General features: G+C 42.5%; 3 protein-coding genes across 9 annotated transcripts; all 3 read left to right on the forward strand.

The window, feature by feature from the left end:
• The first annotated feature begins 3107 nt into the window (after positions 1-3107).
• Positions 3108-18048, forward strand: LOC122005947 (dolichyl-diphosphooligosaccharide--protein glycosyltransferase subunit 2-like). Of its 2 annotated transcripts, XM_042561200.1 has the most exons (20): positions 3108-3211; positions 3295-3445; positions 3884-4076; positions 4172-4261; positions 4473-4529; positions 4627-4696; positions 4838-4902; positions 6946-7000; positions 9244-9371; positions 9453-9568; positions 11725-11794; positions 12378-12482; positions 12615-12704; positions 13333-13481; positions 15607-15718; positions 15824-15907; positions 16084-16164; positions 16249-16473; positions 17513-17635; positions 17716-18048. In XM_042561200.1, exons 2-20 carry the CDS (start codon positions 3297-3299, stop codon positions 17830-17832), a joined length of 2079 nt encoding a protein of 692 aa, XP_042417134.1. In that variant the 5' UTR covers positions 3108-3211; positions 3295-3296; the 3' UTR covers positions 17833-18048. The 2 variants fall into 2 exon arrangements, with proteins under 2 accessions (XP_042417134.1, XP_042417135.1); XM_042561201.1 differs by lacking the exon at positions 3108-3211 and having other exon boundaries at positions 3303-3445; positions 3781-4076.
• Positions 18049-18893: 845 nt separating this feature from the next.
• On the forward strand, positions 18894-25903 carry LOC122005948 (filament-like plant protein 4). 6 transcript variants are annotated; one of them, XM_042561204.1, is made up of 7 exons: positions 18894-19172; positions 19542-19824; positions 20373-20536; positions 21103-21280; positions 22107-24519; positions 24640-24679; positions 25220-25903. In XM_042561204.1, exons 3-7 carry the CDS (start codon positions 20492-20494, stop codon positions 25631-25633), a joined length of 3090 nt encoding a protein of 1029 aa, XP_042417138.1. In that variant the 5' UTR covers positions 18894-19172; positions 19542-19824; positions 20373-20491; the 3' UTR covers positions 25634-25903. The 6 variants fall into 6 exon arrangements, with proteins under 6 accessions (XP_042417138.1, XP_042417137.1, XP_042417140.1 ...); XM_042561203.1 differs by lacking the exon at positions 19542-19824; XM_042561206.1 differs by lacking the exon at positions 19542-19824 and having other exon boundaries at positions 20421-20536.
• Positions 25904-27717: 1814 nt separating this feature from the next.
• LOC122005950 (eukaryotic translation initiation factor 4B3-like) lies at positions 27718-30546 on the forward strand. The gene is made up of 2 exons (XM_042561208.1): positions 27718-28921; positions 30120-30546. Exons 1-2 carry the CDS (start codon positions 27780-27782, stop codon positions 30154-30156), a joined length of 1179 nt encoding a protein of 392 aa, XP_042417142.1. The 5' UTR covers positions 27718-27779; the 3' UTR covers positions 30157-30546.
• Positions 30547-71664: the final 41118 nt, after the last annotated feature.

Consider the following 71664-nt stretch of genomic DNA (forward strand, 5'->3'; position numbering starts at 1 on the left):
TGACATATTTTGGATTTCGTGTTCTTATTGACCTTCGGAGTTGAGATTGTAGAGTTAATTCTTCCATTTCACTAGGTTTCTCTTCTTCATTTGATTGTTGATATATGCCGGTTTGCCAAGGACTCTGAGCCACTCTTTGCTCAATATCATTGTCATTTGGATCTCTTGATTCATCTGAACTTGATTGAAGTTGAACAATATACTCTCTCATTTTTTGTTGTAATTTATCTTTGAGGTCTTTAGAATTGGACAACACCTCCTTAATTGGAACCCACCAAGAAGATGCTTCATCGAACACTACATTTCGTGAAGTGTAACATCTTCCACTTGTTAGATCGCAATATTTCTACCCCTTTCTTTGGCTATCATATCCCACAAAGATACATCTAATAGCTTTCTTGTCAAACTTAGTTGGTAAGTGATCAAAAACAAATACATAACATACACAGCCAAATGCTCGAAAATAGCTTACTGTAGGTTTTATATCCCATAATTTCTCAAATGGTGAAATAAATTCTAACCTTGGTTGAGGAAGTTTGTTAATGATAAAAGTTGTAGTTCTCATTGGTTCAACCCAAAATCATCCAGGTACATTCTTGTCGTGCAACATACTCCGATAAATTTCTGCAAGATATCAGTTCTTTTTTTTTCACTACACCATTCTCTTAAGTATTCAGAGAACTCTCTTGAGCTATATTCTCCCCCATTATCCGTATGTAGATAACATATCTTCATTCCCAATTCTCCTTAGACTAACTGTTTGAACTCTTTAAACTTGAAAAATGTATCAGATTTTTCTTCAATAAATAAGATCCAGATATGCCTTGAGAAGTCATCGATAAATGTCACCATATATGACATACCACCAATTGATGGTTGCTTAACGGGCTCGAATACATCAGGGTGGACTAACTCTAATAATTTCTTTGCTTTAAACTATGACTCTCGATGTGATAATTGGTGCGTTTTACCATATTGATATCCCGTACATACTATGTCTGTTTGTATGTCTAATTGAGGAAGCCCCTTAAGCATTGACTTCTTCATCATCATGTTTTACTTGGAATAGTTAATATGACCCAACCTCATATGTCATATATTTGATGTTTCACTTTTCCTTATCTTGTCTATATATGCAGACTCTGCTGACATCACGTAGGCTGACTCTAGTCGTTGCCCCTTCATTGTCAGTCTTTCTGATATTTTGAGATTTTTATATACCTTTACATTTTGAGGACCAAATAGGACATAGTGACCTGATGATGTTAATTGAGCCACAGATAATAAATTTTTCTTCATTCCTAAGACATGATAGACATCTTGAAGTGATACCTGGTTAGAATTATATCAGTGCGTAATTATTGTCTTACCAATGTGAGCTATTGGTAACCTTGAGTTGTTGGCTATCACCATCATACAAGCTCCGTTGTATTCAAACAAGTTTTGTAATTTTTCTTTCTCACTCATCATGTGATTTGAGCAACCTAAATCTACGATCCAATCATTTTTGTAATTAATCTTGTCTAGCATTATTGTGAAAGCTACTTCATTTTCCTCTACAGTGAACAAGGCTTCGACATCCCACTTATCTTCGCTATTCGGATTAGAATGGGATGTAGCAGCATTACTCTGAATAAACTTTCTATTATCGATCCTTGATAACTCTTCACTTTGTCACCATCCCTTTTAGATCCATTACCAATTTGCCGCTTGAAGCTGCCCTTACTTTTACTTGTGTAGAGCGCTTCCTACTCACCCTTTAGCGAGACTTCTTCCATTTGTTTAGTCATAGCTTCTTAGCTTGCAAGTAAATTTTCAAACTCAAGAAGCGATGGTTGTGTTGACCATCCTTGTATAGCAGCAACAAATCTTCGATATTCTGGTTTCAAACCATGGATAATTATTCTCTTTATCCCTGTTTCCTCAATAGGAGCTGTTGCATCTAATTCTAAAATTTCGTGATATATTGAGTTTACCTTGTGGAAGTATTAGGTAATCTTTTTGTCACATTGCCCTATTACTAGTAGCACATTCTCCAGGAGTTGCAATCTTACATCATTCTTCTTTGAAAAGAGTGTAGCGAAGGTATCCTGTACTTCCTTTGGTATTTTGGCATCTCGAATGTGCTCCAACATTTCTTCTTCAATTGTGATTTTTAAAGCAAATATTGCTTTTCCTACTTTGATCCTCCATTTTCGCAAGATGCCATTGGTATTTTTAGCTAGTTGCATGACTTCACTACCACTAACAATCTCCAAAAAATCCTGATCTTGTAGGTAGGACTCTATACATTTTGTCCACGTGTTGTAGTTTTTGTTGTTGATCTTCTTGACTCCTACTACTTGAAGTCGTCCATCATGTCGGAAAGATTTTGATTATATCGAACAAGTTTGATTAACAACCTTGTACAATATAAACCTCTCCACAATTCAAGATAACTCCACTAAGAATAATCCCTGATTGTTCTGTTCTGATACCAATTGTTAAAAAATTGGACTATAAATAAATAAATAAAATTACTTGTATTATATCCATACTTCAAAGACATTGCAATACTTTTGAGAATCACTCAATTTTAGAGAAAAAAAGAATAAAAAGATGAAGAACAACTTTCAACTTAAACATGAATGTAAGAGGAGTATTTATAGTATTCACCATGTAAAATACATAATTGATCAGAAAATTAAATTCTATCAATAAATTTTTTTTATCCTTATCCATTGGATAAGAGAAATACTCTCAACTATATATTCTAAATTTTATCTATTGAATGAGAAAAATAATTTCATCCATATATTTTTATTATTATCTGTTAAGTATTGTTCTTTAACATGGTATTATCATTAAATATAACAATCGATAACCTATTTATTTTCGTAGAAACAATAATTATAAATGTTATTCAAATTATGGCATCATGCAAAGTTTTATGATATATTTTTTCTCATTTTTTAAATAAAATAAATAACTTTCACACGGTAATGATTCAAATGAACTTAGCAAGGTGAATTTTACTGGGCCGGTTTAGGCCTTTGATGATCGATCAGCCAGAATTCGTGACGAGCACGTGCCTGTCGAATAAAATATTCAAAGTCAAGCCGCTGGGGCCTAAGCCCTAGACGTCTACTCAGGGCTCAGGGTTCTCACAGTCGCGTCGTCTTGGATCCGTCCTGGTCCGCCTCCTCGGAAGGCGAAGCCCTGCATCACCCCGGTAAGCGTCCGCCGATCTCATTCCTGTTCGGTTGGTTTCTCTTCGTTCAGGCACTTGATCTAGTCTCTTCGTTCGTCCTCCAGACATGGCGCCTGATCACGGTTCCTTCGGGCTTGGCGCTCTGATCTGCGCGTTGATGCTCATCTGCCCGGCCGCCAGTATCCGGCCGATCTCCGATGCTCATAGATCCGCGGCGCTCGAACTGTTCGTGCCAGTCGATGGGCTGTTTCCGAGGTTAGTTGGATTGCCGTATTAGTACCACAGTGTCAACACGAATAGTGTCAGTTCCTATCAGTTCTCCCTTGCTCTGAATTTGGCTTTGTACTTCTTTGTTAGTAAAATCCATGTTCTAATGCCGGGAACTGTTGCTTAGTTTGAGTCCGTCGTTGCCTACATTTTGGATCGTTGAAACTTCTAATTGCCATCTTCACTGTACAGAATTCGGTTGTTTCTTTTGTGTTCTGGACGAGATTTTTCTTGATGGGGTGTTTCAGATTTGTATGTGGAGCTGTTTTTCCAGATAAACTTAGTTGGCAGTGGCAGATATCTAATATGTTTTTTGACTGCAGCTTGGAGGAGACTTATCATGCATTAAGGACATTTCTGATTCTTGGAGTTGGAGAATAAACTTAGTTGGCAGTGGCAGATATCTAATATGTTTTTTGACTGCAGCTTGGAGGAGACTTATCATGCATTAAGGACATTTCTGATTCTTGGAGTTGGAGAAACTTCTGAAATAAATCGTGCTACATGTCCTGTTGTCTTGGAGAAACTTAAATCACCATCTTCAAGTCCTAAGGGCTTTTATGACGCTCTCAGAGTGAACAGCATCTTAGGATGCCAGATCGGTTCTGAAACTCTTGAGGTACCTCAATAAGTTATGTACATTGTCTTCTCTTTTGAGTGAAAGGCAATTATGCAAGGACCTTATAACTGGATCACTTGCTTATTTTCTTTTAGGATGTTGCATCGCAACTCCGGGATTTGATAAAAGGTGCAGACTCATTGATGGACTTCTATTACTCCGTTATTGGCTTGCTTCATGTCAAGGTGTGTGCCCAGTCGACTAAATAGAGCATGAATTGCCATTGTTTTTTTGTTATATATTGATATCACTTTCATTTAATTTTCTTCAGATCTGTGATAAAACTACTAACTTATCTTGGTATCTTAATCATTTTGTTTTTTTTTTTGATCTCTTTTATTATTTGGATTCCATAATCTATGAATACTATCTGGTATAAATACATCTCTCATGCAGGGACAAGGTGTTAGCGCTGTTCTATCTGATGCTCAAGGAGTTTTCCATTCGATCAAGGTCATATGATTTCTTTCTGTAGGCTCTTTCAGCTTTTTTCTGTCTTTCATCTGATCTCTTATAGTGGAAATGATCACTAGAATGCTGATGTTAGCAGGCACTTAGCCAAAGTGATGGAAGATGGCGGTTTGATAGCAACAATGCTGAATCTAGCACTCATGCTGCTGGTATTCTCTTGCTTTTACATTGTTTTGGTTGATTTTTTTTTTTTTCTGTATTTTGATTCAGACAAGTACTTGTGGTGCCTTCCATGTTCCCCAAATTATATAGATTAGTTATTCATTCCCCCCCATCCAATGCTGTTGTAGGTATTGCACTTGAGGCCCTTGCTGGAGTTGTTTCATTGGCAGATGGAGAGGTGGATCAATCAAAGGTAAGGCCACTATACTAAAGCATTATTATTACAGTTTCCATGACTTTAGGATTGTACCAATGTCAGTTCCTAGACCAGATGGAAATGCTCGAGGATTGTGTTAGAACCTGATAGTCAAATGTAAACAAATATCAAAAACCTTATAGGAATGGGTCTTAACAATGCTATAATAGCAAGTCACCATACTAGGATATAGACTTACATAAAGAAAAATGGTGAGAATTCAATGGCAAGATATAATCCATGCAAGGGACCCAAAAATAGAAGCCATGGCTTATTATTTTGACAAATATCACAATTATACAATTATCAGTAAGTATTAAATAGTGCTATACTTGGAATTTGTTTCACATTTGATCCTGCCAATCTCTTGTGTTGATTGTTCTTTGTTGTTGTACACACCAAATTCTAGTTCTCTTGATTGTGAAGATGGTATTCTTTATTGATGATCCTGGGATTGTTTTTTAGGGCTAACATGAAAAATGGTAACCAAATGCTTTACAATCAATCTTCAACATAAGAAATGAAGCTTATGATGGTGATATTAATCTGCCCCATTCGATGCATTCTTCCAAAGTGTTATAATGAAACTTCATAACCGAGATAAGGTCATGATACAAAGTAATGTCCACAACTGAACCAAGGTTTGAAATGTTGTTCTGAGCTGTAGGTATCGGTTCTTGTTCAGAATGAGACAGTGCCATGTCGTGCCGTAGGGTGCTGACATGCTAAGTCAGAGGCACCGAGGAGGAGGAGGAATATAAAATCTTAATATGGATATATCTATATAGAATATATATAATTAGTTATAAATATATATAATAGATTTAATTATTGGACTAATTACATTTACTTTTTTAATCCAAAAGAAAAAGAATAAAATTTTAGAATTGTATATTTTGAAATTCTTGCTATAAATACAATTTATTATTTTAATTAGTTTAAATAAAAAAATAATTCTCAAAAATAAATTAATAGTATTATATTTTTAGTTATTGACAAAAAAAGCTTTGATCCTTTATATCATTTTTTTTTTAATAATTGGTAATCACGCAGTGGGTTAGAGAGGAAGAAGACCGGTGAAAATGGGTGGAGTAAACTGGCTAAGCTAGGTGGGTTGGATGGTTTGGTAAAATGGGTTAGGTGAGTTGGTCGTGCCCAATGGGCGAATGGGCTGGTCAGGTTAGGCCTTTTGGACAAGGCTGTTGGGCTGGACAAGTTATGGAGGCCAAACATATAAGTTATCCATTCTGTCATTCTTTGATCTATTTTTTCATTACAGTAAACAAGCGGAAACATAAATTGAACAATATTCATCTACCTTTTACCCGTCCATCTATGATAATTCATTCCTTAATTTTTTTGACCTACCTGGTATGATAGTCCTAAAAGTTGACGGAGATGATGAGAGGGGTTGGTAAATGCATTCGAACGATGGTAGCATGGTTGATATCCATTAATCAGTTTATTCTGTTACTGTTAGATTCAGTCAGTTGGTTTACTACCTCTTTTTTGTTATGTTTTTCCTAGTGGGAGGGAATAGTAGGAAACTGCAAACTCTTTTGTTATGATGGAGGAATATCAAAGGAGAGCAAGATGCTGAAGAAAGGTTGAAATAGGAAGAAACAAATGCTTCTTCCCTCTTAGAAATTTATTTCATAAACAGCAACAGTTTTAACACAGGTTTATTTAAGTGAAAAACATTTAGCAAAGTTAGCAGCCCTTTTCAAATTTTCTTACTCGTCCTCTGAAGTCTAATAATTAACATACCAAAACAAAGTATCTGTCCCAGCACTGCCTTCATTCTTTCTTCAGTTTGGATGTTTGCTGGTGATCATACTCCAGACTCAATAGTAAATTTGGGAGGAGTTGTATCTTGCAAGGCTCCTTTTATTACTTTCTTTATTTATTTCGTCTTTTGTTTGACTGTTCTTATTTTAAGAATATAGGCGAGACTTGATACCTAACTCCACTGCTATTTAGTCAGTATTACTACTGTACGCATGCAGTAACTAAAATTCTTTTATTATCTGCTCTTGGCAGATTGGAATTGTCAAACATGATATTGTGAAGCTATTTGATAGCATCAAGAGCTATGGTATGTTACTAGGTTACGGTATCTTTTTGTTCATGATGACTTCTACTTTAGATTTCCCTGTTCTTACTTTTCTTATCTAGCTGGATTATATTATATTTTTTTCCTATATAATTTTGCAATTTCTGTAAATCATCAAATTACAAACTTTCTGGGCTATGCTTCTATTTGGCTCACATATTGGAGCAAAAGGTGATATCACTTATCCTAAGTGTCTAGCATCGTCGGTCTCATATCAAGATATAGGCTGGTAAATCATGAGGAGCATTTTGCCTTAGTGCAGCGACCCTTTGCATTGGGAGGTCAGACATCCAATGAAGTATTTTGCACCTATTGGGAATTGACTTCAAGACCTATTGGAGCAAACACCCATAGAAGAATCAATTGCGCCAACCCGTGGGGACTCTATTTGGCTCACATATTGTGGCAAAAGGCGAAACGCTCGCCCTCAGCACCCCCGTCGTACTCGACCCAAGGCCATCACGAGGGAGGTAAATCGCAGCATCCGAGGGAGCATGTGACGGACAGGGTGTAATATGGGGATAGGGGATTTATTCCCCAGCTGCCCCGAGGATCGACCCTGCGACCTCATTGTGGCAACACCCGCCACATACCAACTCGGATGACCCGCGGGGTCTCTATTTGGCTCACATATGAACCTTGGTAGGGTTGTCATAGAGGGCAATATTTCTTGTAATATCAAAGAAACATCCAACAAGTTGCACTACAGAGAACTCAGTATGACATTAACTATTCGGTTTACCAAGTGGAAGCATGTACATATATGAAGCATATCTCTAATTAATTATTGTTTTGCAATGCAACAGTGCCCTCTTTTTTCTTCACTTCTCATTATTCAACTTGGTACTTCTTTTGGTCGATGATCTTTGACTTTTAAAAGCCTTATCTCATTTTTTGAATAACACTCATATTGCTCAAGAAAATATAAGGTGTAGTGTTGAAATTTTGATGCTCCTATGCTAAATTGACCATGTGGTTCATCAAGTTGAACATCAGTATGCCAAATGCAGAAATATAGTGCCTGAACATTTTAAAAACAGGTCTGACTCAGGACCAATTAGCATTGCTGACTTAGGTAATAAAGGGTTATCTTTTGTAATAGGAAGTAGAAAGTTTCAAAAAATAAAGGTAGTAAGTAAGCTACTAATTTTAATTTCCTACTACCTTGGACTCTCCTAGCCATATGAAATTGATGTTAAATCGCTCCAGCCATTTTTGGCTTCAATTGCTTGTGCTTCAAGGGCTTTCCAGAAGGGTATATAATCTGAAAAATTGGTTGATTCATCGATCTGCTTATCTCGGTGCATAAAGCACAATCCTGTGGGTATGATGGTCTTGAAAGCTCCATAAACTACGATTCTTACATGCCTCTTATGCTCTTTTCCTTCCATGTCGGAAAAATGGAAACTCAACCAGATACAAATCATGCTGAGTCCCTGTATAAGATTATAGTTCTTGCAACATGGTGCCGATTGCATGTAATTAGATATTATTATAAAAAAAAAAGGCAGCTCGGGTCACGAAGCTCCCGCCATGCGGGGTCCCGGGGAAGGATCCATTGTACGTAGCCTTACCCTGCTTTTTGCAAGAGGCTGTTTTCAGGATTCGAACCCGTGACCTTTTGGTCACATGGCAACAACTTTACCGTTGCGCCAAGGCTCTCCTTCTAATTAGATATTATTATACCTATTAAAATGTTTTTGTTGCCGATACTGAACAAATCTTCATGTAAAACTTTAGACTCTCTGGTCAATTTTTTTGCTGTCTTTGTATTGTTTGATTGAACAATTTGAATATTTTTGCCTTATGTTTTATCAAGAAGAATCTATTTACTATTTGTTAAGAAAATATTTAAACAAGCCCTTGCAAGGCCTCAACAGAAAATATGTACTAAATTTACCCCTGAAACAATGTCGGGTAAAGTATTTTTGCATGTAATTTCTGTGATATTATTTGGAAGATGAAATTGATACTGGGCTTTGATTTTTTTATTTTTTTATTTTAATTGAGACCTGGTTTGAGTGTTCCTCAACCAGAGGGGCCTTAAGCCATTTTAACAATTATCTCTGTTGATGCTAAACAACTGACATGGGATGTCTTGTCTTTCTGATCTTCTGATCTACTTTACTATCAGATCTAAGCTTACACTACTACCTATATATTAGTTGCGATGCTGCTAATTCACACACTATGAGATCAAGATCTCTGTTCTTGACATAATGCAGATGATGGAACCTTGTACTTCCATGAAAAACACATTGATGGTAGTGAATACGAAGGCCCTCTTGCAACAACGGCCTCAGTCGTGCGTGGTGTTGCTTCTTTTGCGGCAGTAGTTTCTGGGAAGCTAAATGTAGGATTTAATGAACTCCAGATTTCTTGTTAGCCTCGTGATACAGCCATGATTTATTTTGAAAGCTGAATTTGCATGCAGATTCCTGGTGACAAAATCTTTGGCATAGCAAAGTTTCTTCTCACCATTGGTGTTCCTGGTATCTCCAAAGACTTCTTCAATCAGATAGACTCACTATCATACATTGAAAACAACAGGTAAGCTCAAAGATTAAGGAGTCTACTGTCTATATAATTGCCTTTTGTAATATCTATATCTGTCTGTGTGTGTATGTGTGTGTATATATATTTTAGTTGTGTCCATTTTGATGATCCAACTTCTGCATTTAAAAAATAGTTAACAGTAGCTGAATATTACTCTTTCATACGTTTCAGCTGGATTTGACATTAAGTTTGTGTTTGAAGTGTGCTTTTATGGAATCTACATTTCAAAATTGTTCGGGAAGCAATTTTATATCCCAATAGTGTTTGATTAAAGTATACTTGGAAGGCACTTTTCACTTCAAGTTGAATAATGATATAATCCAATGATTAATGATAATATATCACTAAATTTTGTCATATATACTTTTTTGTGATTATAGTGATCTTGACAACATTAAGTAATTATTTAAAATATTAATTTAATATATTTATTTATTCCATAAAGAAATAAATATTTTGATTAGTTTTTATTTTTTTTAAATATTTAAATTAAAAAGAAGCATTAGAGCACACTCTACCTCCTTCATTGTGAATGTTGCATTTGACATTATTAGGGCAATTTGTGCTAGTAAAATATGGTACAGGTTTTGCAGTTTAAGGGTTAAGGTGGTGTTTTTGTACTTGACCGGTTGACCCAGCTCATTTTGGTCTGTTTTGTATAACCCCAGTATACCTTCATGCCCCCCTGTTTCTGAGGGTATTGTGCTACAAAAATTTCGGCATTGGAAAGAAGGATTTATCAACTTTAATACAACAAATAATGGAAACAACTAGAAGAAGCCATGAGTTGCAACCACTTGGGAATAGCTACAAAAGTTATTCTTGGCAATGAACTCTGCATTAAGCTAATTAGCTATTGATATTTAAAATTTTAAATTATGTTTTAATTATCTGAATAGGGTCTTTGTTTGGAGCTCTACTCCTTACACAGTCAACGCTAGTCGGTCAACGTCTAATTTAGTGTCATATCTCAACAAGGTTTTTGTCATTTTATTATCTTCTATAGCATGCACTAGAGTGGAAATTACAATTAATTGTTTAGGAGTAGTTGCAAACAAGTTAAACAATATATCCGTGTCCTACTAGTGCACTTAATTTACAAGTCTGAAAATGCAGAAAGTTCATTCCCAACATAATTGTTTATATTCATGGAGTACAAATTTAGAAACTGAGCCAACTTAAAATCAAAGCTATTCCCAACATAATTGTTTATATACATGGAGTACAAATAGAAACTGAGCCAACTTAAAATCAAAGCTAAGTGAAAAGATCATTGATGCTGGAACATACTGATTGCTAAATAAGTAGGTTCTTGATTCTTTGTAATTGTATGATATGCTGCTTGTTGTAGCCGACAAGAAAGCAAAATTAGCAAGTCGTTAGAAGAAATGGTTCCTAAAGTTTGTTAACTGATAATACTGAGTACCTACAGCACCAATTTGATGTATAGAAGCACCTAAAATGTACTCGTATGAACAAGGTAATTAAACTAAATAAAATGAGACCATGAAAAATTTCAGAATATTAATAATTCTGATTGGTCCTTCATTTCAGTGTAATTTTAATCTTTGTATCTTAGTTAATATGGTTTGATATGAACTGGTAATACTCTTTGTTTTTCTAAAAATCACTCTGCTGCGTAGTCATGTTGAATTGTTAATCAACTCCAACTGTATCTCATGGATGTAACTTACTATGATACTTCTGGCAGACAGAAAATGATGCAAAGTTGCATGCCTAAATGGTATTATACATGAGGTACACAATTTAGCCATCATATGAACTTTCCTACAGTTTTGGAGATCCCAAAGATCTTTTTCTCCTTTGATTTTGGGTATATGTAGTAATTATGTTTATGCTGGTTTCTTTGATTGTTTACGATGAAAAAGAAGCATAAGTGATGTTTAGTTTTTCCAGACAAATGGAATAAGGTAGTGCTTAGTTACCAGAATTAGTTACCTCTTTTACATTTTTCCTTTAGTAATTGTATGGTAAAATTAAGTCGTTTGCATGTGAAAATGCAATCAGTTGCTTATTTTCCTTTTAACCGGTGTTATGACAGCCATGCCTCTATGTATATTCCACTTATACTCACAAGTAGTTCTTTTGCATATCTTAGATACTTACTGATGATTCTTTGGGTGCTACAGGATCTCTATTCCTCTTATTCTTTCACTTCCATCTACTGTTCTTTCTTTAACTACAAAGGATCAACTTAAGGTAATCAGTTATCTTGCACTGTTTTATTCTGTAATTTCTTTATTTTTTGTTCCTTGTTATTTGAGCATCCAGAGAAACAGTATCTTTTATTCTGCAAGGTCTTTGATTTTCTTCAGCTCTGGTGATGTAGTATTTTAAGATTTAAATATGGGACAATGTTCCTTACTTCCCTTTTATCTGAACATCCAGAGAAATAGTATCTTCAAGCCAGAGTAGATGCCATCTTCTCATTTCTAGTCTTCTATAATGTGTATCTTTCAGTTTTAGGGCAATGAGATGTTGTGCTCGTCTAAACATCTATTTTAGTTTGCCTATAACTATGCCCTATATGTTGCATCACAGGTTTCATTGGCATCTTATCATGTCTGTTGCATCCATAATGATTCTTTTTCCCGGTTATGTATCTTGACTACCAGACACTAATTGCCTCTTGATGTACAGAAACTACATGTATTCCAAATGGCTGCATTTGCAGTCTTGGGTTTCATGATTTGTTAATGCGATTGTACTACTAATCTTTGGAATTACTTTAATACTGTGGTATCACACAATTGAAGCAGTAATACTATTGTGCTTCTCTCAGGTTGAGGTGACGACAGTATTTGGTTCAGCTGCACCTCCATTAACAGTGAATCTTGTGCAGACCTCCACTTCCGAGGTGAAGAACACCCCTACGGTTGAGAACCAGGTTACATAGTTTTCTTTAGTTTTTTAATAATATTGTGATGGATATATGCCATTCACGATGATCTAAAATGGTAATATGTTATTTCTACTTTGCCAGCTAAACCTTCAATATGTTTTTCTCTTAAAAATGTAGGAGTTGCAATTTGACCAAGAAAACAACATCCACTACTTGGATATTGTACCTCTGAAAATTGATATCGGAAAGTATACGTTAAAGTTCGAGGTAACTAAATATTATGTTAGGCTAAGTATTATGTTTCTTTGTACGCAAATTTCCCAAAGGGAGCAACCATTCTAGGGAATTTTCCAACAAGCGCTCTAAGTTTCATTTCTTCCCAAAGAGTGCACTTTATCTCACTTTTTTTTTGTCACCCAACACTTTCATTTTTTTTCTTTCTAGAGGGCTGACTTTATTATTTTGGACAAATAAGGGTTGCATTGAATTCATGATACTAAGATATTTTTGTAAAAGTTTTAGTTAATGAACTTTTTTGAGCATGATGTATTTTTGGAAGACACTTGTTCCAATTTTGGTCTTACCTTTACATTCTGACAAAGTAAGAGCCTGGATGTGTTTTTGCAATGATATTGATTCCAATTTTGGTCTTCGCATTGTGATATGGTTAAGCAATTTAAAGTGGTTTTGGGTCAAACTTCCTTAATGGCTCCTATGTATGACCGGAATTGGACCAACAGGTATTTTAAGGATTCACATGGGGAAGTGTGCCATTTTGTGGAGAAATGAAACTTGGGGCTCATGTTGCCAAATTCTTGGCTTTGGGTGTGCCCTTTGTGAATTTCACTTATATTTATCATCTAAGAATAACATGTCATAACTACATTGATTGCAGATTTCACTTCATGACCCTGAGAACTTGAATATCTATGCCACTGGTGGCCGTATGCAATATCTTGTTTTTCTAACAGGATATGTCAAAGTGGACAATCCTCAAATTGGCGTTTTGGACACTGATGGTGAATCCTCTGCAAGCTTGGTAAAGTAAGACCATAATGTCATACTAAAATGTTTAAATGTGTTAATTATTAGACTGACTCTCATTTTGTTCAAAACTGCATTTAGTTCATTTGCTATAAAAATATTTCAACTGAGCAGTCATGGTTTTTAGATCTTTTGACATGTGTAAACAATTGTATTTAAGCCTGGATTCTCTGTGGTGCTAAAAACTGAAAGTATTTGAGCCAAAAATTTATAGATAGAGGTATAATCAATGTGATTGAACTTGTGAATTATTCATTTAGTAAAATAAAGTTATCAGCATAATGTAACAATATATCTCAGAAATTCTTGAGCTAGTCAACGACTTTCTGCGGTGTGCACGTTCTGTCTGTAGAGTGTATAGTATTTTCTGTGGTTATGAATTTTGGAAATCTTTCATCTAAACAGATCTGTTATATTTTGCTTCCTATGGTGCTACTTTCAGTCAATCTTACTCCTTGTTTTCTTTACTCCCTTACCTGTTTGTCAAGATTAATTATGACAATCTTGTACTTCACTCCGAGACCATAATACTCATCATCGTTATAGCGCACTGACTAGGGACTTCCATTCTGTTCCTATTGGTGAATTTTTTTTGTAAGAAAAGCGACGACGATAACAACCAAGTCTTATCGCACTGAGTGGATAAGAAATAGAACAATACAAAGAATTGTTTATACCTTATTTGCTTGATACCTTTCTTGCTATCTCCCATTTGTTTTTCTTTCTACTCTGGTCTTACAGGTACTTTCTGTAATCTCATGCATTCTTAATATTATACACACAGTTTGATACATGCATGCTTCATTTTCGTATCACTTTAATAAGCAAAGGCCTTAATTCATTTACATATTGCAGTGCATTTGCAGCATAAATATTATGCATTTGTCGAATATTTGAATTTGATATCAGAAAAGCTAAAATTAGTGAAGCCTTAGCTATATTTAAGACTCTGAATAGGTGCATCTGATCCTATTCTATAGGTAGTATTTTTACCGTTGTTAGAACATGTTTCTCAGTTTGTAGTGCTAGAGTGACATCTGCATGGAGAATTAGTGGGTGAAATAACCTTCTAAAGATTGGTTCTCTTTTCATTAGATGTTTTGGTAGGAAACTAAAGTGGTTTTTACTGTGGTGGTTAGCCCAACAATCTGTCTTAAGATTAACAAGTCAATGAAATTGTATGCCTGTTCGTGACTAGAGCTGGTATAATTTACTGCTTATGTATTTTGGCTCATGATGGTAAATGCTAATGAAGAATCTCTACTTATTTCATTTTCCCTTAAGCAGCTCATTTTTTGGCTTTGAATATTTTTATAAGAATCGTAATTTTATTTAGACTGGATGCAAATATTTCTCCTAGCATTGTCCAAATCACTACTTTTCTTCTGTAAGGCACTCATAATGAGGTCATTACATTTTTTACCCAAAAAGTTGCTAGCTGCATGTTATGGTCCCGAGTGTAAGATCGAGTCATATGTCGAGATCTGGATCCGTACTTGGTCATGCAACACTTAAGGAGGAAGGGAGGGGGAAAGACTCGTCCTAGACAGAGTCCAAATTACTCAATTTTTTTCCCTTCATTGGTAATAACACTCCTTATATAAGGAGTCAATTACATGGACTATTCAAGCAAAAAAGGAAAAGACCAATGGCTAAAGGAAACAAGGAATCAAAAATAGAAAGACCCTTTATTTATTTCTACTTATAGCAGTAGCAAATTTTGGCAGTAGCAAATTTTGGCAGTAGCAGAATTTGAGCAGTGGCAGATTTATTCCAGCAGCTAATTAGGTAATAGCAGATTTATTCCAAACTGGTAATTTAGGTAGTAGCAGATTTATTCCACTAGCTAATTAGGTAGTAGCAGATTTATTCCAAGCTGGTAATTTGCTTCCAATTATAGTGGCGTCCAACAAAGGTCTCCACATCACTGTATTTCTTCATTTATGTATTAGATAGGCAAGCAAAAACTATGATGTTATTTATTGTAACAAATAGTCTGTTGTTACTGGTATATGGTGGTCTTTCTATAAGTTTACTGCTGCGTATATATTTTGATAATGTTTCTTAAGTAATTCCTATGGTGTTGCCAATGAATAAGAATTCATGAATTTTCATGCTTCCTCAGATTAGATTTCTCCAAGCTTGACAAAGTTTCACTAGTAGCAAATCATCTTCAGAAGATGCGCTTGAGCTTTCAACTTGTCACTCCTCTTGGACACACTTTTAAGCCACATCAGGTTTATAGCTAACCTTTATGATAATCTCATATATGCAAAATAGAATTTTGTTTGTATGCAATATGCAATTGCTTCTTATGCTCACCGAAAAAGAATCGGTAACAGGTATACATAAAGCTGAGGCATGAAGGCAGAGTTGAACACATCTTTCAATTGGAGAGTTCTGCCAGGCAGTATAAGATACAACTTGTCAGTTGGTTTCTTCTTACTTCTGAAGTTGGATTTTTGTAACGAATATTGTTCTAAATATACTGATCAAATCAGTTGCTTAACAACTCTCTGAAAGCATAATAAGACAATGAAGATAGATGGTAAATAGATTCTTTTAGCTATTGGAATGGTTCTTATTACTTCAATTCTTGCAGGATTTCCTTGCACTCCTGGAACAAATTTATTACCTTTCTGGTAGATATGAGATTGAACTTGCCATTGGAGATGCTGCTATGGTACCATCTTTTTTTCTTAAAAAAACATTTTAAAATGATTACTTTCTTGATGTATCTTGTGCCAAATATTTTGTTACTGTGCAGGAGAACTCATTCCTCCACATCCTTGGCCACATTGATTTGACCTTACCAGATCCACCAGAGAAGGTGTCACGTCCTCCACCACAATCTGTTGATCGATACTCAAGATTTGGGCCAAAGCAGGAGATATTACACATATTCCGGACTCCAGAGAAGAGACCACCAAAGGAGCTCTCTTTTACATTTTTGGGTTTTACCCTTTTACCACTTGGAGGGTTTCTAATAGGGGTGAGTTGTGTCCTTTTTCGAACAATATTTCACAGATATCTCATAGCATTATTATATATATAACAGAGCTAAATGCATCTTGCCACAAGCTGAAAGCTTGAAACCCAACCCCCAGAAGAATATCACTTTATAGTAGATTCAAGATCTACACTACAGAAAGGTTACAACCTTGTTGAAAACTGCGTGCTCGAGGAATCTTGAAGGATTGTTTACGCTACAGAAACTTGGTAGTGATGCGCCTTTAAATCCTGGCGATGGATGGAGAACAAGTTGAGCATTCTGTTGCAGTGTTACAGTAGCTGGAAAGTGACATTCAGTACCTGTGATGCAAAATGGTGATAACACTCACCCCAAGTGTCCCTCCACTGCCTGCCCCAAAGATCTTGTGGAAGGGAGGTAAATCATGGTACTGAACGGCCCCTCCTAAGTGAGCGGAACTTATTCCCTAAGGGAATGAACCCTAGGGGATTCAGTACCTGATGCTGTTGGAGGTGGCCTTGATGGATTAGGAATTGTGTGGAGGGAGTTCGTTTGCAATGGTTAATGGCAGTAGGCGGTGTTGTTGCAAAGCTTATCATTTCCATGTCTGCCTATTTATGGTTTTCAAGGTTCATGGATACTGGCAAGTGACTACAGATGGATGGAGATGGATAAGGATAATTAGTGCAGAGTAAGTGTAGGTTGCTAGTCAGTAGTGATGCAAATCTACTACCAGTAGTGGATACGAAAGGGGTGGTGTTTCTCAAATGTGATAATTCATTGTTATATATGTTAAGGACTTGATTTTTAACAGCCTAGGACTTGAATGACCCTTTCCTGTCTAAGTTTTATCAGAGTGACCATTTCTCCAGTTCCTGGGTTTTCTATTTCTACAGGCTTGCAGGGTTGGGTTTCATAACTATGACTCAAACAAAAGAGATCTTCAAATCTAATTATGCAATTTTTGTGCTTTGTTTATCAACACTCGAAATTGTCCTTTTAAAAGAATTATGTACATGTTTAATTGACTATCGTCTCTTCCATTTTGATGCCTGTGCAGTTGCTAACTCTGGGAGTAAACTTGAAGGGCTTCCCTTCCTCATCATTGCCTGCTTTGTCGTCCATACTCTTCCATGCTGGCATTGCTGCTACTCTGCTACTCTACGGCCTCTTTTGGTTGAAGGTGCTTTATGGCTTTGTCTTACATCTTTGCTCTGAGCTGCATTTGTCATCCACTAACTGTTACGTTTCTTTCTGCAACAGTTTGATCTCTTTACAACTCTGAAGCTCCTTGGTCTTCTTGGAGTTTTCCTCGTCTTCACAGGTCATCGGACTCTCTCGTACCTTGCTTCAACGTCGACTAAAACCAAGACAAATTGAGAATAATACAAGTGCCCAGCTTCAAATAGTCAGTTCTATCAGTCTTGTATTTGAGGTTTATTTAAACAGTGACGTTGTTCTAGTAAAGTTAATACATGAGCTTGACCTGTTTAGATTTCTATTAGCAGACAATTGTATCATTTTTTTTTTCTGGGAACATGTCAGCAAATTTTGTTTTACGATGAACGGATCATCAATTCCATCTACTTTCATGCTTCTCCTCTTGAGGTGTTGTGGATGAAATATGGGATGTTATCTCATGAGATCTTGGTATCAAAATTTGATTTATTTTTTTTCTATTAGTCTAGGGATAAATTAATGGGGGCGAGCGAATCGTCATTTGTTGTCAAATTGTTCGACTTTTATTCATAAATAAGAAAAACCGTCATCGTGCCTTGGACATTTCCAAGATGATTAATCATTAAACAGTATAATTTGGACTCTTCTTGTGTGTTGCATATTTTTCATATCTTTTTCGCATGGTATCCTTCCTCTGTTAATGTCGCTTGCTTGTCTGCGACCATGATGCACCAATCGTGCGGTCCGACCTTGAATGCGACTTTATGGACCACGGCCCATCGCAATTCAATCAATGAGTTAACCGTCTGATATCGATCGGACGATGACGGGTGTTTAATGTCAGGCTAACTCTGCATGGGTCCCAGGTCTTTTCCGTCGGTGGCTGTCTTGCTCTCCGAGAGCGGTCGCTGTCCAAAGCCGATCGGACGGCGGCGAATCCCTCCGACCGTTGAAGGGTGACGAAGCAACAATGCCGAAGGATATCGTAAAAAATGACCGGACAAAATAGACCGGCTAACAGACTTCCACTAGTCGGTGATCTGGGCCGTCCGATCTGTAACTTATTTTGAAAAGAACAAATTTCACTTTAAACCGGAAACTTTGTCAAATTCTCGAAGTTCTAGTATTGATTAGTTTTTATAAACTATAAGCTATTGAAAGACGATTTTGTAAACTTTGGAGGGGCCAGTAAGATTTTTCTTCCTTTTGAAAAATCTTTGTCAACGGGTAAAACCGATTATGCGCATACCACACTTGCAATTGAACAGCGTAGTGGGTGTACTGGTACGTGGCATTGGATGCTCATTTAACTCTCTGTCTCTCTTGTAGCCGCTGTTCTTCTTGTGGGAACCTGTAGCAGCGACAGGAGGAAGCTGCGAAGGAAGTGGCGAAGCAGCAACTGCCTCCATCAACATTCCGGTGCTGGATTTTATTCATCCCATACCGAATACAAAGCGGAAGGCGAAGGATCAGCAGAAAAGAATAGTTTGCTCGCCAAATCTGGTGCTGGAATTCGCATCGATCTACCTACATTTCATCATGTACGCGACGGATTTGATTGTTGGGTTTTATTCGGCTTTTGTGATGCCTGTATCTCTTGTTTCCTTCCCTAACTTGTCTTGTTAGCAAATTACTGGTCGCTTTAACCGAAAGGGGCAAAATATCTTTCCTTTGGATTACTTTTGAACAGGCTTCGAGTTGGAATTCGTTTTTTTTTCCTCTTATCCATAAAAAAATCAGTTCTTTTTCTCTCGATTAAAGGCTTTGAAATTCATGAAGCAAGCAGAACCCTTGTGTTCTTACAGAAACAATTGTGAAATGATAAGTGAGAAATACAAGTAACGCCATGAGCTGGCCTTCTTTAAGTTATTGTTTAGGGATTGCTTCTGAAGCATTCTTTCGTTGGGCAGGTATGTGAATGTTAATCTACGCAGGGTATGGTTTCTACCTTCTACTTCCAGACTGGAAAACTTTAATTGATTGCCCAAGTCAATAACACCTCATGCCCCACGCAATTTTAATGGAGTTCAACCACTCCTGGTCCATTTCGGCTACAGTGCCGTGGAAGTCTTTCAAATAGCCGCACCTTCTTAATTTTTCTTTCCTAACGTGTCATCCTGCGGGCCTCAGTCACAAACCTGCATTGATCCATAACTTCTTAAGGATGCTTGTGCAAATCTCGGCATAGCTGAGGTAAATGCTTCCCTCATGCGTCAATCATTATTCTAAGGGCTAGTAGCCACCCGTAATTTACATCCTCTATGTTGGCCCTAGGACGGATTGGTGGGGTGCTGGGGGCGAGTGCAGTCACCTTTTGCCAACTTAAGGACGCTTGTGCATGATGCTTATCATCCTCTTTATTCCCGTTTATGAGTCTCAAACATTGTTTGATTTGCAGTTTTTAATGATGATGCGTAGTTATTTCTGACCTCAACTGGACCATAGATAACAACATAGATTATAAGGTATTATTACTTGCATGATCATCTCATGGTTTTAGACTCCAATAGGATCTTCATGTATAACATGTTTTGTTTCTAATTTGCGCTGATATATTACTTTGTGAAGATAAATCAGGACTATTACCTTCTTGATTTATTTTTTGAGAAAAAAAAGTGTCACTTTCTGATTTTTTTTGGCTATGTGAAAACTTTTCGCATCTTCTGTTAACTGAGACCTTTCAATAAATATCATTGATTTTTTAGTTATTCTAGTTTTGGTTTGCGATCTTGATTTTGCAGCTCACACCTTGACAATAATCATCCTTACTGTGCCATTCCAATTTCAAGATTTAGAATCCATCATGCTTCTGCTTATTAAAGCAACTTGACAACAGTGGTGATCAGCAATTTAGTTGGTGATGGATCGGAGAAGTTGGCCCTGGAAGAAGAAGTCATCTGAAAAGGTAGTAACTACTCCTGGATCCTTTGCAGCTTTGTCTAACACCACAAAATTGGGCAGATCTGTTTGTTTTGCTTTTTTATTTGTTTTAATCTATATTAGAATCTAAAACCAAGGGTGCAATCAGCATAGTTCACAATCAAGATATGCTGATTATGAATGTTGGTTTATGAATATGGATACTTCCACAATCCAAGTCTAATATATGCATTTTACATTGGACTGCCAAGAAGTGCCTTTTCACATATGAAGTGACCACCATTACAACCAGCACCAGCACCATCATCGTCTATCCAACTATTTGTGGATTTCATCTTTGGAACTGATAAACCACCACAATCACAATTCCATAAGAAAAATATTATATATCCATATTAAAAGATGACATCTGTTCACATTCACATATACATCTTCCATATGGTACAAAAATCACTATTGGAGGATTAATAGATTTTTGGTAGTGAAACTTCATGTTTCCTTGTAAATTCTGAGCTAAGCTGATTGCTTCATCATATTGATTTGATTCTTTCATCCTCCTTGCTCACTCGTGTCACTTTGCTTTATTTGCAGGATGTCAATGGCACCACTAATTATGTACAAATTTCCGCTGAGACATATGCAAACCTGATTGATCTGGAAGAACAAGTGAAGATCTTAAATGAGAAATTATCTGCAGCAGAAAGTGAGATAACAACTAAAGATAATCTAGTCAAACAGCACATTAAAGTTTCTGAAGAAGCCATTTTAGGTATTAATTTCTTCCCTTGCATAATTATACATGAATAGCTTTGGTGGACTTATTCCATAATTACTTGTGGCTGTAAAAGAGATCATTTGTGACTACTCCATCCAACAAAATGCATGTTATTAAGGTGGCCTCCTGATGGATTAAGTTGGAACATGATAAATATGGGTAAAATATGCAATAGGTTAACTGATTGATGCTGGTGTATGTGGTGAATGGAACTAGAGAGTGAAAGCACTCATCTAGGAACTTAATTAGGCCTTTCTCTGGTGGAATTTGAGCACAACCTGCTCTCATCCCCAATAGTTGATCTCTCCATGTATGATCTATCCTTACCTAACACACAAAGTTGGGCACTGACACCTGATTAGTAAGTGAAGAAATGTTTAGAAAAAATCATGTCAGGACCTATTTCCAGACTTTCTCATATCCAAATCCCAGTTACATAGACTCACATACATGTCAAGCTTGGTGTCCACTTATCTCAAAAGCTTGACCTATTGAGAAAGGAATCTTAGCTTAGTAATTCTTGCAAAATGAGTACACAGCAATAGTAATATATGCACCACAATTCAAGGTTTATAATGTCGAGTCTTGGTTTCCTTGGGGCATTTTCTAGAACTTGCTACGAGTACTAAAATACTCAAAGTTGTCTTAGTTTGGTTACTTCTTCTAGGATACTCTAAGTGCCTATTTTGTAATTGATTATTCAGAACCTTCCACCAAGTATCAAACTTCAGGAACCAATCTGAAACATCTTTGCCTTTTTTTTTTTCTGTTCTTTTAATTTGAGTATTGATAATGGGCATTTCCTTTTTTATGAATGTAGGTTGGGAAAAAGCTGAAGCTGAATCCTCTGCACTGAAAAATCAACTGGAATCTGTCACTCTGTTGAAGCTTACAGCTGAAGAGCGTGCATCTCATCTTGATGGTGCCCTGAAAGAGTGCATGAAGCAGATAAGGGATGTGAAGCAAGAAAGTGAAGAAAAACTACACGATGTGGTCTTTGCCAAAACCAAGCAATGGGAAAAAGTCAAAACTGAGCTTGAGGAAAAACTAACTGATTTTGAGCAGGAACTACTTAGAGCTTTTGCTGAAAATGATGCACTTTCAAGATCTCTTCAAGAGCGATCAGATATCCTTGTGGAAGTCAACAATAAAAAAATAGAAGCTGACACTGAAATTGAATTGTTGAAAAGCAATATTCAATCTTGTGAAAAGGAAATTCGTTCTCTGAAATATGAGCTGCATGTAATTTCTAAGGAGCTTGAAATTCGGAGTGAAGAGAAAAATATGAGCATAAAGTCTGCTGATGTGGCCAGCAAGCAACATTTGGAGGATGTCAAGAAAATATCAAAGTTGGAAGCAGAGTGCCAAAGGTTACGAGGTCTTGTTAGGAAAAAGCTTCCAGGTCCTGCTGCATTGGCACAAATGAAGCTAGAGGTTGAGAATTTAGGCTGTGACCATGCTGAGAGTAGACTGAAACGGTCACCTTCTTGGAATCCTAGCCCACATTTCATGTCAACTGCAACTCCTGATTATGCTTCTGATAGCATCCTCTCATTGAAAAGGGAAAATGAATTTCTTACTGCTCGTTTAAATGCAATTGAGGAAGAAACAAAAATGCTAACAGAGGCTTTGTCAAAACGGAACAGTGAGCTACAGATGACAAGAGATATGTTTGCTAAAACAGCAAGCAGGCTTAAGAGTGTTGAATCACAGTTTCTGTCGTTGAGCCAACAGAAGATCTCACCAAAACCAGGCATTGACATCTCTTTTGACTCTACCTTAAGACAGTATGAACACAACCCCCGACTCTGCACCTACATGTCTGAAGATGGAACAGATGTGGATACAATTTATTCTGAATCTTTGGCTACAACATTATTGCCAGATCTATCACAATTCAGTTCAGAAAAAGAGACTAATATGGAGCTTATGGATGATTTTCTAGAGATGGAGAAATTAGCTTGTTTGACATCGAAGTCCAAGGACATGACTGCTACAATTGCTTCCCATGAGTTTGATGTGGTGGAAACTCAAAATGCTGATGTCGATATATTAGATATTCACAAGGATAATACCAACACAGAACAGATGATGTCAGGGAAGGGAGAAAATCTTCTTTTTCCTGATATTAGAGGAGAACCTGAAAGGAATGAACTTGGTTCTCCCTTGATAAAACTTCAGTCAAGAATTGTTTCTATTCTTGAATCGCTGCCTCAGGAAGTTGACATTGCTAGAGTTCTTGATGATATAAGATACATTATGCAAGACACACAGGAAAAATCATCTGGGCATTCTATGAGCTGTGTCATCAAAGAAAGCAATACTTTTGATACTTTTTGCAATAAAAAGCCAATCAATAGCGACATGGATGACCCTACTAGTACCAGCATTTCTTCTGAGAAAGAGAGCAATACATTCCCTGATGATAAACAATTCTCAAATCAGGGGCTAAAGAATGCATTATCTGAGATTCATAATTTTGTATTAGTCCTTGGTAAAGAAGCCACAGAACCACAGTATAGGTCATCTGATGTTCGAGGACTAAGTGAAAAAATCCAACAATTCTCTTATTCTGCCAAGAAAATTATTGTCGATGAAGATACTTTGAGTGACCTTGTTGGTGCTTTATCACATGTTTTATCTGAAGCCAGTAAAATGGGTTTAAGAATTACATTTGGTATGGGCTCTGACTGGGAGGGTAATAGTTCAGATTGTATAGACAAGGTAACATTACTGGAGAATGGAGTGACACAACAAGAACCAATAGATGAGAATCTTTCAGGCAATTTTAATGCTTCAACTCAATCTTTTTCTCATCCAGAGATTGAAGGGACTAATGGCAACAACTCAGAAGAAAGGAACACGATGAGTAAACAATCCTGGGAGGAATTTCAACAGATGAAAATGGAAAAAGAAAATGTGCAAATTGAACTTTCAAATTGTACTGAATTATTGGAAGAGACAAAAACTCAGCTTGTTGGAACTGAACAAAGGCTGGAAATGCTTAAATCTGAATTGGCTGCAAGCCAAAGATCAATCAGCTTGTCTGAAACTCAGTTGAAGTGTATAACTGAGTCCTATAATTTGCTGGAGTCACGCATGAAGGAATTAGAAACTGAAGTCAACCAACTACATATAGAAGTTCAAACTTTAAACAATGAGCTTCAGGTAGAAAGGAAACTTCATCAAGATGATTTAGCTAAACTGAAAGATCTTCAAGAGGAAATTGAGAGGTTAGAGATTATGTATATTTCACTTGTTGAATATGGGAATTTTCATTTATTAACTTGGTCTTGACAGATTTAATTGTTAACTCTAGTTTCCGAATTCATTTTTTTCTTTTTTAAATACAGGAATGCGAAAGACACAAGAAAATCAGACTCTACAAAGCAGGTAATGTGTGCTCCTGTTCATTCTCTGAATTATATTCTTGTTCTTTTGAATGATGAGATTGCCAACTGGAACATTTTGCAAGCATGAAGCTTGTCTTATCAACTACATATCTGTCTCTGGCCTCTTGGGACTGTAATATTTATGTCTTTGAAACTAGCCAAAATATCATTTTGCGAAGCATCTAGTCATTCTTTTGTTCTCATATTTATGGTTCATGTCTTTGAAATTGGATAACAAGTTTTACTCTCTCTCATTTTCTTTAGTGGACTAACAAACAACCATAAATTTGATATTTGAATATTTTATGCTAGATGCTTCTGTTAACCTACAAAATTTCCAACAATAAAACAAGATGCAGTACTACATACCGAGAGCTGTGTCTTAGAGAATTAAGAGGGCAAGGCCCCAATATCCATCTCAAAGCCACCCTTATGTGTACCATTTTATCAAGAACAATTTGTTAGGAGAAAGAAATAGCAAATAAATGCAACTACTACACCTCTTGTCAGATCTCATAGCAATATTATGGTTCTCTGACAGGAGAAAGAAATATCAGCTGCAGCAGAGAAGCTGGCTGAGTGCCAAGAAACCATACTTCTTCTTGGGAGGCAATTGCAAGCGTTGCGGCCGCCAACAGAGAAGCTGGAGTTTTCTCCAAATTCTATACATCAAATACATAATCAAGATGCACCAGTTTCTATTGCCTTAAACAAAACAGCGCACTCGGTATCCAAGACGGGAAGTACACCAACAATGGCAAATAAACTTCCCTTGGATGGGTCTTCCTCCTCGATTAGCCTATCAGACACTGAAGCAAGTCATCTTCTGAAATCACCTATCAACTCCAAGCAACAAATGTATTGGTCACCTGGATCGTCTTCTCCGAGTGCTTTGCCTGAGAAACATGGCCGTGGATTTAGTCGGTTTTTCTCCAAAGGGAAAAGTGACAATTAGCTTACAGTTTATGCATCAAGATGATAAATATTCTTCAGATGAAGCATAAATGGACATACAGTGATCTTTGCACATCGTCAGTGAAGAAATGCAGATGCTGTCTCATCTGTGGCTTGTCTTTCTATCCATGCACATTTATGTAAGTGATCATCGTGGAAATCGATTTCTCAAGAAGGGAAAAAAACAACAAAATCGTAAAAGAAAAAAAAAATCGATGTACAAACTTTCATTTAAGCTGCTGCTTTTGAAGATTTTGTGTTGGTTCATGAAGTCAATTGTGTTTTGAAGTATTGAAGAATCGCCTATCAGATGCAATTCAATTTGGCAAAAGGTCTAAGTTGATCATGGGCACCCCACATTGCCTCCACAGCCATTTATAAAGAGGTAAATCATGAAATTAAACATGCCACCATCATATGAAATCAACCCTTGATTTGACAATTCTACCCGGGGACTATCAGATGCACTTCGAGAAATATAACATTGTTGGGGTTGTGTCTGGCCTTGTGAGCTCTATTTCATGAGACTAGATTCCCTGACCCACTTTTAATTACAGTCGGATCTTGGTCACGATCTAATTGTAATTGGTTGTGATCCTTTCCTGAGTTCACTGTCCCCACTAGGTTATAGTTTGGGTCGGAGCAGGCGGCCAAAGGCCGCTGGAAGTTGGCAAGTGTCTAGGTTGCCGGACGCTGAGGTGGGGGCAGCCTCTAGGCGGGCTGCCCACTCCGACCCAAACTATAACTTGGTGGGGATGGTGAATATAGGGAGAAATCGCAACTAATTGCGGTCGGATCGCAGCTACGATTCGACTGCATTTGGGATTGGTCCATCCCTTGGTCTACTTTTGTGTGGACCAAGAGATCTGCTCTCATTTCACGAGACTAGATCTCCTGGTCCACAAAAAAGTGGACCAGGGGATGACTCACTCCCAATTATAGCCGAATCTTGGCTACGATCTAGTCGTAATTGGTTGCGATCTCTTCCTGGTTCACTGTCCCCATCAGATTATAATTTGGGTCGGAGTAGGGGTCGGAGGCTGCTTAGAAGTAGGCAGTGTCCAACTTGCAGGTCGTTAAAGCGGGGGCAGCCTCTGGCCGCTCATTCCGACCCAAACTATAACCTGGTGGGGACGGTGAACTTAGAGAGAGATCACAACCAATTGCGGTCGGAACACAGTTAGGATCCGACCGCAATTGAGAATGGTCCATTCCTAGTCCACTTTTTTATGGACCAGGAGATCTGCTCCCATTTCACGAGACCAGATCTCCTAGTCCACAAAAAAGTTGACCAGGGGATGGTCCACTCCCAATTACGGTCGGATCTTAGTCACGATCTGATCGTAATTGGTTGCGATCCATTCTTGGATTCATCGTCCCCATCAAGTTATAGTTTGAGTCGGAGCAGGCGGCCGGAGGTCGCTCAGAGGCTGTCGGAAGTGGGCAAATGCCCAGGTTGTGGGTTGCTGAGGCGGGGGCGACCTTCGGCCGTCCGCTCCGACCCAAACTATAACCTGGTGGGGATGGTTAACCCAGGGAGGGATCGCAACTAATTGTACGACTCGATCGCAATTGGGAGAGGTCCATCCCTGATCCATTTCGTCGGCTAGAGGATAACTTTAATTTTTTAATTTCTTTTTATTTTTTTCCAATATAAAATAATTTAATTGATTAAAAAATAATTTGATGAGTGGGAGAATGAAATCCACATCATCGATCTTAAATAATTGACAGGGAGAATTTCTGAATTTATTCCACAAGAAATTTATTAATATTTTTTTTTTTTGATAACAACAAGGTGAAAAAGTTTAGCAAAAAGTTGTTCTCCTCTAGTTAATTATCCATACTATTACTTCTTTTTTTAAAAAATTTAAAATAATATTTTATTCATAATGTGATATCCAATATATATTTTTATATTCTATTTTAAATTGATACAGTTCGACAGAAATATTTCAAATATTTTTTCGGAAAAATTATCATTAAAATTTTGAGAATTATTTAATAATTTTTTCAAAAATAAAATGTGAATGATCCGCCAGCGAATATCCACCGTATATATTGAGCGATCGAGGGATAGATTCCACGGTTCCACCGCATCGAGTCAAAGCTGGTTTTGTGTGCGTGTGAGAGGCGATAGGAGAGCGATGGCGGCTTCGGTGTCGGCGTGGTTGAAGCCTGGAGGGTGGGCGTTGGACGCCGAGGAGCACGACGCAGCCCTTGCCGTCGGCAATGATCTCAACGTCTCCTCCTTGGAGTTGGAGCCACAGCAGCAAGACTTCCCCTCCCTCGCTACAGCCGCCGCTTCCAAGACCTCGAAGAAGAAGAAGAAGCCGCAGCCCGTCTCCCTCGCCGAGTTCACCTCCGGTAAGCCGGTCTCCTACGGCGCCGGCCGCCGCGCCCTTTCTTCCGCCGCGCTCACCCCTGACGAGCTCCTCGCCCTGCCCACCGGCCCCCGCGAGCGCTCAGCCGAGGAGCTCGAGCGGTCATCGTCCCGCGGGTTCGGGTACTCCTACGGCTCCCGAGATCGGACGAATGGGGAGGGGACCAACCCTGACCGCTGGGGCGCGAGTAGGGTTTCTGACGAGCCCAGGAGGGGTGGATTTGGCGGATTCAACCGGGATCTTGAGCCGTCCCGCGCTGACGAGATCGATGACTGGGGCGCATCCAAGAAGTCTTCCGTGCCGGAAAGGAGGGAGAGGGTAGGCGGCGGAAAGGGGCCCCTCTTTGAGTCGCATTCTAGGGCAGATGAATCCGATAGCTGGACCTCAACCAAAAGTGCCGCCCCGCCTAGGGCCGGCGGCGGCGGATTCGTTGGATCCAGAGATAGAATGAGTGGTTTCGATATTCTTAACAAGGACGAATCCACTGGCGGCCGGGCCGACTCTGATACATGGGGAAGAAAGAAGGATTTCACGGCTGCTGATGCATGGAAAAAGGAAGAGGATGTAAGCAACGGTCCAAGGCGTAGGCTTGTGTTACAGCCCCGCTCCTTGCCTCTATCCAACGGAGACAACGTCAAACCAGTCCAAGGTGAGACACACATAGTATCCCCGGAGAAGAAGAGCAGGGCGTCGAATCCCTTCGGGGCAGCTCGGCCACGAGAAGAGGTTTTAGCAGAAAAGGGACAAGATTGGAAGGAGATTGAAGAGAAACTTGAATTCACGAAGATCCGTGATGCTCAGTGTGAAAGTGTTTCTGTTAGCAAGAAGGGATTTGGAACTAGTAATGGCAGCACAGATGGTGAGAATTCTTGGAGGAAGCCTCTTACAACTGAAACTTCTCCTAGGTCTGACTCTTAATTCCTTTATCTCAATTATGTCAAAACTAAAAATTTCTTTTTGCATGATTAGCAAGAAGGGATAAGGCTTGATTGTTATTATTGTTGTATAGATGATGATATAGTAGTTAATAGAGCCCAATGGTATAGGAGGATTCATATAGCTGACCCCACTAGGGATAAAGCTTGGTTGTTATTGTTGTTGTATGATTATCATTTCTTCATCCCTTTAACTGTTGAGATATTGTTCTTGCAATGTGCTGGATGATTATGCAACATGTTCTTCGCTTGGTATATCAGTAGTTGCATGCTTCTTTCATGCATTTGTGCATTTATTGAATAAGTTCATTACTTGACTAGAGCTTATTTTTTGTGAAATAATAACAAGATAGTAAAGATATGAAGAAAGATTCAAGAACATATTCCATTGAAACGATCTGTTCAATTGTTCTCCTATCCTACAAGAGCTTTAGTATATTCTTGTTAGTGAACTGGGACTAACTGTAGGGTTCATCGTCACTCCATGTGTGAGCTTAAATTCAAGAAAACACTTATAATTGACTAGATCTAGTAGTTATTATTGGCTATGAATCTAGGGCCAATTCAGATGGTTGTCACATGTCGCTAATCACATTCACATTGTGCCTCATCGAGTGATACTGTCAATTTGAAAAAAAAAAATGATTCGATGCTAGCTTTACTATGAGGTTTTTACTCGTTTCATTTCAAGATATTAGGAATAGAAGTGCTCTTGAATATGAAAATGGAATTAATTGGTCATTCTGTTCTAGCCTTACAAACTAGTCACACAATGCTGCTGAGTGCTGAGCCTTGTTTCTTGTGTTTCTACTTTCTACCACATGTATGGATCTATGTATCTTCCTTCAAACTAACCCCTCAAGAAACATAGTATAACACAACTTGGAAACTATTCTCATGTTTAGGTAGATAAACTTGTGGATTAGTTTATCCACCTATGCTTGATACACACTATAACAGCATGTATAGGCACAAAGGACATGTTTTTTTGGAGATTTTTTACTTATTCTATGTTGAAAAGGCAAATAATAATGTGGATAAAACTGCCATCATTTCCATGTGCACATCTTCCAAAGTCCAATTTATTTTTATAAATGCCTTGCGACTAGTCTTTTTCCCTTTTAATTTTTAAATAATTTTTGATAAAATTCCTACAACGTGATTGTAGGAATGACAAGGCTGAGAACACAGTGCCTGAAAACTGAAGCTCCTACAGCTGATGGCCTCTGAAGTTTGAATCACAGAGATTTTCCAGGTGATGCAGACCTTTTTTACAGGTTTTGGGCAAAAAAATACATCTGCTGGAAAGCAGTTTTGGTAGTCGGATGAGTTTTACTACTATATGTTATTTCTTGGATGGAGAAAGTATTATGCATTTAGATCTTCGTTCTTTTGTTGCTGTTCTTTAGATTTTTTGTGTCTGGAATTTTGTTCAATTATTCAGTTTTTGTCACATTCGTGAAACAGATTTGGACTCTAGTGTCTTGAAATCTTGTTTGGTTTAGGTCTCTCTGGTTAATTGAGATAATTGTTGTATTACGACTGATTAAGAAGATGAAACTTCAACCAATTATTTATTTCATGGAACTTTAGCACATTATCTTGTGGTATCGTAGTATGCAGTTCACTACAAATTAGGACATAATAACAATGTCTCGTTTAAAACATGCTTCTGAAACTTGTTATCTATGACCACAGAATTGGCATTACATGACGTGCAAAACTACCCAAGAACTAACATAGACAAAACAAAAAAACTTCACAAGCTTCTGATAAATGCATTAATCGTGACATGTATGCCACCAAAGCAAACATTTAGATCTATAGAAAACCCAAACTACTATATGACCTTTGTTTGTATAACTTGTGGTGACTAGAAGTTAGAGGGTGTGTGCTGAATGTTTCGTAATGTAGGATAAGTTGGTGAAGGTTTGAAGTTGAGCTCCCATAATAAGATTGTCGCATGAGGAGTTTGAGATGGTCAGAAAATTTTGTAGAATGAATGCTTGAAGGAATTCTACCTGAAAGGTTGTTCTATAGAAGATCAATTGATTCCACTGAATCTACCTTGAGAAAAGATTCAACGGTCTGAGGAATTGGAGCACCAACAAAGATGTTTCATAAGTAGCGAAGTAATTACCTCACTTTTGTTGAGCATTGAGCATTGGAACTGTTTTTTTAAGAAAACTTCAATAAATTTTATTGGGATCGATCAAGTGCAATATCTCTCTTCTTTCAGTTTTCATGCTTGATTTGTAAACTGATCATACATGTATTATAGAAATAATTTAAATGCTTCAAGTTAAATAGCAAAGGACTTACCTTGTTGTCGAGCATTGAGCATTGGAACAGTTTTTACAAAACTCCAACATATTTTACTGAGATCAAGTACGTACAATATGTCTCTTTTATTTGAGTTTATGCTTATCTATAAACCCATCATACATGCATTATAGAAATGACTGACGCTCATTTTTGGCTAAATTATGATTACATGCGCTTAAACCAATTGCAAATCCTATCAATGATTAGGATATATTTGATTCTTGTGCTCTTCTGGATCATAATTGCACCCATAAATCTCCAGAAGCCAAATACAAATCCAGGAGCAAAACTAATGAAATACCAAATTCTTCCATATTCATCATCTTCATGCATGCCCTCATCTTCTGTTTTTCATTATCAATGGTTTGATTGTTGCCTGGGCACATGATTTAGAGTCGCTGCCCACAGCTCAGGATTGCCGATGTAGGACAAATTGATGAAGGTTTGTAGTTGACTCCGTTGGTATTTTCCCATTAAGATTGTTGTAAGACAAGTTAGAGAGCCTATTCTACCCGACAAATTGTTCTTTGAAAGATCAAGCGATTCTAGTTGACTCATAATATCAATTTTATATGGGAAATGATTCAGACAGGTTGAGGATGCAAAGGCCATGGAGGTTTGTGATCTCTCTAGGAATATCACCTAAAAGATTATTGTTCGAGAGATCCATGAAAGCAAAGTGGTGGACTAGAGTTATGAATCCTTAGCCATTAACATGACTCTATCCATGTAATAATTGAAACTACCATATAATGGACCATATAATAGCGCAAATTATATGCGGTGGTTTGCTCAGTTCTGAAGCTGGGAAAAAATATCTTCCTATGTGGTAGTGGTAGTCTGTTTAGTTTTCTGATTTACCTTTTTTTAGAGATAGTTGTAGGGCTAGTCGTGTGGGGCGCTCGAGGTCAGTGTATAACCTTATTGCAGAAATATAATAGAGCAGATTCATTTTTGTTCTGGCTTGTCATCATGGAGCTAAATATGCCAAAACTTAGAGGCAAAGAGCCAAAGAGATTATTGTAAGACAGGTCTAGCACTTGGAGGGATGGGTTCAAAGAGAGTAGTTGTGGGATAGCACCAGTGAACTTATTTGACCTTAAAGAAAGAATTCACAATGCTGATAGTCTCTTTCCATATTTAACCTTGAAGAAAGAACTCACAATGCTGATAGTCTCTTTCCAAATCAGCTGGCTATAGTTTCGGATAATTTATTCCAGCTCAAGTCAATAACTTCATTGCAGTGTTGTAAAGTTGAGGGAATGGTACCAGATAAACTGTTATTGTTCATGTGCAGTGTTGCAGCCAGGGTAAAAACCCAAATGTTATGGCAATGCGGTTAAATAATTTGTTGTTGGAAACATGAATGATCGCTAGACTCGACGGATCACCCAAATAATCTGGGAGTGTTCCGGATAAATCATTATTGGCCGGTTCATAATTTCCCTTACTATGTATGTACCAATGGATAATGGAATGCTGCCATTCAATTTGTTATTGGACATAATAAACATAAAGGAAACCCCAAAGTCATCAAACATGCTTTTATGAATTGGTCCAGAGAAGGAATTGTGAGAAAAGGCCAAATATGCAAACCCAGGTTGCATTCTTGGAATGAAGCCTTCAAAATTGTTGAAACTTTCTATGTAATATAAATTTGTGAGATTGGCAAATGGGCTTCTGTGATGTCTCCTACTTATAACTAAGTAGTTTGAAGATAGTCTTAAGTTCCCAAGGTATCAGGAATCGATCCACTTATGTTGTTCTCAGAGATACAGATATGCTCTAGCTGAAGGAGATTTCCAATTGAATCTGGTTTCTTTCCATCAATCTGATTATGTGATAAATCCAAATTCTGCAATGCAGTTAGGTTGCCGATAGTCTCTGGTAAACCTCCAACAATTCTATTATAAGTGATCCTGTTCGAGCGCTGAGTCGACGGACGCTGGGGACGTGGTACGTTTCGCTGTCTCCGACTAGTGGTGTAGCTCTCCGGCGAACCTGCAAAGAAGCCGAGCCGGGAGGGGTTTCCCGGCGACGGCCCTCTGACGCTCAAGTCAGGCAACGAGAAAGGCAGCGTAATGTGACTACAGTAAAGAGTTGCGCATACCTTCGTCGACGTCTGGGGGTCCTTATATAGGACCCCGGGGAGGTGCGAGCACGCTTTTCTATGTGTGCACGCTTCCCCAAACATACCTTAACAAGCCTCTGTCAGAAAAGTACCTTTGGCGTCATTCCGCAATCGTCCGAGCATATCCCGGATGTGACGGTGGAAGCTTCTGCCGTATGATCCTGTGTACGGCTCGACCGCCAACTCTGCAGCTTGTCGGCGGCAGGGGTCTCGAGGATGATGTTATCCCCTGTCTCCTTTGTCCTCTTGCGTTCCCTGTCTGCTCCAGGGCCGAGCAGGTAGGCCGCTCGGCAGGCATATAACTTCTGCATCGGTCGTATGCTCGGATGAGACTGCTCCTGCCTGTGTTGCCTTGTGCATCGGTCGAACGGACAGCCCGCTCGGCCCTTGAAACCTTTTTACCTTGAGCATCGGAAACCCGACCCCCAGTCGGGTTGTCTTCATTCGGTTCGGGGGACTCACGGCCGGTCGGCCTACATCACCCGGTCAGTCGGTCCTCTTAGTCCGGTCGGTCGGTCTCAGGGTTGAATCTCTTGACCTCTGACCTCCACGCATCGTTGACCTTCCGCCAACGAGGATCCCCCGTTCTTATCACCGGATCACATGCCTCCCCTTCAAGTCTAGTCGAAGGAGGTGCTAAGTCCGACTGACTGGATTGCCGGTCGGTCTGAATGACCTCGCCCTGCCACTTTGGAATGTTCCTCCCCCCCCAGCCGCTCGGCTTCTTCCGAGCGCGGGGTTCACTGCCACGTCGACTGTCAACGTTGACGCCCTTCGGATCTCCTCGGAATTCGTGCAAATCCTCTCCATTAAGACCAAGCACGCGCGCTGCGTGCCGTAATGGCGCTCATTAAATGCGCCCCTATGGCATGGTGCCACGTGGCGCCTCCGTTGGCATCATCGTACGGTTCGGCGACGTGTCCGATGGGACATCGGTGGTTTGAAATGAATGACCCGATGTGGGCCTCGGTTCCTGTGACTTGCATCGGACGGTTGAGGCCGATCGGGCCCGACCTTATAAAGGCTTCACCTTCTTCCTCCGCCGCACCCTTGCTTTCGCGTGTCCCGTATCCTTCCTCGGTGCTCTAGCATTCCGGCGACTTCGATTTTCCTTTCTCCGACGGGCCTCCGCCTTCTTCCCTCGATCCTCAACTCCTCTGTAAGGTCCCTTCTCCTTTCTCCCTTTCATTCCTGTGTTTTCTTCGCGCTCTCGGCTGCGTTTTGTCCTTTGATTACCGTTTCGCTCTTTTTCTCGCTTGCGCATTTGCTTTCCCTTTCGATCCTTGCTTCTTCCATTGCTCTGGCGATGACAAGCTCCTCTCAGTTTGCGGACCCGACTTTCGGCCCATGGTATACCACCATGGAGTCGCGGTTCGATCGGCGCGATGTCGAAAGCCTGTTCAATGCTTTTGATATGTCCTCCGACTTTGAGCTAATTTTACCTTCACCTTCCGCTCGGCCGCACAAGCCGCTGCGCGGCGCCTTTTGTCTTTTCCGCGACCAATTCGTAGCCAGTCTGCGGTTTCCCTTTTACCCCTTCATTGTTGAAGTTTGTAACTTCTTTGGCATTCCGCTCACCCAACTGGTTCCCAACACCTTTCGCCTCCTGTGCGGGGTTGTGGTCTTATTTAAGATACACAACATTCCCCTCCGCCCGGAGATTTTCTATTATTTTTATTACCCAAAACAGTCCGAGCTGGGCACTTATCTGTTTCAAGCCCGACCCGGCTTAGTCTTTTTTTGATAAGTTGCCATCTTCCAACAAACATTGGAAGGAGAATTTTTTCTACCTTTGTGTTCCCGGGTGGCTCTCCTTCCGTACGAAATGGCAGGTCGGACCGCCCGTCTCGCCCGAACTGAAGAAATATAAGACCCGACCAGACTATCTTCAAGCAGCGAATCTGCTAGCCGGTCTGAAGCTCGACATCAACAAGCTCCTACCTGAAGGAGTGATGTACATATTTGGTTTGAGTCCGAGCCGGACCCCCCTCCCGAGCAACTTCGGTAAGAACTTCACCTGTACATTTACCTTGAGTTCTAACTGATTGCCTTCTCTTTTCTTTGCAGCGAACATCGTAATGGAGTCGGTGCTGTTCGGAATTTTGAAGAAGAAAGCGGCCACGCTTGAAGCGGTAGCGGCCAAGGAAATGGAGCAACTGGGCATTGCTCCGGTCGGCTCTCATGAGGACGAGAGCGAAGCGCAAGCAGGCAAGTCGGCCGCTCAGCCTTCTCCTATGGATGCTGCCGGCGGTGCAACTTCTGGCCAGGAACCGACCGTTCGGGAGGAAAGTTCCGATCCGGAGGACGAGCTCCCACTCAATAGGAAAAGACGGAGAGTTGAGAAGCCCCTCCGTTCGGCAACCTCCGCTGTGCGAGCGTCCGAGCAGACGGGCACCGCCTCCCCAGGCGGCCAGGCACCATCGGTCGAGGCTCTATCTTTCGACCGGACTCCTTCTCAACTGGAGGCGCCTGCGGCCCCCCTCGAAGCGGTTCCGGTTGCCTCCCTTCCTCCTGCACCATGCCGAGTCCTCCTCTCGGGCATTTTGTCCACCATGTCCAGCCCCGCTTTTGATCCTCTGGTGTCTGCTCAGACGACTCCGGGCCGGCGCCGTACGGTTAGGGCCACTCTGCATCTCCCTACCGAGGCGTTTATGGCCGAGTCCGATCGGCCGACGGCCCCCGAGCATATGATCACTATAAAGGGGCCTTTAGCTGAGATGTGGGCGAACGCTCGGGCTCGGGTAGCCATGATATCGCTCGACAAGCTGGCTGACAGCCACATGCAGCAGTCCACCGGGGTAAGGTTTACTTCTTCTTTATGTAGTTTTCCCGATCGACCTCCTTAACCTTTTATTGTACATCAGCGATGGGTGGAAGAGATTGCTGTCTCCAACCGCTTGGCGATGGTGGAGGACGAGCTGAAGAGACTGAAGAGTTAGGGCGGCCCCTCATCCTCCCGAGGCCCTTCTTATGCCGAACTGCAGAAGGAGCTCAACAAAACCAAGGCTCTGTTGGAGGCCGAGAGGAAGAAAACGGCCGATCAGACCTACATGTTGGACCAGCTAGACAAGAAGGTCAAATCCTATGACCGCAAGATTGAGCTGGCCACCACTTGGAAGAACACCGCCATCGCCGATCTGGACAAGAAGAACGTGGAAGCCCGCGCTCTAGAGCAGCGCGTGAATGAGCTAGCCGAGCTACTAGAAGGCGAGCAGAAAGGCCGCTCGGAGGAGGTGACTAAGCTCAGGGGCGATTTGAAGGACCTGCAGGAAGCTCTTGACGCTTCCCGTGCTGCCTTCAAAGAGTACCAAGAGGCGGAGCCGGGCCGCGTCGCCGCCTTGATGCAAAACTACATCCGCTCAGTTGGGTTCGTGGAGAAGGTATGCGACCGGCTGGTCATCGCCTTCGAGTTGGCCATCACAACCATGACGGATTATCTGAAGACCAAGGGTCAGCTCCTCGAGTCAGTGGTCATCCCTGCGACGGAGCATGCTGCGCTTCTCACTACCATCCCAAAGCATATCTTTGACTTCCTTGAATGATGTATTTTCAGTAATGCTTCCGATCGACGAGTCTTTAATTTTCATGTGGCGTCTGTAACCTTCAAATGCTATCTTTAAATGAATGCCCACTCTTGTTGCGTTAGCCTTTACTTTCGAGTGTTCCTTTTGACTATACCGACCGGTCGCTAGACCTTCCTTTTTTTTTTTTTTTTTCGCAGAGGCTCTCTTAATTTTGCCGACCGGTTAAACGACCTCCCACTATGCCTAGGACTTCTATGAGTTTGTCGCTGGGGTGTTTACATATACCGCGCTGATCGGTCAGACGACTTTCCAGTAGGGATTTCTATGAGCCTTTCGCTTAGTGTTTCCCTTTACTTCGCCGATCAGTCAAACGACTCTCCACTCTTTCATGACTTCTTTGCCAACGCCTCGACGAGGTGCTTCGACGCGACGCTGCCTCATCTGGGGGGTTTATAGTCGCCAGCCCGACTCTGGGTTTAGCGTCGGATAGGGATGACAATGGGGCGGGTTCAAACCCGACCCCATAATAAACCCGCCCCGGCGGGGCGGATTTAGACCCGCCTAAACGGGTCTAAGGCGGGTCCGGGGCGGGTCTTGGGTTTAACCGGACCCGCCCCGAACTCGCCCCGGACCTATATATATATATAGTTTATTAATATAATTATATTTTTTTATATTTAATAATTAATATTTTAATTAAAATTTTATTTTATAATATTTAAATATTGAAATAAATATATTTTAAATATGACGGGTCTAGCGGGTCTAACCTGGACCCGCCCCGTCGGGTTCACGGGGCGGGGCGGGGCGGGTCCAAAGGGAGGCGGGGCGGGTTCTGGGATTGGCCAAACCCGCCCCGACCCGGACCCATTGCCATCCCTAGCGTCGGAGCTCGACGGTCTTCCGACCGGGGGGTTTATAGTTGCCGGTTCGACTCTAGGGTTTAACGTCGGAGCTCGACGGTCTTCCGACCGGGGGGTTTATAGTCGTCGGTTTGACTCTAAGATTTAACGTCGCTGCTTGACGGTCTTTCGACCGAGGGGTTTATAGTCGCCGGTTCGACTCTAGGGTTTAACGTCGGAGCTCGACGGTCTTCCGACCGGGGGGTTTATAGTCGCCGGTTCGACTCTAAGATTTAACGTCGCTGCTCGACGGTCTTCCGACCGAGGGGTTTATAGTCGCCTGTTCGACTCTAGGGTTTAACGTCGGAGCTCGACGGTCTTCCGACCGGGGGGTTCATAGTCGCCGGTTCGACTCTAGGATTTAACGTCGGAGCTCGACGGTCTTCCGACCGGGGGGTTTATAGTCGCTAGTTCGACTCTAAGATTTAACGTCGCTGCTCGACGGTCTTCCGACCGGGGGGTTTATAGTCGCCGGTTCGACTCTAGGGTTTAACGTCGGAGCTCGACGGTCTTCCGACCGGGGGTTTATAGTCGCCAGTTCGACTATAAGATTTAACGTCGCTGCTCGACGGTCTTCCGACCGGGGGGTTTATAGTCACCGGTTCGACTCTAGGGTTTAACGTCGGAGCTCGACGGTCTTCCGACCGGGGGTTTATAGTCGCCGGTTCGACTCTAGGGTTTAACGTTGGAGCTCGACGGTCTTCCGACCGGGGGGTTTATAGTCGCCGGTTCGATTCTAAGAGTTAACGTCGATGCTCGACGGTCTTTCGACCGGGGGGTTTATAGTCGCCGGTTCAACTTTAAGATTTAACGTCGTTGCTCGACGGTCTTCAATAATGAGCTTCTAGCTCGGATAATATACACCCGGCCGAACGGCACGGGGTCTTCATCATCGAGCATTTGGCTCGGATAATATACACCCGGCCGAACGACACGGGGTCTTCACCATCGAGCATTTGGCTCGGATAATATACGCCCGGCCGAACGACACGGGGTTTTTATCATGCCTTTATACATCCATCCAATGGGCGCACCATGCTCATGCCTTTGCTTTGTTCTTATAACTTTCATTCCTGCAGCCAAAAGATACATCCGAATAGAATATTCATGAAAATATGTTACATCGGCGCACCTTTCATCTGGCCCGATAGGGCTGGAGGTGGTTTGCGCTCCATGACCTATCCAGCCGCCGTCCATCCTCATCCTCCAAGTAGTAGGGTCCAGATCGGAGCTTCTCGACGACCTTGAAGGGTCCCGCCCAGGGAGCCTCCAGCTTGCCTACGTCTCCGACCGGCTTCACTTTCTTCCAAACCAAGTTGCCCACCTGGAATGTTCGAGGAATCACGCGGCGGTTGTAGTTCTGCTTCATTCTCTGCCTGTAGGCCATCAGCCGGACGGACGCTTTGCCTCACTCCTCGTCGATCAAGTCCAATTCTAGCTGCCTTCGCTCGGAATTATCTTCGTCGTAGTTTTGGATCCGGACAGACTCTACGCCGACTTCGACTGGGACGACCGCCTCGCCTCCATACACCAGGTGGAACGACGTTACTCCCGTTCCCTCCTTAGGGTTCGTGCGGATTGCCCATAGGACCCCCGACAGCTCGTCCACCCAGCTTCCTCCCATGTGGTCGAGCCGAGCCCGAAGAATTCAGAGTATCTCCCGGTTGACTACTTCGGCTTGACCATTGCTTTGGGGATACGCCACAGACGTGAAGTACTGCTCAATGCCATATCCATTGCACCATTCCTCGAACTGCTTTCCGACGAACTGTCGCCCGTTGTCTGACACAAGCCGACGCGGAATGCCGAACCGACAGATGATGTTTTGCCAGATGAATTTCTTGACCATGTGTTCGGTTATCTTGGCTAATGGCTCAGCCTCCACCCACTTGGAGAAGTAATCTACTGCCACCAATAGGAACTTCCGTTGTTCGGTCGCCAAAGGGAAGGGTCCTACGATGTCCATGCCCCACTGGTCGAATGGGCAGGACACTGTGGACACTTTCATTTCTTCCGTCGGCTTATGCGAGAAACTGTGGTACTTCTGACAGGAAAGACACGTTGCGACGGTCCGAGCGACGTTCTCATGTAGCGTTGGCCAGAAGTATCCGGCCAGCAGGATCTTCCTAGCCAGAGACCGGCCGCCCGGATGACCTCCGCAAGATCCTTGGTGTACCTCCTAGAGAATGTACTCGGTGTCTTCCGAGCTGAGGCACTTCAGCAGAGGTCGGGAGAACGCCTTTTTATAAAGCTGATCTCCGATGAGCGTGAACCGGCCAGCTCTCCTCCTCAGTAGCTGGGCTTCCTCCCGATCGGACGGCGTGACACCCGAGCGCAGGAACTCCATGATGGTTGTTCAATCGCTCGGGAATGTGAGGCCATCCATCCGGTCCATATGCGCTACCAAAGACACTTGCTCGATTGGTTGCTGGATGACGATCGGCGATATTGAGCTTGTGAGTTTGGCTAACTCATCTGCCGCCTGGTTCTCCACTAGGGGTATCTTCAGGACCACTACCTCGGTGAAGCCGGTCTTGAGTTTTTCAAAGGCCTCCGCGTACAATCTGAGTCTTGCATTGTTTATCTTAAAAGCGCCCATGAGTTGCTGAGCGGCAAGCTGGGAATCCGAGTGGATCACCACCCGACTGGCTCCAACATGCCGTGCGGCCTGCAATTCGGCTATGAGGGCTTCGTACTCTGCCTCATTATTTGTTGCACGATAGTCCAACCGAACGGATAAATGCTTCCGCTCTCCCTGAGGTGAAAGTAGCATGATCCCAATTCTGCTTCCGAGCCGAGTGGACGATCCGTCCACATATATTTTCCATGTAGCTTCGGGCTCGGGCTTTTGTACCTCGGTCACGAAATCTGCCAAGGACTGTGCTTTGATCGCCGAGCGGGGTTGGTATTGGATGTCAAATTCGCTTAGCTCCGTTGTCCACTTGATGAGTCGTCCGGATGCTTCAGGGTTCAGGAGTACCCTTGCTAGCGGGCTATTTGTCATCACAATAATGGTGTGCGCCAAAAAGTAAGGGCGCAACCTCTGAGCGGCAAGGACCAATGCGAAAGCCAACTTCTCGAGACCGGTGTAGCGAGACTCTGCATCCTTTAAGATATGACTTAAAAAGTACACTGACTGTTCCTCGCCGCTCGGCCTTACTAATGCTGAGCCCACAGCATGCTCAGTTGAAGATAAATAAATGCGGAGCGGCTCACCTACGGCTGGTTTCGCCAACACGAGTAAGGAATTCAGGTAAGTCTTCAATTCCTCGAATGCCTGATCACACTCCTCGTCCCATTGAAACTTGGTGGCTTTATGGAGAATCTTGAAAAATGGCAAGCTCCGGTCGGCGGTCTTAGAGATAAACCTTGACAGCGCCGTTATCCGACCGGTGAGACGCTGTACCTCTCGAAGATTTCTAGGAGGCGGCATGTCTTGCAATGCCTTTATCTTGCTAGGGTTCGCCTCTATGCCCCGCTCGGTCACAATATAACCCAGGAAGCGCCCGCCTTTTGCTCCGAACAGGCACTTCTGAGGGTTAAGTTTGAAGCCATACCTTCTCAATGTTTGGAAGGTCTCCTCCATGTCCGCATAGAGATCAGCCGCCCGGAAAGACTTGATAAGTATGTCGTCCACGTACACTTCCAAGTTGCGTCCGATCTGCTCCCTGAAGATCTTGTTCATCAGACGCTGGTAGGTAGCTCCTGCGTTCTTCAGCCCGAACGACATTACATTGTAGCAGTAAGTGTCGTCCGCCGTGACGAAGCTGACCTTCTCCTGGTCTTCTCAGGCGAGCGACACTTGATGGTAGCCTTGGTATGCATTCAGCATGCATATCAGCTCGCACCCAGCCGTGGAGTCCACCAGTTGATCGATCCGAGGCAGGGGGTAGAAGTCCTTCGGGCATGCCTTGTTCAAGTCTCGGAAGTCGATACAGACTCTCCACTTGTTGCCCGGCTTGGAGACCAGAACCACATTTGCGAGCCAACTTGGGAATTGCACTTCCCTTATGTGGCCGGCCTCCAGAAGCTTCTCTACCTCCGCCCGGATGATTACATTCTGCTTCGCGCTGAAGTCCCTCTTCTTTTGCTTCACTGGCCGAGCGTCCGGTCGGACGTGAAGTTCATGCTGCGCTACGCTTGGCGAGACCCCTGGCAGCTCATGGGTCGACCAAGTGAAGACGTCGCAGTTTCGCCGTAGGCATTTGATCAACTTCTCCTTCTGTTTCTCCTCCAGATCGGATGCTATGAAGGTTGTGGCCTCCGGTCGGGAAGAGTCAATCTGCACCTCCTCTTTTTCTTCATAAACCAAAGAAGGTGGTTTCCCGGTTATAGTATTTACCTCGACTCACGGCACTTTCCGAGCGGACTTGGATTCGGCTCAGACCATCTCTACATAGCATCTTCGAGCGGCCAGTTGGTCTCCCCGCACCTCCCCTACTTGATCTTCCACCGGGAACTTGATCTTCTGGCAGAAGGTAGAGACGACCGCCCGGAACTCTTTGAGAGCCGGTCGTCCCAAGATAACGTTGTACGCCGAAGGAGCATCAACCACAATGAAGCTTGTGGTTCTTGTCCTTCTGAGCGGCTCTTCTCCCAACGATATAGCCAGCCAGACTTGGCCGACCGGCAAGACTTCGTTCCCCGTGAATCCGTAGAGGGGGGTCGTCATTGGCAGTAATTCAGCTCGCTCGATTTGCAGTTGGTCGAAGGCCTTCTTGAATATTATGTTGACCGAGCTGCCTCTGTCAATGAAAATACGGTGAATAGTATAGTTGGCTATTACCGCTCGAATGATCAGGGCATCATCGTGAGGGACTTCAACTCCTTCGAGGTCCCTGGGCCCGAAGCTGATTTCGGGTCCGCTCGCCCTTTCCTGGCTGCAGCTTACCGCGTGGATCCTCAACTGCCTTGCGTGTGCCTTTCTGGCTCTATTAGAATCTCCGCTGGTCGGGCCTCCGGCGATGATGTTGATCTCTCCCCGAGATGCGTTGCCCCTATTTTCCTCCTCCCGAACGGAAGGTCGAGGTCGTTCGTGTGATGCCCGATGGTGAGCTCCGGGCTGCTGACGATGTTGCCGCTCGGGGGATCTTCTTTCTATCCTTTGAACGGGGCTCCGTTGTCGATGTTGCCGGTCTGGTGAAGGAGATGGGCGGTGGTAACTCCTCGGCGCGGGATGAGCGATGGGAGGGAGGCTCCGACAGTCGCGGGTGTTGTGAGTAGCCAACTGATGGAGTGAACAAAACATCGGGGTCCATACCTTCCCCCTGGGCTTGGGCCGATCAGCCGCGACTTGCTGGACGGTGTGCGGCCGAGCGTGTTGATGAGGACGGGCGGCTTCGGCTCGCGGTCCTCTGGGTGGCTGGTGACTGATAGGCTGCTTTCGTTCGGCGGAAACTGGTTGGTCACTCAGGGCTTCTTTTCTTCTCGCCGCTTGGACTTCCTCCACATTGATGTATTCGTTGGCCTTGTGCAGCATGTGGTCGTAGTCCCGGGGCGGCTTCTGGATGAGCGAGCGGAAGAAGTCACCGTCCATGAGCCCTTGCGTGAACGCGTTCATCATTGTTTCCGAGGTGACCGTTGGAATGTCCATGGCCACCTGGTTGAAGCGCTGAATGTACGCTCGGAGCGGCTCCCTCATGCCTTGCTTGATGGCAAACACGTTGACGCTTGTCTTCTGGTGACGCCTGCTACTTGCAAAATGATGGAGGAACGCAGTTCGGAATTCCTTGAAACTTGTGATGGATCCGTCCGGCAGTCTCCGAAACCACCGATGTGCCGATCCCAAAAGCGTGGTGAGGAACACTCAGCACTTCACACCATCTGTGTATTGATGCAGAGTGGCGGTGCTGTCGAACTTACCCAGGTGGTCATCTGGGTCAGTTGTCCCGTTGTACTCCCCGATCGCGGGGGGCGCATAATGCTTCAGCAGCGGATCGCGAAGAATGACGTCTGAAAACTGCCGGTTGATCCGCTCGGGTGACGAGTCTGTTCGGGGCGCCTTTCCTTTTTTGACGTCCCGGACGGTTGCTTCGTCCGATGAAGATCCCTTGTCTTGATTGACTTGCGCTAACTCCGAGGGCGTCTGGAACAGAGCCCGATGAAAAGGTATTGGGGCGGGCGGGGCCCCCATCTGAGTGCCGGCCGACCCCTTATTTTGCCCCCATATTGAGAGCTGCTCTTGCCTGTCTTTGGGTGGGGCTCGACCCCCCGAGGCCGATGTCGCTTGCTGCGCTGCCCGCTCGACCTGAGCCTTCTGCTGTTGCTCCACGATTTTTGCTGCTCGCGCTTGGACGAGTGCCTCAAGCTCCTTGGGAGAGAGCGTTACCAGAAGTTGACGTCCAGCTTCTTCCATCTTCTAGGCTCAGATTCAGGTGCGTTCCAACAGACGGCGCCAATTTGATCCTGTCCGAGCGCTGAGTCGACGGACGCTGGGGACGTGGCACGCTCCGCTGTCTCCGACTAGTAGTGTAGCTCTCCGGCGAACCTGCAAAGAAGCCGAGCCGGGAGGGGTTTCCCGACGACGACCCTCCGACGCTCAAGTCAGGCAACGAGAGAGGCAGCGTAATGTGGCTACAGTAAAGAGTTGCGCATACCTTCGTCGACGTCTGGGGGTCCTTATATAGGACCCCGGGGAGGTGCGGGCACGCTTCTCTATGCGTGCACGCTTCCCCAAACATACCTTAACAAGCCTCTGTTAGAAAAGTACCTTTGACGCCATTCCACAATTGTCCGAGCATATCCCGGATGTGATGGTGGAAGCTTCTGCCGTATGATCCTGTGTACGGCTCAGCCGCCAACTCTACTGCTTGTCGGCGGCAGGCGTCTCGAGGATGATGTTATCCCCTGTCTCCTTTGTCCTCTTGCGTTCCTTGTCTGCTCCAGGGCCGAGCGGGTAGGCCGCTCGGCAGGCATATAACTTCTGCATCGGTCGTATGCTTGGATGAGACTGCTCCCGCCTGTGTTGCCTTGTGCACCGGCCGAATGGACAGCCCGCTCGGCCCTTGAAACCTTTTTACCTTGAGCATCGGAAACCCGACCCCTAGTCGGGTTGTCTTCATTCGGTTCGGGGGACTCACGGCCGGTCGGCCTACATCACCCGGTCAGTCGGTCCTCTTAGTCCGGTCGGCCGGTCTCAGGGTTGAATCTCTTGACCTCTGACCTCCACGCATCGTTGACCTTCCGCCAACGAGTATCCCCCGTCTTTATCACCGGATCAATAAGAAAAGTCCAGACCTGACATTTTACTCAAGTTTTCTATGCTTTTCGGTATTACACCTTCAATCTGGTTATGAGTGAGGGACAATGTTCCCTCGGGATAAACAGTTGATTAGTGCATGAGGTGTTGTTATCATGAAGTTTGGGGGTTAATTTTTAGCTAGTAGTCAGGTTCCTGCCCTCTCCTATGCACTGGTCACTGTCTGGACTAGTAATTATCCATGATTTACCTCCTCATAACTTAAAAATGGGCTTTGTAGAATGTCTCGGGTGAACGTTATCATTTTTTACCGCCCTGAGTGAGGGATAAACCTTCTACGTTTCTGAGGTTTCCAATATTTTCTGGTATTTCTCCACTGATGGAATTCATGCTAAAAGGAACTGCAGATATCTGAGATGGACAAAAAATGTTGGTATTCTTCTAGAAATCCAATTACCAAATAGAGATAAATGATGTAGATGAGAGAGATTACCAACTTGGTAGGGAATTTCTCCTTTGAAACTACATCCCGAAAGGTCCAAGTACTGCAACTGAGTTATTTATCCAATTGAGTCAGAATCTGATGGCCAGATAAGTTGTTCCCACATGTATCTAAATGCTTCAAATGTTTCAAATGAAACAATGAAGGATGCGACTCGCTTCTGTTTAAAATATATGGTAAAAGATGATTCGTTCATCCTAGTATTTTGTGAATCAGTCTTTAGATTAATACGGAGGAGATAAATTATAGATGACTACTAACTATTAATACATGTGACAAGACATGGGGGGAAATATATTCGGATAGGTTGAATTTTGATCCTAATATCTCATATGATAATCTCTCATATCTTAACTATCACACCATCCCGAAAAGATTCACTTCTGTTTAAAACAGTACCAGATGGCAAAGGATAAATTATTAAAGAGAGGTCAAGTTTGATAACATGACCTGTGACGTTGCAACCTACACCTTCCCAACTGCGGCAATCATTGCCCTTCCATGGAGATAGCCGCCTCTCAACGTCAGGGAAGCCACTCCTCACGCTCAGGAGAGCCTCCATCTCCTTCTCTATGCACGGTTGCAAAGATCCAGAGAAAAATAAGAAAGAAATCTAGAAGAGGTAAAGAAGAAGGTTGAGTGTAGCTGCAACAGCCATGAGATGCTGCTCAAAGAGTTGAAAGCCATATCAACAAGAACTTCTGCAATATTGTCTCCCTCTCTCCCTTATTTAATTTGGATCAAAATTAACACGACATAGCACTTATTATGGAATTGGTGCTTGCCTAACTATTTCTATTGACTAACTTTCCACTTGCTCCATGCTTTCATGGAAAGTACCAATTCAATAATTTTACAACATGCCTTATTTATGCACATGATTCATGCAAAAACTAAAATTCAATAAAGTTAATCTACAAATTCTGTTGCACATCACTTTCATCATATCTCCATTTCCACTTGCCACAATTATTCTCCTAACTCTTGACTCGAGGGTCAACTATATCGCGTGTGTGGAAGACTTCGAAAACAAAAATCTAATGTTGGCAAAGATCGTGTAGAATGCATTCAACACTAGCAAACCAAATGGTATGGTACTGCGGTTGGTATTGCACAAGAGGATCAACACTAATGAGGTTCTATTGACCAAAAAAAGGGGTGCTTTGATCCTTGATAAACTTTGATATCTTTGGAGAGAAAACCAGCTAAAAATGAAGATGACATGTTCAAATCATGAAGATTCTCAATTTAAGTTAGTAAAATTCTATCATATATGGGATGGAGGTTGATCGGTGTCTAACACATGTTTGAGGAAAGGAACTATAGATAAACAATATGGTTCGCCTTAAGCACACTTCTTATACATGATCCATAATTAATGGTGGGTTGTCTTCCAAGTACTTGTTTTGGAGTGGTTCCCCACAAAGCTTAGGGTTGCTGATGTAGGACAAGTTGGCGAAGGTTTGCAGTTGGCTGCCAGTTGGTATTTTCCCAATAATATTGTTGTAAGACAAGTTTAGGATGCCCAAAAAATTTAAAGCGGAGATGATTGAAGGAATTCTACCCAATAAGTTGTTCTTTGAAAGTTCAAGTGATTCTAGTTGATCCATGATACCAATTTCATCTGATATGTTTCTTGAGAAATGATTTATAGACAAGTTGAGGAAGCGAAGGTCATGGAGGTTTGTGATCTCTCTGGGATGTCATCTGAGAAATTATTGTTTAAGAGGTCAATGCTTGTGACAATTGAAAGCAAAGTGGTGAACGGAAGTTCTAAATCCTTAGCAGTTATGATGATAATCTCTATGCACAATAAGGAACCAACACGCAATGGAGTGAATTCTTTTTTGTTCTGGTTTGTAATCATGAAAAAACATCCCAAAATGTGGAGGTAAAGAGCCAAAGAAATTATTGTGAGCCAGATCTAACACTTGGAGAGTTGGGATCTGAGAGAGCTTTGATGGAATTGCAGCAGTGAAATTATTTGACCTCAAGCTAAGGACTCGCAATGATGATAGTGTCCTTCCAAACAAGCTGGGAATTGCTCCAGATAATTGATTCCAGCTCAAATCAATAACTACAAGTTCATTGCAATGTTGCAAGGTTGCAGGAATTGTATCAGATAAACTATTATTGTTCATGTGCAGTGATTGCAGTGTGGCTATGAGCCCAAATGTTCTAGGGATGCCACCAGATAATTTGTTATTGGAAAGTCGATGATTGCTAGCGATGATGCATTACTCCAATAATCTGGGAGTGTTCTAGATAGATCATTGTTGGGAAGGTTCATAATTTGCAACTTTCTTTGTGTACAAAAGGAAGAAGGAATGTGCCATTCAGTTTGTTGTTAGACAAAAACATATAGGAAATGCCATCAACCTCACTCCAAATGCTTTTAGGAATTTGTCCTGAAAACGAATTGTGAGAAATGTCCAAGTATACAAGCAAAGTATTCCTTCTTGGTACGGAGTCTTCAAAGTTGTTGTAACTTAAATCAAAAACACTTACATTCTTGAAGCATTCTAAAGAGCCCGGCAACATCCCTCTCATATGATTGCTAGAAACATCTAGCACCATGTTGGATTAGCACCAGCTCCAAAACCAATCTGGAAAAACACCTGATATTCTACTGTTTGATATGTCTAGCTTATATAAACTGGTTTGGTTCTGTAGCCATGGAGGAAATTTAGGTCCCAAGTTGCAAGACCACATTATGATTTCACTTGCTTGAAATGGAGGAAGCCAATCTTGGCTCATCTTAACTGACAAGTTGTTCTTAGATATATCTATGCAAATTAAATTTGTGAGATTGGCAAAGTGAGCTTCTGTGATGTCTCCAACCAAGTAGTTTGAAGATATAACTAAGCACTCTAATGCAGACCAAGGATGCCGGAATCGATCCAATCAACTGATTGTTCTGCAAGTGAATGGAAAGATGTTTATTAGCTTTGCATCTTGATAGTTGTTCAAAGAATTCAACAACTCTCCCTGTTATAATGTTATCCGAGAGATTCTACTCAAGTTGCATAGACTTCCCAAGGCATCAAGAATCGATCTACTTATGTTGTTCTCAGAGATACTGAGATGTTCTATCTGAAGGAGATTTCCAATTGAATCTGGTATATCTTTCCATTAATCTGATTATCTGATAATTCCAAATTCTGCAATGCAGTTAGATTGCCAATAGTCTCTAGTAAGCCTCTAACAATTCTATTAACAGAAAGGTCCACATCTGACATTTTACTCAACTTTCCTATGCTTTTCGGTATTACACCTTCTATTTGGTTACCACTGAGTAACAAGCCTTGTATGTTTCTGAGGTTTCCAATATTTTCTGGTATCTCTCTGCTGATGGAATTGCTTCTCAGGTCCAGCAATTGCAGATTTCTAATATGGGCAAAAGATGCAAGTATTTTTCATTGGAAACCACATTGCAAAAGGTCCAGTGCTGCAATTGAATTAAAGATCCAACAGAGCTAGGAATTTGATGGCCATATAAGTTGTGCAAACTTATATCTAAATACTCCAAATGTTTCAAATGAAACTGATCCGGTGATAAGATCGGGCTCCGACCCGCAGGAGGTCAGCGCCACGTGGAAGGTCAAAGTCAAGGCGGTCAACACCCTTAGGCTAGCATCCGATCGGGCGACCCCGTCAGCCGATCAGACTAAGGAATGACTGGTCCGACGTTATCACAGCTCGGTCTCGCACCGAGCTTCTGACGCTCAAAGGCCCAGTATCACTAAGGTAGGCACCGACTAGCGGGACATGTGCCAGGCGGACATCCAAATCGGCCAAAGATCAGATCACAGCCAACGGAAACACGACCCAGCAAGCCTAGATGGTGGAAGTATACAAGCCGCCGACCCGCTCGGCCCAAACAGTGGAAGTAGCCGAGCGGCCTCCCCGCTCGGCCCTGATAGCAGAATTAGCCGCGTGGCCCACTCGCTCGGCCCACAGTAGACAAAAGCAGGATCGACTGATATCCTCCTCGAGACCCATGCCGCAGATAGACAGCATGGTCGACGATATGATCAGGCAGAGAATCGTACGACGGAAGCTTCCATTGTCTTGTTAGGATATGCTCGGGCTGTTGAGGTATGATGTTAGGTACGCTTTTCTGACACATCCAATTAGGGAGAGCTTTGAGATGCGTGCACGTCTCGAGGAGCATGCACGCACACTCCTGGGAGCCCTATATAAAGGACCCCAAGCTTCGACGAAGGTAGGCTCATTCTACTATAGCTACAGTTATACTGCCACTTTCGTTTCGTTGCTTGCTTGCTGCTTTTGCCAGAGATCTGACTTGAGCGTCGGAGGGCCATCGCTGGGGAACCCCTCCCTGGCTCGGCACTGACGCTTTTGTGCTTGTAGGCTAGTCTCATTGGAGGTCCACGCACGGTCAACAGGAGCGCCACATCCCCAACGTCCATCACCTCGACTCTCGGACAGGATCAAATTTGGCGCCGTCTGTGGGAATGCACCTGCATCCGAGCTGAGAGGATGGAAGAAGCTGGGCTACTTCAAACGGTGACGCTCACTCAAGAGGAGCTCGGCACACTTGTACAATCGCGAGCGGCAAAATTAGTCGAGCAGTAGCAGCAAAGAGCACTAGCCGATTGGCTGGCTCCACAAGCAACATTGGTTTCGGGAGGCCGAGCGGCCCACGAAGACCGACTGGAGCAATTGTTCATCTGGGGGCAAAATAAAGGGCCGACCGGCACTCACGGGGAGGCTCCACCCGCGCCTATTCCATTCCACCGAGCCTTGTTTCAAACGCCCTCCGAGATTGCTCAAGCTAATCAAGGAAGGGACTCTTCTGTTGGTGCAATGTCCCTCAGGTCAACCAAGCTGAGTCTTGGTTTGGGTTTAGATGTTTGACAATAAGATATTGATTGAAGAAGAGTCAAGTAGGTCAAGGGAGTGACCGGATACTTGACTGGGAAGTCCTAGTGAGTGAAGCTAGGCAGAAGGAAATCCTGGTGAGTGAAGCCAGGTGGAAATCCTGGTGAGTGAAGCCAGGTGGAAATCCTGGTGAGTGAAGCCAGGTGAAAGTCCTAGTGAGTGAAGCTAGGCAGATGGAAAGTCCTAGTGAGTGAAGCTAGGCAGATGGAAAGTCCTAGTGAGTGAAGCTAGGCAGATGGAAAACCCTAGTGAGTGAAACTAGGTGAAAGTCCTGGTGAGTGAAGCCAGGCAAGGGAAAATTCAGATGGATCAAGGATGATCGGACATCTGGTGTTGGGAAGTCCAAGTAGGTCAAAGGATTGACTGGATACTTGGCATGAGGAAATCCAGATGGGTCAAGGTTGACCAGACATCTGGTGGAAGTCCAAGTAGGTCAAGGGAGTGACCGGATACTTGGCACGACAAGAAAAGTCCAAGTGGGTCAAAGGGATTGACCGGACACTTGGTGGGGAGTCCTGGCAGGTCAAGGGAGTGACCAGATGCCAGGCATAATGTTCCAACAGGTCAAGGTTGACCGGATGTTGGTTAGGGAGGTTTGAGACTTGGTTTTGGGCAAAAACCAAGTGCTGGATCGATCAGTGGATCGATTCAGGCTCTGGATCGATCCGTGCATCGATCCAGACCTTACCCAGCGAACAGAGAGCTTCTGGATCGATCCAGAGGTCCCAATCGATCGATGGATCGATTGGGACGCGGCTGCTTAGCGCGATAAGAGCTGGATCGTCAGAGGCGCTCCGGATCGATCCATGGATCGATCCGTGGATCGATCCAAAGTCTCCCCGATCGATTGGGAACATTCGAATCGATCGGGATCCGACCGTTGGCGTCGATAAAGGCCGCAGGCGCACGATTCCTTCGGTATCTCTTCTCCGATTCACTCCAGATCTTTCGCCAACTTCTCCACAGCGCTCTCAAAGATCAGATCGCCAGTTCTTGAAGGATCTTGGAAGCTTTCCAAGTCAAGAGGCGGATCAAAGGCAAGAAGAGAAGCTAGAGTTAGGGTTTTCTGTACTCATTGTAAGCTTTGCGCTTGTATTTTGTTTCCCTTTCCTTTCTTCTTGTACTGAGAGTCTTGTAGGGCTTCTCCGCCCTCGGTAGTTACCGAAAAGGAGTGTTTTCATAGTGGAGGGTGCGTGCGTGGTGTGGATCCTTGGATTAGTCACCTCTTGTGAGGTGGATACCAAGTAAACCAACCTTGTTAGCGTTGTGTGATTGTTTCTGTTATTTTCCGCTGCATATCCTTGAAGAAACAAGCAACGCCGAGCAACGAGCGAACGCGACGAGCTATTCACCCCCCCTCTAGCTACTTTTGGTCCTAACATCTTCTTCAGATAAAGCGCCCGTGTGGGACGCAAGGAAAGGCAAGGAGCCCCGAGCTGATTCGTCGCCTGAGCGGATCAACCGCCAGTTCTCCGAGGCAATCCTACAGGATCCGCTGGCAAGGCACTACGCTCCCTTGACGATTGGAGAATATAACGGGTCGACCGACCCAGACGACCATCTTGGTAAGTTCGATAACATTGCTACTCTTCATCAGTATACAGAGGGATTTAAGTGTTGAGTCTTCCTCACAACACTCTCCGGCTCGGCACAACGATAGTTCAAAAGGCTGCCGGACGGGTCCATCCAAAGCTTCAAGGACTTCCGAACGACCTTCCTACATCATTTCGCTAGCAGCAGGCGCTACCAAAAGATGAGCGTCAGCCTATTCTCCATGAAGAAAGGTCCCAGAGAGTCCCTCCGGGCATACATCCAACGCTTCAACCAGGTGACAATGGACATCCCCTCAGTCTCCTTGGAAACCATGATGAACGCCTTCACCCAAGGGCTCGTGGATGGGGACTTCTTCTGGTCGCTCATCTGAAAGCCGCCTCGGGACTACGATCACATGTTGAAAAAGGCCAACGAATACATAAACGTGGAAGAGGCCTAGGCGGCAAGAAGAAAGGAAATGCTATCCGAGCCATCAGCGCCGACCGAACGGAGGCCGCCGATCAGCCATCAGCCACCACGCGGGCCCTAGGTCGAAGGAGCACGACCACATCAGGAAGCAAGGCCACACGCCGTTCAGCATGTGGCCTCCGGGCGCCCAAAACCGAAAGGAAAGGTATGGACCCCCATGTTCTGTTCCTTCCATCAGTTAGCAACCCATAATACCTGCGACTATCGCAGATTCAACCCAGTCACCCAATCAGTGCCCAGAAGTTATTGCCGCTGGTCTCCCTCTCCTGATCGGTGACAAGGGCACCACGGTACCGAACGACGAGAGGAAGTAGGGAGATCATCGCAACAACCCCCTCGAAGGAGCACTAAGCCCGATCGAGCTGCACACGAGCGAAGCAGACCGTCCACTCGGGAGGAGGAGAATAGGAGCAACGCGGCGCGAGGCGAGATCAACATTATAGCTGGTGGATCGACCAGCGGAGACTCCAACCGAGCCCGAAAATCATATGCTCGACGACTGGAGATCCATGCCGTTGGTTGCAGCGGGGAGAATGCGAGCGGGTCCGAGATCATCTTCGGCCCCAGGGATCTCGAAGGAGTTGAAGGGCCTCACGACGACACCCTCATTATCCGAGCGGTAATTGAAAACTATACCATTCACCGTGTATTCGTTGACATAGGCATCTTGGTCAATATCATCTTCAAGAAGACATTTGATCAACTCCAAATCGATCGGGGTGAGCTGCTGCCGATGACAACCCCGCTGTATGGGTTCATCGACAATGAGGTCCAGCCGATTGACCAAACCAAGCTGGCCATATCACTTGGAGAGGAGCCGCTCCGGAGGACGAGGGCCACGAACTTCATCGTGGTGGATGCCTTCTCAGCTTACAACATCATTTTGGGCCGACCGACCCTCAATGAATTTCGAGCGGTCATCTCAACCTTCTGCCAGAAGATCAAGTTTCCAATGGAAGATCGGGTAGGAGAGGTAAAGGGTGATTAGTTGGCCACTCGGAGTTGCTATGTTGAGATGGTCAAGACGGAGGCGAAGTCCACACGGAAAGCACCCTGGCTGGAGGTAAATGCCGTAACCGAAAAGCCCCCTACTTTGGTTTATGAGGAGAAGGAAGAAGTACAGATCCACTTGAGCCAGCGAAAGCAATTACCTTCATTGCCGCCGATCTGGAGGCCGAGCAGAAAGCTGAGCTGATCGCATGTCTCCAGCAGAACCACGATGTGTTCGCATGGTCGACGCGTGAACTGCCCAAAATCTCCCCAAACGTTGCCCAACACGAGTTGCACGTCCGACCTGACACTAGGCTGATAAAGCATAGAAGAGAGACTTCAGTGTCGAGCAGAATTTGATCATCCGAGCAAAGATAGAAAATCTCTTAGAGGCCGGCCACATACGTGAAGTTCAGTTCTCGAGCTGGCTTGCCAATGTGGTGCTGGTCTCCAAGCCCGGGAATAAGTGGAGGGTTTGCATCGACTTCCGGGATCTCAATAAGGCTTGCCCAAAGGACTTCTATCGCCTACCTTGGATCGACCAGATGGTGGACTCCACTACCGGATGCGAGTTGATATGTTTGCTGGACGCGTATCAAGGATACTATCAAGTGCCGCTTGCCCGAAAAGATCAAGAGAAGGTCAACTTCATCACAGTCGACGATACGTACTGCTACAATGTTATGCCGTTCGGATTGAAGAATGTTGGGGCCACATATCAAAGACTGATGAACAAAGTGTTTCGGCGACAGATCGACCACAATATGGAGGTATATATGGACGATATACTAATTTAGTTCCTCTGAGTTGCTGATCTATGTGCAGATGTCACAGAGACGTGCCAGACGTTAAGGGCGTATGGGATCAAGCTAAGTCCTAATAAGTGTCTGTTCGGCGCAAAGAGCCAGCGATTTCTGGGCTATATCGTTATCGAACGGGGATTCGAAGCGAACCCTAGCAAGGTGAAGGCGCTACAGGATATGCCGCCCCCTAGAAACCTGAAGGAAGCCCAACGTTTCACCGGGCGAATAACTGCATTGTCTCGGTTCATTTCCAAATCGTCCGACCGGAGCCTGCCTTTCTTCAAGATATTGCGCTGAGCCATGAAATTTCAATGGGACAAGGAGTGCGACCGGGCATTCGAGGAACTCAAGGAGTATTTGAACTCGTTGCCTGTACTGGCTAAGCCAACCGTCGGTGAGCCGCTCCGAATCTATCTGTCCTCGACCAAGCATGCTGTCGGCTTAACACTAGTCCGTCAGAACGGTGAAGAACAACCAATGTATTTCCTATGTCATATATTAAAAGACGCTGAGCCCCGCTACACTGGTCTCGAGAAGCTTGCTTTCGCATTAATACTTGTTGCTCGGAGGCTCTGCCCATATTTCCTCACGTACACTATCATTGTGATGACCACTATTCCTTTGGGGAGAGTCCTCCTCAATCCTAAGGCTTCTGGATGGCTGATCAAGTGGACAACAGAGCTCAACGAGTACGATATTCAGTATCATCCCCAAGCGGCCATCAAGGCACAGTCCTTGGCGGATTTTGTCACGGAGGTACAAAATCCTGAGCTCGACTCAATCTGGAAAATATATGTGGATGGGTCGTCCACTCGGCAGGGGAGCGGAATCGACATACTGCTCATCTCCCCTCAGGACGAACGAATGCAATTGTCTGTTTGGTTGGACTACAGGGCAACAAATAATGAAGCTGAATATGAGGCGCTAATAGCCGGTTTGCAAGCCACCTGGCATGTCAGAGCCATTAAGGTTCTCATTCACTTGGATTCTCAATTAGCCGCTCAGCAGCTTACTGGGACATTCGAGATAAGTAACACAAGGCTCAAGCTCTACGTTGAAGCTTTTGAAAAGCTGAAGGCCAATTTTCGAGAGGTCACTATACAAAAGATCCCTCGCATGGAGAACCAAGCTGCAGACGAATTGGCCAAAATAGCCAGCTTTCTATCCCCGATCGTCATATCACAGCCGATCGAGCAGGTGTCCCTGGTGGCCCACATTGATCGGATGGAGGGGCTCACCTTCCCAAGCGACTAGAGAACGACAGTGGTAGAGTTTCTGCAATCGGGAACTACACCCTCTGATCGGGAAGAGGCAAACTGATTGAGAAAAAGAGCCGGTTGGTTCACTCTGATCGGGGACTAACTTTACAAACAAGCCTTCACCAGGCCTCTGCTAAAGTACGTCAGATCGGAAGACGCCGATTACATACTACGAGAGGTGCATCAAGGATCCTGTGGCGGACACCTGAGCGGCCGCTCATTAGCAAGGAAGATCCTCTTGGTCGGATACTTCTGGCCGACCCTCCAGGAGGATGCCGCTCGGACTGTTGCTACCTGCTTGTCCTGCCAGAAAGACCATAACCTCTCGCATCGACCGACTGAGGAGATGAAGGCGTCTATTGTATCTTGCCCGTTCGACCAGTGGGGCATGGACATCGTGGCCCGTTCCCCATGGCAACCGGACAACAGAGGTTCTTGCTCATCGCAGTAGATTACTTCCCCAAATGGGTTGAGGTCGAGCTACTGGCAAGAATAACCGAACAGACGATCACGAAATTCATTTGGTAGCATATCATTTGTCGATTCAGCATTCCGCGTCGGCTCGTCTCGGATAATGGAAGGCAGTTTTGTTGGGATATATACTATAATCCTAACTTTTGTATGAACATCTGTTTTAAAATATTTTGAAATGAGAATCATTTTGGTCAAATATTTGCATTTTATATTTATATATATGTCAATGCAGTTGCCCATTTAATTTATATTGTAGATAACATGGTGTGTGATGCCACACAGAAGATCATGTTATCGGTTCCTTATAAATTATAAATAGTAGCTCACAACCAAAATAGATTGGGACAAACGATTGGAGCGGTTGTAGTGTAATTTGGTATTAGTCTGTCTGGACTATAAAATTACACTAGTACACTATGTGTGTATTGAGCAGGACCGTTTGAGGTTATTTGATTTGTACTGACTACATAAAAGAATAGAACCCCTGTTATTATGGATGTAGGTCCTCTTAATCCCTATATAATAACAAGCACGTATACTTAGTATTTATTTCTTTAACTTATCAATGGGTGAGATTTATCCGTTAAATCAATAAGCCCGATGAGTTGGGAAATAGTACTATTTATATGCTATGTTGTTGATTATAGAAGGAATCTGTGCCCTAATTATTTAGACTGATGATGTCCCCTTGAGGAGCTCATAAAGATTATCATATAAACCCTACAGGTGGACTTAGTCCGGCATGATAATAAAGTTGAGTGGTACTACTCTTGGAATTAGATGTTAATTAATTGGGTTATCAGTAACTCAATTAATTAACGGACATACGATATCTTAAACATAGGGAGATTAACACACTCATGATAAGAAAGAGCCCATATTGTAACATGGGATTGGTGCGGTAGTTCAATAATAACCCTTTAGTAGTATGAGTTATTATTGATGGACTTGAGTTGGATGTTCAGGCCAAACACAGGAAGCTCAAGCCCATCAGGAGACCTAAATTAATTCCTCCTCTAGGTCCCTGTTGTAGCCTCTATATAAAGCCTCACATCCACCCATCCATAACTTGGTTTGGTTTAACTGGGTTTGGTTTAACTTGGTTTAGTTTAACTTAACTTGGTTTGGTTTAACTTAACTTGGTTTGATTTAACGTGGTTATAGAAAGAGATTTTTTCTAAACAGAATTTGGTTATAGAAATAGAGATTTTTTCTAAACAGAATTCTGTTATTTTTCTTTCTTTGTAACCGACAACAAGCCTATAAAAAGGAGTAGGTGGTGGCTCCTAAAACCTAACTTTCTCTCTTCTCCTCCTTGTGGCCGACACCCCTCCCTTTCCTCCTCACTTAGGGCCGGTGCCCCTCCTCTTCTCCCTTGCTAAGAGCTGGCGACCCCTCTCCTTGCTAGGGTCGGCAACCCCCTCCTTGCTAAGGCTGGCGCCCCCCTTTTCTACTCCTTGGTGGGCGGTGGCTTGAAGAAGAGGAAGAAGAAGAGAAGGTATCCCATCCTAAGAGCTCTTTTTGTAGCCGGAGGTTTGGAAACTGAGAAGAGAAGGAGGGTGGTGTTATCTTGGTAGATCGTCATCCACACGACATCCAAGAAGAGGAGAGGAATACGGAAGAAGATCAAGAGGTCTTTAGCTACAAAGAAAAGGTACAACTAGTTCTTTAATTCCGCTACATATCTAGTTTTGTTTTCTTTGTATCATTTTTGGAATACCAACACAAGAGTTCAACGATCTTGTACTTCAATCAAAGTGTGCTTTGATCATTCAAGAACTTTCTTGATTGATCAAACACATGATTGATTGAACATGCGGGTTCCTAGGATAAGTTCTGTTCTTGTATAATTTTTTGTACAGGGAATTTGAAATAGAATGGAATTCCAGCGCCCTTCAAGTGGTATCAGAGTAAGTTTTCTGGTTTTGTGTGATTGGTTTTTGGTTAAATTATGCACTGCTCGTACATAAGTTTAGGCCGGATAATAGTAGGATGCGCTAGATAGATTAACTTTGTGGTTGCAGACATCCTAGATCCAACTATTATGGCTTTGTGTGTTTGTGTATGATTTGAACCCTCGGACATGTCGAGGTTGTTTGTGTGTACATGATTTTAATAATTAAATACGTCCGGTTATCTTATTTTTTTTACATTTTGTTCGATCTAGATTACATGTAAATTCCTTTGCGGAATATAGGATCGATAAATGTAAATTTTTTCTTTTTGTTGCGACTTGTATCCTTGCTATAGGTTGTGCTATTTTGAGGACCGAAGGCGCGGCGGAGAAGGAAGCGAGATAGACGTGACGACTTGATCCATTGGCAGCATATTGGAGGACAACGATCCATTGGTGGCATATTGGAGGACAGCGTTGGATGAGGCCATAATAGTTGGAAATTTATTTTCATATTTATTGCCTTTATATGCTGCTTTATGTGCTATGATGTGTGCTGTGATGTGCGTGCATGTTAAAATTCCTCGATTTAAATAACTAAGTAGGAGAGAGATTATTTAAATAAATTCCACGGTCACCATTACTGATTTGTAAGTGATGCATTCAAACTTGCGAGCTGGCTTTAAGATGCCTTCCTCCATATCGGATGAGTTTGCTTGCGGATCACTAGATCAAACTTCCTCTATGAATGATTATAGGAAATTATTTAGGTATGTGTGATCTTCTCCATCTGAAGGGGCACAATCCTAATTAATGGACTAAGTATCAAGTAATGGTATATACTTAGGCGTATTTAATAGTATCCTCCCCATCGGAGTCACTGCTATTATTTGTGTGACCGAAGATAAACCAACTATTAATTTTATTTGTCATAAAGTTAGGTTGACAAGATAATAAAATTAATGGGTAAAACCTCCTCTCACAAATGTTTGAATTAGTATACGTTCACACTATCGTGACATACGAAATTCATGGTGTTTTGAGGTGTTGGTGAATTTAAATTATATTGTTTGAGGAATCAATATTATTTTAAATTCTAAAGTTTTGACCAAATATTTTATAATGTGATTCTTAGGATTTTAAAATGACCTTCAATCCTCTTGCTGTTATTTTAAAAGGAAACAAACTTACTGGTCCAAATTATATTGATTGGAAACGAAACTTGGACATTGTCTTAACTGCTGAAGAATACAAGTTCATACTTCTTGAGGTCTGTCCTAACGTGCCTGATAAGGATTATAGTGAAGAGGAGATAGAGAGACATAGGAAATGGGTCAAGGCAGATGAGATGACACGGTGTTACATTTTGGCTTCTATGTCAAATGTGCTGCAACATCAGCAGCAGACCTTACCCACTGCCTATGACATGATGCTCAATCTTAAGGAACTCTTCGGACACCAGAATCGGGCTGCCAGGAAGGAGAACAATAAATGTGTATCTTATTCATTAGTTGTTGAAACATGTTTAGCGGTGTTATCTACCGGTACCTGGTGTGTAGATACGGGAGCCACTGATCATGTCTGTAATTCATTGCAGGGGTTCTAGGAAACCTGATGACTACATGAAGGGGAAATCACCTTCTACATGGGCAATGCTACGAGAGTGGCGGTTGTTGCAGTGGGAGATGTTTATTTATCCTTTGATAGAAATAAAACTTTGATTTTGAAAAATTATCTTTACGTACCATGTTTTAGAAAGAACTTGATTTCAATTTCTAAATTATTTATGGATGGATATTCTGTTCCTTTTGATGACAAAGTGGTTGTCAAGAAAAATAGGGTGGTTATTTGTTCTGGTACGTTGGTTGGCAATTTGTATACTCTTAATCCAATAACTCCCACGATGCAACAAATGGAAATTAATAACACATCTTCTAATTCTAATAAGAGAAAGCAACCTTCGGAAATGAACCAAATATATCTTTGGCATCTAAGGTCGGGTCATATTAACTTGAGTATGATTCAAAGGTTAATAGCCGATGGACCTTTGGGTTCATTGGTAGTAGAAAATTTTCCGACCAGCGAGTCTTGCTTGGAAGGAAAAATGACCAAAAGACCTTTTAAGGCAAAGAGGGTATAGAGCCAAAGAAGTATTGGAATTGGTTTATTCTGATTTTTCTGGGCCTATGACTATTCAGGCAAGAGGTGGTTTCGAATATTTTATCTCTTTTATAGACGACTATTCAAGATATGAGTACATTTACTTGATGCGCTACAAGTCTGAGTGCTTTGATAAGTTCAAAGAGTACAAGGCTGATGTGGAGAAACGTCATGGTAAAAGTATCAAGACACTATGGTCTGATCGTGGTGGAGAGTACCTCTTAGGAGAGTTTAGGAGTTACTTATCAGAGGCCGAGATTCAATCCCAATTGTCTGCACCTGGTACACCCCAACAGAATAGTGTGGCGGAATGAAGGAATAAGACTCTTATGGAAATGGTTAGATCAATGATGAGTTATTCAGAATTACCAAATTCATTTTGGGGATATGCTCTGGAAACGGCGGCGTACATTCTGAACTTGGTACCTTCTAAGTCAGTACACTCTACTCTCACAGAATTATAGAATGGGCGTAACCCTTGTTTGAAACACATTCGTATTTGGGGTAGTCTAGCACATGTGCTGAAGGGAGATGCTGATAAGTTAGAATCACGTACAGAAGTTTGCTTGTACATAGGATATCCTAGAGGAACGAAAGGTGGTTTGTTTTAAATCCTAAAGATTAGAAGGTCATTGTTAGCATCAATGCCCGATTTTTAGAAGAGGACTATGTAATAAACCACAAGTCCATGAGTAAAATTGTTCTTGAGGAAATAAGAGAGGACGCTTCTACTTTAGTACCAACGGTACAAGATGAGATACCACAAGTAACTGCAACGCGTGTCACAAATGATGCACAATTACAGGTAGTGCCTCGTCGTAGTGGGAGAGTTGTTAAACAACCTGATAGATTCATGTTTTTGGGAGAGTCTTCGGACTTGATCCCTGGTGAACATGAAGCTGATCCCTGCACATATGATGAAGCACTCCAAGATAAAGACGCAACATCTTGGCAAAGTGCAATGAACTCTGAAATAGAATCTATGCATTTTAATCAGGTCTGGGAGCTTGTAGAACCACCAAATGGTGTAAAAGCCATTGGATGTAAATGAGTCTATAAAAGGAAAAGAGGAACAGATGGGAAGGTGGAAACCTTTAAAGCGAGACTTGTTGCGAAGGGGTATACTCAGAAAGAGGGAATCGATTATGAAGAAACTTTTTCGCCGGTAACCATGCTTAAGTCTATCCGGATTCTTTTATCTATTGCTGCTCATATGGATTATGAGGTTTGGCAAATGAATGTCAAGATAGCTTTCCTTAACAGAAGTCTTAAAGAAAATATCTATATGAAGCAACCAGAGGGATTCATTGCGAAGGGCAAAGAACATCTTATATGTAAGCTTAATCGGTCCATTTATGGACTGAAGCAAGCTTCGAGATCTTGGAACATCCGGTTTGATGAAGTGATCCAGCCTTATAAATTCATTCAGTGTCCGAATGAGTCTTGTGTATACAAGAAAAGTGACGAAAATGTGGTGGTATTTCTTGTACTATACGTAGATGATATTTTGCTCATTGACAACAATGTCAAAGTGTTGTCAGACATAAGGGTATGGATGTCCAAGTAGTTTGATATGAAGGACTTGGGAGAATGTGGACATATATTTGGGATCAAAGTAATAAGGGATCGTAAGAAAAAGATGTTGTGCTTATCCCAAGCTTCATACATCGATACTATCCTAGCTCGTTTTAGCATGCAAAACTCCAAGAAAGGTTTTCTACCTTTTCGGCATGGAGTACCTTTATCTAAAGAGATGTGTCCTAAGACATAAAAGGAGATAGAGGAGATGAAGGCAGTTCCTTATGCTTCGGCTGTAGGAAGCCTAATGTATGCGATGCTATGTACGAGACTTGATATCTGTTTTACTGTGGGCATGATTAACAGATATCAAAGTAACCCAGGACTGGGATATTGAACTGCTGTAAAGCATATATTAAAGTACTTGAAAAGGACTAGAGATTATATGTTGGTTTACTAGGTAGATGGTTTGCTCCCTGTGGGTTACACGGATTCAAACTTTTAATCAGATTGGGATAGCAGTAAATCAACCTCGGGGTATGTGTTTACTTTAAGAGGTGGAGCCATAACATGGAGGAGTGTTAAACAGAAATGTGTTTCAGACTCCACTATGAAAGCTGAGTATGTGGCAGCCTCTGAGGCAGCCAAAGAAGCAGTATGACTCATAAACTTCTTGATGAACTTAGATGTGATTCCTGGTTTGCCCAAAGTTATCACAATTTATTGTGATAACAGTGGTGCAGTAGAAAACTCGAAGGAACCATGAACCCATAAGGCAAATAAACACATTGAGCGCAAGTACCACCTGATACGAGGCATCGTAAAATGAGGAGAGGTTGTTGTCGCCAAGATTACATTAGCATATAACCTGGCAGATCCTTTCACTAAGGCCCTTCTGGCGAGAGCTTTTGATAGGCATGTTAAGAGGATGAGAATAAGATATATGACAATATTTATGGCAGCATAGTCTTTTAGTATAAGTGGGAGATTGTTGGGATGTATACTATAAGCGTAGCTTTTGTTTGAACTGTTAGAGTGTATACTAAAAGCCTAGCTTTTTGTATAAAACATTTATTTAGAAATAAGGAATCACATTGGTCAATTGTCTATATTTATGCTAAGTGTAGTTGTTCAATTAATTTATATTGTAGATAACATGGTGTGTGGTGTTACACACAGAAGATAATGTTATCAATTCCTTATAAATCATAAATAGTAGCTCACGACTGAGACGGAAAGGAACAAACCATTGGAATAGTCGTAGTGTAATTAGGTATTAGTTTATCTTGACTGATAAATTACACTAGTACACTCTGAGTGTATCGAGTAAGATCATTTAAGGTAAGTTCTTTTTATATTGACTTAATAAAAAAACAAGACCTTAGTTATTATGGAAGTGTGTGCTCTTAATCTTAATATAATAACAAGCACATATATTTAGTATTTATTTCTTTGACTTATCAAAGGGTGAGATTTAGCTCGATAAATCAATAGACCTGATAAGTTGGGAAATGATATTACTTATAGTGTGTGTTGTTGATTATAGAAGGAAACTATGCTCTAATAATCTAGGTTGATAATGCCCCCAAGAGGAGCTCATAAGGATTGTCATGTTAAACCCTGCAGGTGGACTTAGTCCGACACGATAATAAGATTGAGTGATACTACTCTTGGACTAAGATATTAATTAAAATGAGTTGTCAGTAACTCAATTAATTAATGGACATCCGACATCTTAAACACAGGGAGATTAACACACTCATGATAAGAAGGAGCCCAAAATGTAATTTGAGATTGGTGCGGTAGTTCAATAATAATTCTTTAGTGAAATGAATTATTATTGATGAAATTAAATTGGGTGTTCGAGGTGAACACAGGAATCTTAATTTCATCGGGAGACCAAAACCAATTCCTCCTCTCGGTCCCTATCGTAGTCTCTTATTTATAAAGTATTATACCCACCTATACCCACCTTTATACCCATCCTAAGGTGGCCGGCCAAGCAAGCTTGGAACCCAGCTTGGGCCGGCCAAGCAAATAGGATGAGCCAAGTTGTGTGGCCAACCCTAGCTTGAATCCAAGCTTGGTGTGGCTGGCCACATTAAATTAAAAAGGATTTTAATTTTTAAAATTTTCTTATGTGGAAGCCATGGTTTTAAAAGAGAGTTTAAAATTTAAATATTTCCTTTTATAGCTTTCTACTAAAGATTAAGAGAAAAGTTTGATATCTTTCATTATTTGTAGTTAAAAGGAAGATTTTAATTTTTGATAAAACTTTCCTTTTATGAAACCATCCTCATGGTTTTAAAAGAGAGTTTAAAATTTAAACCTTTCCTTTTATAGCTTTCTACAAAAGATTAAGAAAAGATTTGATATCTTTCTTTATTTGTAGATTGAAAGTAATATTTTAATTTTTAATAAAACTTTCCTTTTATAAAACCATGTTCATGATTTTAAAAGAGAGTTTTAAAATTAAATCTTTCCTATTATAATTTTTACAAAAGATTAAGAAAAGATTTGATATCTTTCCTTATTTTTAGATTGAGAGGAAGATTTTAATTTTAAAGATAACTTTCCTTTTTGAAAATCATCCACATGTTTTAATAGAGAGATTTTAATTTATAAAAGTTTCTTTTTATAATCAACCATGAAGGGAAAATTAATAGAGAAAATTTTATTTTAAAAATTTCCGGAAATAAATTAGGAAGTTTTAATTCTAGTGATTAAAACTTTCCTTGCTTGGACAATTAGAGGTGGCGACCACTTTAATAAAAGAAAAGGAAATTATTTTTTATCAATTAAATTTTCCTTTTCATGGCAAAGAAAATAAGGAAGTTTTTATTAAAATTTTCCTTATTTGACTATGGATTATAAAAGAGAGGGAGGGGGTGCCTTCACAAAAAGAGAACTCTCTTCTATTCTTCTCTTCTCTTCCTTGGTGTGGCCGACCCTCTTATTCTCTCTCTTTTCCTTTTTCTTTCTTCTCCTTGGCCGAACTTCATCATCTCTTGGAGCTTGGAAGGTGGCCGGATCTTGCTAGGAGAAGAAGGAGGATAAGGAGGCTTTGTTTCTAGCATCCCTTGGAGCTTGGTGGTGGTGGCCGAGACTTGCTATCTCTGTCACGCCCCAGAGGAGTCCCTGTCCGAGAAAATTTCGGCAGCATCTCCCCTGTACGGCGGACAATCAAAATTTTCTACAAGCACTAAATACTCAGCCACAGGCGGCTGGAATAATAACAGTAATGAAAATCAATCACCACGCAGTTTATATATATATATTCAGCCTCTGGCTGACACAACCACGCAGTAATAATACTCTGACTCAAAAACCACCCTAATCAGCTACACTCGTAAAGCTCAAAACCGACGAACTCACCTCTTCTGCCAACCAGGCAGGCATGTAGTAGAATAAAAACCAAATCCAAATCCATCGATATCATAAAATCCATACAACGTCCATAGGTGGAATAAATCTAAAACATAACAAGTTTTAAATAGTCTATAACAGAAAAGAAACCAAAACGGAAACCAAATCCTATCCTCGAGGTCTGCAGGGACCAGCAACTGGAACTCTCTCCTGACAGCATCAACCTGAAAATATCAACAATGGAGGCGGGGTGAGTCCAACACTCAGCAGGTACAATTGATATGCAAAGTAAAGAAATAACACCTAACACTAATCATGCGTACAGTCTCCTGATATAATGAAGATATAAATATGCATCTGAAGTAAACAGGAGAATGCTGTACTAACCAGGTCCTGAGTATAAGGTCAAACAGTCCGAGTGGTATAGGAATCCTGTATGCATGTCAAACATAGGTATCCAAACAATATGCAGCATATAAATGCAGCAACCACAAACACAAGAAATAAATGCATCATGCATATGATGCCAATGATGCGTCCTGGTCACCCCTGACGCCAGTCGATCATCTCATACAAAAGTGAGGCCGAGTGGGTAGGGCTGTGACAACCGTGCACTCTGTCGTCACTACTCCTGATGAGTGACCGAGTGGACGGGATGCTGTCGGAGTACACCTATCCTCCTACCCCAAATCATAAATGGGGGAGCGCAATGCTCTCATCTCCCAGTACGAAATGACGGGAAGGTATAACTGCCGGCTACCACGCTGCGTCGCACTACCCATGAGCGGACCAACGGTGCCTAACAGAGTCCTGCTGCAACACACTCTGCCTGAATCGACCACTAACCCATGAGTGGTGGTGTGTGCAGATCCATGTAACTGGCGATGTGCTCAACAATAATGGAGCGGACTATCGCACAGCATGCAATCATGCAAATGGTGCATGGCACTAACCACAATATATCCTGAGCTAAACCATGTTATATATAGAAGGTGCACCATAAGTTAATGAATCAAAACAACGGTACACAGATCAGATAAGGTATACAACCTAGGTCCTGAACATGGTGAAGCATGGTATAATCAAAGGTGCACTGAAGGTATAAAAACCTAGGTCCTGAACATGGTCAAGCATGGCATATCACTACCCCTATAAGCATGTATAAACAGGTAAAAATATACCTGAGATGCAAAACCAATCAATCAATCAAGCATGTAAGATTTGGGTAGTGATTAACCGAAAACAGATAAGAAACACAATTAATGCAACATGTTAATTTAATTACTAAGCATATCAAATGACATAAGTCAAAAGTACCCGCCTCCGATAAAATGGTCCAAATCCTGACTCCGAGATACTCGTCTCGCGTCAAAGTCCTGTGTCCAAATTTAATTTAGTTAATTCTATCATGCCTTCATTAACTAAATCAAATCATAATTTCATTATTCAATTAGAGTTAACTCACTAACCCTAACCCTTTCCACAACTACAATGGATTAGGTATCTCCAATTATCTACAATCAAATTGTGTCAGATTAATACATGAACTTGATACCTAACCATGTAATCTATATTTATTCTAATAACAATGCTCTTACTTCTATCCAAAACTCACCAAGAAACAGTGGGACAGTATTGATTCCAGCAACAAGCTACAGTTTTTTCTCGAATCTGGCCGGAAGTGACGATATCCCTGCACAACTCAGTTTGGTTAGCAGATTTAGCAAGGATAACACCCTACTACTAAATCCAAATATACAAGGAAAATCTACCTCCAATCCGGCCACCGGTAAACCCAATTCAGCACTATCACAGTAAACGTACGTGACTGAATTGACAAAAGGGGAGAGATGTGCCACCGAACTCGAGCCCTAGATCAAATCTGCACTGCTCGGAAATGAAAGAGGCGCCGGCGGCAGTAATCGAAGGCGCTCGGCTAGGGCAGAAGCTCTGCTCGACGATCGGAGGGAAAGCTCTAGGGCTGAAGAAGGCCGGCGGCAGCAATGCTCCGGGCGGAGGGAGAGGCGATCGGCGCTGTGCCAAGACGCGGCAGAGAGGAAGAAGGACACAGAGAAATCGGACTTGGGAGAAAGGAGGAAGCTGACCGGCGCTGCTCTGTGCGTCGCCGACGGCAGTGGCTCGGCGTCGGGTGGTTAGGGCACCGAGGGGTGAAGGCTTCGGCGGCGGAGAGGGCAGCGGTTAGGGCTTGGAGTTGTCGGCTGCGTCGGGGAAGAGATGAGGTGCGGGTCGGGGCTTAAGGAATTCGGCGATATAAGAGAGAAAAAAGAAATAAGAAATATTTAATAAAAGAATTTATTAAAGGAACAATTCCTCACTTAAATCGGATAGCCCAAACAGGCTTTTCTGGGCCCCGTTCCGGTCCCCGCTAACTCGTCCATACGAGCTCCGAAAAATTCCCGAAAAATATCCAAAAATTCTGGAAAATTCCCTTATTAATATTCGTCATTTTTTCCAGTATTTTACAATCTCTTGGATAAATTTGCTTGGCCGAAACTTGGAAGAAGGAAGAAGAAGGGCTTGGGTGGTTCTCATCTCGATAGATCGCCACCCATACAACGTTCGAGATAAGAAGAGGAATACGATAGAAGACCAAGAGGTTGTTGCTTACAAAGAAAGGTATAACTAGTAATTCTATTCCGCATCATGCTAGTTTTCTTTGTATAGATTTGAAATACCAAACACAAGAGGCTAGAGATTCTAGATATTCGGATTTGTTTCGAGTCTGTGTTTCTTTGTTTTTTGATCTTGTGATTCGATTGTTCTTTTTGGTTAAACCTAGAATTATATAAGGAAATTAAATATTGAATTTCATTAAGAGGCTTTGTCGAGGCAGTGGTGGATGCTCCCATATCCAAGAAGGCCTAGTGCCTCGCCATGTTTGACCTAGGAGCCAATTTCTGAAATTAATATTTAATTGAATTTGTAACATAGGTGAAATTGGATCTATAATATTAAGTATCGTTTGCGATCCAAGTCTAAACCTCTAAGAACAGATAAGTTAAATTTGGAATCAATAATATTTAGTTCTATTTGCGATTTCGAATTTAATTTCTAAAGAACACAATAGGTTGTTAGGATAAGTTCAGGACTTGTACAAAATTTTTGTACAGGGGAACCAATATTATCTTCCTAGGACCAACCAACAATTGGTATCAGAGCTAGGGTTTGCCTCTGTGTGTTTGGTTTTTAGTTTAATTATGCACATGTCATACATAAATTAGGCAGGATAATAGTAGGATATGCTAACTCTGTGGTTGCAGGCTCCAACTATTATGGCTTATGGTTATTGTCTGTGATTGGACCCTTGGATATGCTAAGGGCATTTTATTGTGTGTGCATGATTGTATTTAACTAATACAGCAGGAGCTGTATTAGCCCTAGGATTTTACATTTATGTTCGATCTAGACTGGATGTACATTCCCCTGTGGAATATAGGATCAATGTATGTAAAATTTTATTTTTTTTGTTGTGAATCGTATCCTTACGAGGCGTGGTGCTATTGGAGGACCAGAGGCGCAACGCAAAAGGAAGCTCGATGGATCCGACGACATGAACCCTAGGGCTGGCAGCACGCGAAGGACAGTGATGGAAAATGCCATAATAGTTGGAAAATTAATTTCCATACTTATTGCTTTTATTTACTATGATGTGTGTGATGTGTGCTTGCTAGGTTAAAATTTCTCACCTTAAATAACTAAGTGGGAGAGGGATTTTTAAATAAATTCCACGATCTCCATTACTGGTTTGTAAGTGATGCAACTGTAGGTCCCTTTGGAGGCCGGCAAGAGGGGAGGGGTGAATTGCCCTACAAAAATTAAACCAAAACCTTTCTCGGATATTCAACTAATTTAAGGAACATGTAATTAAAAAGAAATAGAGACTAAATAAATAGAATCTAAAACAGACGCAGAGGGTTTACTTGGTTTGCAATCAGAGGATTGCTAATCCAAGGCAAAGATGGCGCTCTATCTGATTCTCCTCTAGGCGGAGTAGCCTCTTACAACGTTGACAGTACAAAAGAAAATAAAGCACAGAGAAAAATGAATTACAAGTGAGTTGATTTGAGTGTGCAGATCAGTGCTATATTTATAGCACTGGTCGGGGCGCCCCGAATGGGTTTCAGGTGCCCTGAGGGGATAAAATTTTATCCCCCAACGATCAGATCGCATTTGACGCGATCCTGATCAAAATCCAGGTCCGGGTGCTCGGAATCCCGGGCTCCTCAGGGCGCCCCGGACTGCTCAGGGCGCCCTAAGCCCTGAAGTCAAAACAGGTTGACTTTTTCGTCTCCGGTTCAGCTCATCTCGGTCCGGGTCTTGTTCGCTCCGGCTCCGCTAGTTTGGATGATCTCAGCCATCCGGAATAGGGCTCACCCGAACCCAAGTTCCGACCTTCTCCTCGAGCAGCCTTCCTTCCCAGTTTCTCGTCCCTCCAACGCCGCGCACGTTCTTCTCATCCACCGGTGTACTCTTCCACGGTCACATCGTCCCTCGGACGCACCGAGCTCGTCGACTTTCTCCTCGTGCCGTCCTTCTCGCTAGCCGCGTCTTCCGCTCGACTTCCTGTGTTCCTAAGCTCCTGCACACTTAGACACAAGGTTTAGACTGTTAGGATCGTTCGTACTCGGCTAGAGAGGGGGGGTGTGAATAGCCTCCCCAAATTCTCGCGTTCTTCCTACAGTTAGGGTTAGTCGCAGCGGAAATACAAGGAAGAAACTAAGGAGAAGAAAAACAAACCGATGTAACGAGGTTCGGAGATGAACTCCTACTCCTCGGCGTGTCCGTAAGGTGGACGAAGCCTACCAATCCGTCGGTGGATGAGTCCCCGGAGAACCGGCTAAATATGAGCTCCTTATGGGTGGAGAAACCTCGCCACAACTACTTCTTGCAACAGCAAGATAAGGAGTACAAATACAAGAGAAGCAAGAAGTAAATACACAACAAATGTAAACAACCCTTGCCTTCTTGTCGACTGTTGAAGAAGCAACAGCTTCTCAGACGCCAACCACAGCAGCAGCTCAGTCGGAGTCCGTAGGAAGAAGCTCACGCGAAGCTTGCGAAGAAGAGCTCAACAAAGCTCAAGCACCAGAACAGCAGCTCTGTAGCAGAAGAGAAGAGGAAGAAGCGGTATCACGGAAGATGCCCTCGTCTCCTTTATACCCGAAGAAGAAAGCAATGAAGAAACTAGGCGTTGCGTTGCAGCAGCTAGAACCCTGATCGATGCGTGGACCGATCGGGCCCTGCGATCGGTCCCCGCGATCGATCTGCACGTAAATATTACATGCGTACTCGATCGGCGTGGACCGATCGGGCCTGGATCGGCCGTCACGGCCGATCGAAACTCCGATCGGTCCACGCACCGATCAGCGCCTTTCTCGCGGTCATCGATCGATGCGGGCGATCGACGATACCGATCGATAGCACATCGATTCTTCGATCGGTCACCGACGATCGAGATAACTAGTGACTTGGTTTTGCCCAAACCAAGTCCCAAGCCTTCCAAACCAACATTCGGTCAACCTCGACTGTTGGTACTTCATTCCTAGCATCCGGTCACTCCCTTGAGCTAGAATTTCCGCCAAATGTCCGGTCAATCCTTTGACCTACTTGGACTTTCTCAACACCGATGTCCGATCACCCCGATCCATCTGGATTTTCCCTGCAGCTTCACTCACCCGGACTTTCACCGGCTTCACTCACCGGATTTCCACACCGCCTAACATCCAGTTAGGACTTTCTCGGCTTCACTCACCGTGACTTTCCAACCGCCTAATATCCCGATTAGGACTTTCCTTGCTGGATTCACTCACGGGACTTTCACACCGCCTAACATCCCAGTTAGGACTTTCCACTGCACGGCTTCACTCACGGGACTTTCCACCGCCTAACATCCAGTTAGGACTTTCCTCGTGCCAAGCTCCCTGCTTGACTTCTCGTGCCAAGTCTCCATACTTGGACTTTTCGATGCCAAGTCTCCATACTTGGACTTTTCCCGTGCCAAGTCTCCACACTTGGACTTTTCACGTGCCAAGCTCCCTGCTTGGACTTTTCCAGTGCCAAGTTCCCTGCTTGGACTTTTCCGTTGCCAAGTCTCCATACTTGGACTCTTTCCCGAATCAGGTCAACCATGTCAACCTTGACCTACGGTTGCACCAATAATCTCCCAAGCATCTATTCTTGTCCCATATCAAGAATACAACTCTTCCACGAGTGTCAAACATCAAAATACAACTCAACTAGGTCAACCTTGACCTAAGGTTGCACCAACAATCTTCCTAAGTCAAACATCAAAATACAACTCGAGTCAGGTCAACTCGAGTCAGGTCAACCAGGTCAACCTTGACATAAGGTTGCACCAACAATCTCCCCCTTTTTGATGTTTGACAAAATCCAAAATCAAATTAGGTTAACCCGATAACCTAACTTAGGTTTTCCAATGTTCTTCCTTGAACATTCTTCCAAAACCTACACTCTCCCCCCTGAGACATCTCTCCCCCTTTTTGACACACATCAAAAAGTGGGAATCAAGGTCAAGAGTTTCTTCCTAATGAAAGTCTCATACCTTTCATTGAAACTCTTAATTTCCCCCTTGATACTAAACCCAACAATCAACTTAGTGGCAATCTCATATCACTAATCCTCAAAAAGTCTTAAGGAGTAAAAACTCCCCCTAAAAGTCAATTCTCCCTTGACAATTAGTTAAGACTCCCCCTAAAGGT

This window comes from Zingiber officinale, chromosome 7B, assembly GCF_018446385.1.
Source record: "Zingiber officinale cultivar Zhangliang chromosome 7B, Zo_v1.1, whole genome shotgun sequence".
Taxonomy (NCBI): Eukaryota; Viridiplantae; Streptophyta; class Magnoliopsida; order Zingiberales; family Zingiberaceae; genus Zingiber; species Zingiber officinale.

Bases quoted from the DNA above. Each gene is read 5' to 3' on its own strand.
- LOC122005948 (XM_042561204.1), top strand. From the start codon at position 20,492: ATGGATCGGAGAAGTTGGCCCTGGAAGAAGAAGTCATCTGAAAAG. The intron at 24,520-24,639 runs GTTAGAGATTAT...TTTTAAATACAG, and splicing joins CTTCAAGAGGAAATTGAGAG to GAATGCGAAAGACACAAGAA. The intron at 24,680-25,219 runs GTAATGTGTGCT...GTTCTCTGACAG, and splicing joins AATCAGACTCTACAAAGCAG to GAGAAAGAAATATCAGCTGC.
- LOC122005950 (XM_042561208.1), top strand. From the start codon at position 27,780: ATGGCGGCTTCGGTGTCGGCGTGGTTGAAGCCTGGAGGGTGGGCGTTG. The intron at 28,922-30,119 runs GTCTGACTCTTA...ACGTGATTGTAG, and splicing joins ACAACTGAAACTTCTCCTAG to GAATGACAAGGCTGAGAACA.
- LOC122005947 (XM_042561200.1), top strand. From the start codon at position 3,297: ATGGCGCCTGATCACGGTTCCTTCGGGCTTGGCGCTCTGATCTGCGCG. The intron at 7,001-9,243 runs GTATGTTACTAG...GACATAATGCAG, and splicing joins TGATAGCATCAAGAGCTATG to ATGATGGAACCTTGTACTTC. The intron at 9,569-11,724 runs GTAAGCTCAAAG...TGGGTGCTACAG, and splicing joins TCATACATTGAAAACAACAG to GATCTCTATTCCTCTTATTC.